This window comes from Mobula birostris, chromosome 7 (assembly GCF_030028105.1).
Source record: "Mobula birostris isolate sMobBir1 chromosome 7, sMobBir1.hap1, whole genome shotgun sequence".
In the NCBI taxonomy this organism is placed as follows: Eukaryota; Metazoa; Chordata; class Chondrichthyes; order Myliobatiformes; family Myliobatidae; genus Mobula; species Mobula birostris.
In genome coordinates, this window is record NC_092376.1 from 170,999,448 (window position 1) to 171,071,536 (window position 72,089).

At 44.8% G+C, this 72,089-nt stretch overlaps 1 protein-coding gene across 1 annotated transcript; it reads right to left on the bottom strand.

The window, feature by feature from the left end:
- Positions 1 to 12,431: 12,431 nt before the first annotated feature.
- On the bottom strand, positions 12,432 to 41,172 carry LOC140200890 (uncharacterized). Its single transcript, XM_072264532.1, has 9 exons — positions 41,139 to 41,172; positions 40,800 to 41,060; positions 33,128 to 33,472; positions 32,028 to 32,294; positions 30,866 to 31,204; positions 27,022 to 27,291; positions 16,447 to 16,550; positions 14,279 to 14,372; positions 12,432 to 12,578 (listed from the first exon to the last, which is right to left on the bottom strand). Exons 4-7 carry the CDS (start codon positions 32,131 to 32,133, stop codon positions 16,453 to 16,455), a joined length of 813 nt encoding a protein of 270 aa, XP_072120633.1. The 5' UTR covers positions 32,134 to 32,294; positions 33,128 to 33,472; positions 40,800 to 41,060; positions 41,139 to 41,172; the 3' UTR covers positions 12,432 to 12,578; positions 14,279 to 14,372; positions 16,447 to 16,452.
- Positions 41,173 to 72,089: the final 30,917 nt, after the last annotated feature.

Genomic DNA, 72,089 nt, shown 5'->3' on the forward strand with positions numbered 1-72,089 from the left:
TGCCGTAAGTTATGATTGTTCCATTTGTATGAAAGTGGTAATGGTATATTTAGAGAGAAACACACAAAATAATGGAGAAACTCAGCAGGTCAGGTAGCACCAATGGCGAGGAATAAAGGATCACATTTCAGGGCAAGAAACTTCATCAGATCCTGATGAAGGGTTTCAGCCTGAAACACCAACTCTATTCATCTCCATAGAAGCTGCCTGACCTGCTGAGTTTCTCCAGGATTTTGTATGTATTGCTCTGGATTTCCAGCATCTACAAAATCCCTTGTGTTGATGGCATATTTGAAGGAGTTGCAGATTAGATGAGTGGAATGGAATCTGAAATACAGAAGGCGAGAGTGTGAAGAAGTGAACACTAGAAGTATAAGAGGCAAAGATTAGCTTTATTTGTCACATGTACATCGAGACCTACAGTGAAATGTGTCATTTGCATCACATCAAGTCAACGAGGATTGCGTTGGGGCATCCCTCAAGTGTTGCCATGCTTCTAGCACCAATATAACATGCCCACAACCTAGTAATGTTAACTGGTACATCTTTGGAAGGCTTGAGGAAACGGAGCACATGGAAGACACTCACACGGTGATGTGGAGAATGTACAAACTCTTTACAGACAGCAGCGGAATTTAACCCTGATCCGTGGTCACTGGCACTGTAATAACGTTATGCTAACTACTACATGGACTGCCACCTCTGAAATAGATCACCTTCCGACATCATTGAATGGTACATATTGTCCCAATGGCTATAATGTGTTGAGTTAGAAGATGAGACACTTTCCTTAAGTTTATGAGGCCTTAAGAGATTCCAGATGTTAGAATCTAAAGCAAAAAGCAGTGTTGGAAGAACTCAGCAGGTTGGGCAGCATCTATGGGTGCTGGAAGAGGGAGGAAGGAAATGACAATAATTCAGACTGAGATGTCTTGATTCAGAGTCTCAATAGAAACATAAATGGTTCCTTTCCCCCTGTAGCAGACTGATTCCTGTTCCTTCAGCTTATGGTGTATTACCACAACAACAGCGTCAGAAACAAAAGATGAGAAGTCAGAATGGGAGAAGAATTAGAAGGATGGCAAATGGAAAGTCAGATCTCCCTCACAGACTGAATGGAAGTGTTCTGCAAAGTCGATCTGTATTACTTCCTCCAGAGTAGATGAGACCACTTTATGAACACTGACTACAGAGAGCAATTGGGAAGAAAATTGAAAGCAAATCTCTGCATCAGGTGAAGGGAGAAGATCCTGTGAATAAAAAGGAGGCAGGATTGATGGAAAAGGAATAAGTTGTTAAACTGCTGAATTAGTAAATTTGTTTATTATTGTCACATGTACTGAGGTACAGTGAAACTGTATTTTGTATGCCATCCATACAGATTACATTCTAACAGTACGTTGTAGCAGTACGAGGGAAAAGCAACAGCAGACTGTAGAATGAGCTGTTACAGTTACAGAGAGAGTGCAGTGCAAGCATAAAATAAGCCACGTGGTCAGGCCAATGTTGATTCTGAGGTCAAAGTGCATTTTGTCAAGCCAGAGACTGTTCAATTGTCTTACGATGGTGGAATAGAAATTGTCCATGAGCCAGTAGTACGTGCTTTCAAGCTTTTGTATATTCTGCCCAATGGGAGAGGGGAAACGAGAAAATGTTTGTGTTTCGTGGGATCTTTGATCATCTGACCGCTTTACTGAGGCTGTGTGAAGTGTAGATAGAGTCCATGGTGGGGATGCTAGTCTCCATAATGTCCCGAGCTGTGTCCACAACTTTGTAGTTTCTTGCAGTCTCAGCTAGAGTCGTTGCCGTGTCAAGTTATGATGCATCTGGATAGGATGCTTTCTATCGTCCAAGTGTAAAATTTGGCAAGAATCACATGTTGAATTTTCTGAGCCTTCTGAGGAAGTAGAGGTGTCGTTGTTCTTTCCTGGCCATCCACGTCATTAAAACAGGAAAATTTGTTGATGATACTTATACCTGGAAGACCAATTCTTGTTGATATTTACACTTTACAAGAAAAAACCTTCAGCCACGGGGTTACTGCAGTCAGGGAAGGATGATCTGGTCAGTCATCAGAGGTCGGGCCTCATTGCATCCTTGGTGGATTGACCCTGTGATATTGTGAGTATACACAAGAATCAGCTCGTTGCAAGCAACTGTAGAAAGAAGCAGAAGGGTAGACAAGAGCCAGCTGTTGTATTGAGATTACTCCTCAAGGGATGTATCTCACTTGGAGTAGTATTTGTTTATTAAAAATTATCAGTCCGGTCCTCGAGAAACCAGTGATAATTCAATTACAGGCCCTTTGTATACATTAGTTTGCAGAGGTTACACCAGAACCAGAGACTCTCAGGAGTCTATTGTGTGGTATTGCACCACATCCTAAAGAGACCATCGTGGTTAGCCACAGCACATTTGTAGAAGAGCTTAGTCACAGCAAAGAGTTGACAACCAGAAGAATACGGAGCTGGCCACATCCTCTTTGAGTGACATGCTGTGGTGTTCAGAAACTGTGAGAAAATGCTGGAAATCGTGTGCAGAACAAGTCTGTAGATTCACTCAGTGGCTGCTTTATTACATACAGGAAGGTGCCTAATAAAGTGGCCACTGAGTGTATGTTCGTGGTCTTCTGCTGCTGCAGCCCATCCACTTAAAAATTGGACATGTTGTGCATTCAGAGAAGCTGTTTTGCACAAAACTATGTAATGTGTGGTTACTTGAATATGCAGCCGTTTTCCAGTCAGCTTGCACCAGTCTGGCTATTCTCCTCTGACATTTCCCAGGAGATTAGGAGAATGGGCAAAGAAGTGGAAGATGGAATACAGTCTCAAGAGGTGTATGGTCATGCACTTTGGGAGAAGAAAATTGATTATTTTCTAAATGGAGAGAAAATTCAAAATTCTGAGGCCCAAGGAGATTTGGGAGTCCTTGTATAGGATTTCCTAAAGGTTAATTTTCCAGTTGAGTCTGTGGTGAGGAAGGCAAATGCGACATTAGCCTTCATTTCAAGAGGACTAGAATATAAAATCAAGGATGTAATGTTGAGCCTTCGTAAAGCATTTGTGAGGCCTCACTTGGAGTACTGTGTGTAGATCTGGGCCCACTATCTTGGATATGATGTTCTGACATTGGAGAGGGTTCAAAGGAGGTTCATGAAAATGGTTCCAGGATTGAACAGCTTGTCTTCTGAAGAGCATTTGATGCTTCTGTGCCTGTATTCACTAGAATTCAGGAGGATGAGGGGTGTCCTGTTTGAAACCTACTGAATCATGCATAATCTTCATAGAGTGGAGAGGATTTTTCCTAAGTTGAGGGTCTTGGACCAGAGGACACAGCCTCAGAACAGAGGGACGTCCTTTCAGAATGGAGTGAGCAGGAATTATTGCCCTTGGCAGCTATGGAGGGCATGCCTTTATGAATATTTAAGGGAGAGTTTGATAGATTATTGATTGATCACAGCATGAAGAGATATGGGGAGATGGTAGGGGATTAGGTCTGAGAGGAAAAATGGATTGACCATGATGAAATGGTGCAGCAGACTCAATGGGCCAAATGTCATAATTCTGTTCCTATATCTTATGGTCTTTCCCATTAACAAGACATTTTCGCCCACAGCACTGGCACTCACTGGATGTTTTCTTGTTTCTCGCACTATTCTCTGCAAACTCTAGAAACTGTTGTGTGTGAAAATCCTCAGAGATTAGCGGTTTCTGAGACAATTAAACCACACTTGGTCTGAGATCAACAACCACTCCATGGTCAAAGTAACTCAAGCCACATGCCTCAGACATTGGCTTTGTGGGAGAAGCCAGAGAGTGGTAGTAGATAACCAGTCAAGCCTCATTCCTCAGCTCAGTCAGCTGTTAAAAAGTGAGGCTCTGCATCAATTGAGAACAAAAAGCTATTACAAAAATATCATTAGAAGTTACCAATAATAAAAGGGGATTCACAAAAGCAATTGAGTACGAGGGGTGATTGATAAGTTTGTGGCCTCAGGTCGAAGGAGTCAATTTTAGAAAACCTAGCACATTTATTTTTCAATATTGTCCCCTTCAACGTTTACGCACTTAGTCCAGTGGTCGTGGAGCATATGGATCTTAGACCTCCAGAAAGTGTCCACAGCAGGGGTGATTGATAACTTTGTGGCCTAAGGCAGAAGGAGATGAGTTATACAGCTCTCTTTACATGCACATGCAGTTCTACTCTTTGAGTGATTATGCAGAAAGTTTGAAGTTAATAACTCATCAGGGGTGACTGATAAGTTTGTGGCGTAAGGTAGGAGGAGATGAGGTCCGTATGCTCCACCACCGCTGAACTAAGTGTGTAAATGTAGGAGGGGACTATGTTGAAAAATATATGTGCTAGGTTTTCTAAAATTGACTCCTTCTACCCTAGGCCACAAACTTATCAATTACCCCTCGTATATCAAAATGTTTCAAGGAAATGTCAGTAGTCTGAGACTCTCCCTGGTCCATTATAAACTCTCTTTGCACTGAAACCCCGTTCCTGCACGAGGTCCAACCTTGCACAGCCTCAGAGCACAGTCTAGAAAATGGCAGCCAAGTGCTTTCAGTGCATGGTCGCCTTTGTGTTTGTACAAGAACACATGACAATATCTCAATTTGTGGCTGTTACTGATAAAATTTACAACTCAGCAGGGCGTTTTGTGTCAATGCCCCTTTCCTAGGTATGAGAAAATGTTTCTGAAACAGGTTCTGAGTGTGAAAACAAAATTGGGAAAGAGTAGTGAAACAAGGAACTGAAAACAAATACTTTGGCCTCCTGTGATTCTGAGGAACATCATCACATCGTTTATATTTGTACTTTCCTGCTTTCTAAACTCAATAAGTTTGAACAACTTCAGATCATATCCATGACCTCATTACTTTACAAACATCGACCATCATTAACCGTTTCACAGTTATCAATTACATCTGTTGTAGACTTACCTTTCCATATATACTTGCCCATTACTGCCCTCCTTTGACTTTCTCTGGAATGACTAGCATTCTGAAAGGACTAGTATGTTGCTTTAAAACTCCACCACCATGTGACAAAGGACTGCCCCAGGATAAAGCGCTATGTCTAAAATACGACTTGTGCATTGGAACATATGACTCAGCTACGTGATAAAATACAGAGGTTAAATTCTCAGACTTCTCCTGAGGGATGGGATTTCTGCAGCTGGATTTGATCAGTACTTGTGGAAGGGGTGTTTGCCTGGTTAGAGCCCCTCTTTCATGGACTTACTGTTCTGAATTGCTTGACAGTAGTTATTCGCTGCCAATTGCAACTGTTTATTTGTCTCAGAAAGTTGGGCAATCCACACCAGGGCTGTGTAAAAAGAGCTACTTTTTAATCAGAGCGGTGATCAAGATTTCAAAGGAAGAGATTCGTGGCAGTTTCTCTGGGCTGAGGAGCAACCAATGAGCAAGAGGAATTTATTAGAAAGAGTCAATAAAAATAGCACAGGTGCAAGCAGAGCGGCCGTTCCTTTTGCGTGTGCCAGTTTTTGGAGTGGCTTTGGCTCATCAGGATTGGGTGAGGTCGATCGTCTCATAAGTTACTCCCTCTGTGTTCTTATTTGTTCTCTCCCCATCTCTCAGTGCATAGTACATTGAGAATGGCTCCAGGGGCAGTGTTTTGTACTTTGTGTGGGAATTTTGAGAGATGTCCAGTCTCCTAGATAAACACATCTACACCAGGTGCACCGAGTTGCAGTTCCTGAGAGAAGGTATTAAGGAACTGGAGCTGCAGCTTGATCACTCTTGACTCATATGGGAGAATGAAGAGGTGATAGACATGAGCTACAAGGATGTAGTCACCCCTAGGTTTCAGGAGACAGGTAACCAGATGACTGTCAGGAGAAGGAGGGAAAATGCACAGACTGAAGAATATACCTGTGGCCATTCTCAATAATTCTATGACTTGTTATGCTGTCTATACTTAATGATATTCTTCTAGTGTTACAGACCATAAACTGTCTGAGAGGACTAGCATGTTGCTCTAAAACTCCACCACCATGTGACAAGGGACTGCCCCAGGATAAAGGGGCATTTGATGTCCAACTCCGCAACTCCCCCACAATGATCATGGCCTCAACAGTCATGCATGGTTCTCTTTCAAGGCATAAACCTCCCCCTTTAAGCTGACGCTGGTGAATCTCAGTGACCTCTGGCTGGTGGCAGATGAAATCATGAAAACAAGTAAATACTTTGTTAAACACCCTTTCTGGTGAACAATCATCGCAAGGAATAGTCTGTAACTTCCTTTTGGACAGAGAGGCAATTCAGTGTGGCAGAACCAAGGTGAGGCAAGGCAGCAGGTTCATTACTGAGTGTGAAGCAGGCCAGAGGTTTGATCAATTTAAGTGCCTGGCTGAATAGGAAAGGTCAAGTATGGGCCGAATTGAGGCAGCGGAGTCCAGGCCCCAGACTGTATTGATGCAACAGTACCCAATGACTGGATGACCATGTAGACACTGGGTAGACTGAAAAGGTCAGGGTGTCGGGGCCTGATGCAATGGACTGTCCAGTTCAGCTCACTGCTCTGCTCTGCACTGAACTTGGGGTCCATGGATGGACTCTCTTCATGGACTTCAGTTCAGAACAGTATTTGCTTGAGTTTATTGTTTGCAATGATTTGTTTTCTTTTCTCTCTGCACATTGGGTGTTCAACGGCCATTCTTTTTAATGGGATCTTTTAGGAGTTTGTTTTGATTCATGGCTGCCTGTTAGGAGAAGACTCTAAAGGTTATAAAATGTATACATACTTTGATAATAAATGTACCATGAAGTTTTGAACTTACAGCTATTAGCTTTATAAGAGGGGCTAATTTCCCATTATTTCAAAGCAATAATTGAGAAGGAAGTCTATCAATACGTATTAACACAGGTAATAAATGCTCTTTTTAAAAATCTCTAGATTGGACATTGACTTGTTTAATGCTGCAACAACTTGAATTTAAATTGTCCCGTAAGTTAACCAAAGAACCCTGAGGAATTTTGACGCCATGTGCCTGTAATGCTGCTGAGAGTAAGTGTTTCTGTTGCAAGGAATGAGGCGAATCCAAACGCAGGACTCAGGCATGGAGATTAAGTTAGGATGCAGACAAGGGCGTGAGCGTTGAACAGCAAACAGGAGGGTGTGCAGGAAAGCAGAAGGCAGGCAGAACTATCTTGACATGGAGTGTAGAAAGGAAAGCGGCAGACAAATCCTTTCTTAGCACGGAGAGACTGAGTTTCACAGGTAAATCTTGGTACTGAAGCAGAACTTAGAACACACAATCCTAAGCGGCCGGGAAATGTTAATTACCACACTGGCAAAACCAGCGACCTGGCAACTAGTGGGTGCAAAGTCAGGGTTCTTATGCTGCAGGTCTTGATGAAAAAAAAGACGTTACAGGCCAAAACGCTTCGGCAGTACTGGAGAGAAAAAGCGGAGGATTAGATTTGAAAGGTGGGTGGAGAGGAAAGGGAACCACCAGGCAATAGGTGAAACTTGGAGGGGGAGGGATGAAGCAAAGAACTAAGAAGTTGATTGGTGAAAGAGACAGATGGCCATGAAAGAAAGAAAAAAGGGGGCTTGGCAGAGGAGCATGAGGGGGATGCGATGGGCAGGCAAGGAGATAGCATGAGAGAGGGAAACGGTGAAGAGGGGGAGGCATTACTGGAACTTTGAGAAACTGATGTTCATGCCATCAGGTTGGAGGCTATCCAAAAGGAATATAAGGTGATGTACCTCCAACCTTAAGTGTGGCCTTATCACAACAGTGGACAGGACCATGGGTGGACATATTGGAATGGGAAGTGGAATTAACATGGGTGGCCACTGGAAAATCCCACTTATTCTGATGGATGGAGCATAGATGCTCGGTGAAGTGGTCTCGCAATCTGTCGGGTCTCACCGATATGCCGCAGTCACACGGGGAGCACGAAACACGGTGTATGACCCTAACAGAATCACAGGTGAAGTGTCACCTCACCTGGAAGGACTGTTTGGGGCCCTGAATGGAGTGAGGGAGGAGGATTGGGGGAAGGTGTAGCACTTGATCCACTTGCAAGGATAAGTGCCGGGTCGAAGGTCAGTAGGGAAGGACGAATGGACAAGGGACTCGCGTAGGGAGCAATCCCTGTGGAGAGCAGAAAGAGGGGAAAGATTCCCTTGTCCAAACATCGACTGTGCTTTTCTCCATAGATGCTGCCTGGCCTGCTGAGTTCCTCCAGCATTTTGTGTGCGTTGCTTGAGTTTGTGTCCTGGTTAGTTAGAATCACACAGACATAACTCACGACACTGAGATACATTCACATACTAATGACTCAATAACAGAAGAGTAAGTCTGTGACCTCAGAATGAAACTTATGTTCTATTTGTAGTTGGCGTGAAGAGATTTCAGTATCATTAATGTAATAAGGGATTTGATGACATCCCCTCTCTCTACCCCTCTTTGCTTTGAACGTATACTCTATTACCTTTGCAGGTCAATCTCTGACAAGCCTGTGAGCTGCAACATCCTGTAACTGACCAGGCTGCCCTTTCCAACTGCAGTACCTGTGAGGCAGAGACATTTCAATCTGAATGGAAAATCTATGTGTCTGTTAACAGCTAAACTGTAGCTTCCCCTTTACTCTTATACTACATTTCACTATTCCCCTTCCTCTGTCTTGAGCAAATGGGAACTCAGCTCAAAATATCTCTTCTCCTTGTCAGTCTAGTTCCCATTTTTGGCCCATTGGTCATGATTATTTCCCAATCAACTTCCTTGCAGCTCATCCCAATCCTGCCCAACTCCTTCCTGAGCAATCTCAACAAAGCTACCAGTCAGAAGGTGTAGAACGTCCCTGCAGTTCCCAGTCAGTCCCAGAAATCACCTCAACGTCACATGTGACCTGGGTTGGAGTTCCAGTTTTTTTAATGAAGTCTGTTGTTAGTTGTGATAATTCTGAGATATCAGCTGAATGGGCAGCACCTGCAATGTTCAATTTCTTTTGCAAAATGAATGTTTTCCTGTTACAGAGTGAGCAGAAGATAAATAAAAATGCGGAAACAATATTCAGATAACTGATTACAGAGAACAGTACATCACAGGAACAGGCTCTTTTGCCCTCAATGTTCTGCGAACCAGTTAAAAGATAAATTACACACCACCCCCAGCCCCAAACACTAATCCTTCCTACCTACACAGTGTCCGCATCTCTCTAGCTTCCTCATATTCATGTATCTATCTAAATGTCTCTTAAAAGCCATCTAACGTATTTGTCTCGACCACCATACCCGGCAATACCTTCCAGGCATCCACCATTCTCTGAGCAAAAACTTACCCCTCCCATCCCCTTTGAACCTACCCCCTCTCATGCCCTTGGATACTGGACATTTCTACCCCCCGGGAAAAATATACTCCCTGTCTACCTTATCTATGCCTCTCCTAAACTTATAAACCTCTATCAGATATCCTCTCGGTCTCTAAAGAGTACAACCAAAGTTTGTCCGGCCTTTTATGATAGCACATGCCCTCTAAATAAGGCAGCACCCTGGTAAACCTCCTCTGCACCCTCTCCAAAGCCTCATCATCCTCCCTACAGTGGGGCAAACAGAACTGTATGGGATATGCCAGAGGTGGCCTAACCAGAGATTTATAAAGTTGTGACATCACCTCCTGATTTTTTGAACTCAATGCCTCTATGAATAAAAACAAGCATTCTATAAGCCTTCTTAACCATCTTATTGACCTGTGCAGCCAGTTTTATGGAGCTTTGAAAATGGATCCCAAGATCTCTATGCTCAGTAATGCTGATAACGGTCTTGTCTTTATCAGAATACAGTCTCCTTGCATTTTCCCTACCAAAGTGCAACAGCCCACATTTATCTGTGTTAAATTCCATCTGCCATTTCTCTGTCCATATTTGCAACTGATTAATATTGTATTTTATTCTTTACCAGTCTTCTATGGTATCCAACATTCCACCAATCTTGGAATCATCAACAAATTTACTATCCCAACCATTTATATTTTCAACTACATCATTTAGATACATCACAAACAGCAGATGTTCCAGCTCAGGTCCCTGCGGAACACCATTATTTACAGACCTCCAGCTCAAGTAAGTCCCTTCAGCCATTACCTTTTGTCTTCTATGTGCAAGCCAATTCTGAAACCAAACAGCCAATTTGCCATGAACAGCCCCCCATGCATCCTAGTCTTCTGGACTAGCCTCCTATGAAGGACTTTGTCAAATGCCTTACTAAAATTTTGCAGAAGCCTGTTAAGCCAAAGCCTATCCACTCTATTACTGGCACGCTCTGACAATGGCCACTCTGCTTGACCCTACCTTCCATTTATTTGCTACTGAGTTTGGGCCTCTGACATTAACATTTACGACACTTATGCAACCAAAAAGCACCAGCCTTACATGAAGCTGCACCTTCTTTACTCTCTCTCTCCTGACCTTTGACAGGTGTCTGACACTGACGTTTACCGCACCTGAGCCGCTGAACAAGGACTGGATTTATCTGAATCTGCTCACTTGTACATTTTCATTCACAAGTGTTTTGTCAGGAACTGCAGTCACCCTGCTTTAAAAACTTGGTGCAAAAGCTGAGTATGGACAACTGACGAAAGCTCTGCAGTGGTTCTCACATTAAACATACATTTCACAAAAAAAATTCCATTGTCTAATGTCAACTCCGGAGAGGAATTTACTCTTCCTTGCCATTCTCTGTAGATCTTCCATAATTTTGTTCGTTAAGTTTGTGCAGAGATGACAAATTAATCATTTTCCGATGAAACATAGAAACATAGAAAATAGGTGCAGGAGTAGGCCATTCGGCCCTTCGAGCCTGCCCCGCCATTTATTATGATCGTGGCTGATCATCCAACTCAGAACCCCGCCCCAGCCTTCCCTCCATTCCCCCTGACCCCCGTAGCCACAAGGGCCATGTCTAACTCCCTCTTAAATATAGCCAATGAACTGGCCTCAACTATTTCCTGTGGCAGAGAATTCCACAGATTCACCACTCTCTGTGTGAAGAAGTTTTTCCTAATCTCGGTCCTAAAAGGCTTCCCCTCTATCCTCAAACTGTGGCCCCTCATTCTGGACTTCCCCAACATCGGGAACAATCTTCCTGCATCTAGCCTGTCCAATCCCTTTAGGATCTTATACGTTTCAATCAGATCCCCCCTCAATCTTCTAAATTCCAACAAGTACAAGCCCAGTTCATCCAGTCTTTCTTCATATGAAAGTCCTGCCATCCCAGGAATCAATCTGGTGAACCTTCTTTGTACTCCCTCTATGGCAAGGATGTCTTTCCTCAGATTAGGGGACCAAAACTGCACACAATACTCCAAGTGTGGTCTCACCAAGGCCTTGTACAACTGCAGTAGTACCTCCCTGCTCCTGTACTCGAATCCTCTCGCTATAAATGCCAGCATACCATTCGCCTTTTTCACTGCCTGCTGTACCTGCATGCCCACTTTCAATGACTGGTGTATAATGACACCCAGGTCTCATTGCACCTCCCCTTTTCCTAATCGGCCACAATTCAGATAATAATCTGTTTTCCTATTTTTGCCACCAAAGTGGACAACTTCACATTTATCCACATTAAATTGCATCTGCCATGAATTTGCCCACTCACCCAACCTATCCAAGTCACCCTGCATCCTCTTAGCATCCTCCTCACAGCTAACACTGCCACCCAGCTTCGTGTCATCCGCAAACTTGGAGATGCTGCATTTAATTCCCTCATCCAAGTCATTAATATATATTGTAAACAACTGGGGTCCCAGCACTGAGCCTTGCGGTACCCCACTAGTCACCGCCTGCCATTCTGAAAAGGTCCCGTTTATTCCCACTCTTTGCTTCCTGTCTGCTAACCAATTCTCCACCCACACCAATACCTTACCCCCAATACCGCGTGCTTTAAGTTTGCACACTAATCTCCTGTGTGGGACCTTGTCAAAAGCCTTTTGAAAATCCAAATATACCACATCCACTGGTTCTCCCCTATCCACTCTACTAGTTATATCCTCAAAAAATTCTATGAGATTCATCAGACATGATTTTCCTTTCACAAATCCATGCTGACTTTGTCCGATCATTTCACTGCTTTCCAAATGTGCTGTTATCACATCCTTGATAACTGACTCCAGCAGTTTCCCCACCACCGACGTTAGGCTAACCGGTCTATAATTCCCCGGTTTCTCTCTCCCTCCTTTTTTAAAAAGTGGAGTTACATTAGCCACCCTCCAATCCTCAGGAACTAGTCCAGAATCTAACGAGTTTTGAAAAATTATCACTAATGCATCCACTATTTCTTGGGCTACCTCCTTAAGCACTCTGGGATGCAGACCATCCGGCCCTGGGGATTTATCCGCCTTCAATCCCTTCAATTTACCTAACACCACTTCCCTACTAACATGTATTTCGCTCAGTTCCTCCATCTCACTGGACCCTCGGTCCCCTACTATTTCCAGAAGATTATTTATGTCCTCCTTAGTGAAGACAGAACCAAAGTAATTATTCAATTGGTCTGCCATGTCCTTGCTCCCCATAATCAATTCACCTGTTTCTGTCCAGGGTCTGAAAGAAGAAAAAACATCTGTTATTTTTAAACAATTTCTAATATTATTTGCTAACATCATAAAAGAATTTAAAGTTAGCGGAAGCTTTGGGAAATTAATATCTTTGGATCTGGGGTTTCACCACATGTATTTATTATATCTGACACTCGATTGGTCATTACCCTTCAGGTCACACCCAAACTGGGCAGGTCCACATATATCAGGGGTCACTCTTTGCCTAAAGAAGGCAGTGAACAGTGTCCCTGCAGAAACTACACATTCAGAGAGCACTCAGACATGAGCACATTGTGTGGTTCAGAGTCCCACTAACCCTCTTTCCCTGGATACTGGGTTTCACCCAATTTTGATTCTTTGAACGTATGCAGCATTGCAACTGATGCAAAAATGGATTTTCTATTAAAATTGTGAAATTGAGTGAAAATACCTTAAAAACAGCATTCACAGATCTTGGACACAAAGTCACACAGTAAAAAGGAACCTGTGTCATTCCTGTCAGAGCCTGCAGCAGGATTTTGCAAATGTAATGTCATTGCCACAGTGATCACCAGGAAGGACACCTAACCTTCAAACTCTCCCTCTGGCACACACAGAACAGCCGCATGAAAGGCTGTCATGGGGCTGAGGGAAAATGGTGGTGAGGAGAGACAAGGTGGCCTCCTGAGAGTCTGAGCACCCCATGTGACGATCTGACACAATCCAACCGTGTGCAGGGAGTGGACCCCTGTCACAGTGAGGTGTGGGCTTATCAGGGGACAGAAATCACAGCCTGTGTTTGGGACAAAAAAGGATTTGAACTCTGAAGGGACACTCCTGATGAAATTTTCATTGACCACTGGGGCTGCACATGTCGTGTATCAAGGCTACAGTGCAGACACTCTGATGTCTCATTGCTATTAGTTATATTAACAATGATATTTTGGGTAGGTGACTGATTATTTCATTAAATATGAGATTGATTACATCATTAGGAACAATTGTAATTTGCCATTTGGTCTTTTTTTCTGGAAGCAAATTGATCCATCAGATGTCATTTGGAAATTTTGACCCTTGATTTATTTATTTATTGAGATACAGTGTGGAATACGCTACACCAGCCCTTCGAGCTGTGCTGCCCAACAGCCCCTGATTTAACCCTAGCCTAATCACAGGACAATCTACAATGGCCAACAAACTATGAACCAGTACGTCAACAGGCTGTTGAAGGAAACTGGAGCACCGCGGGGAGACCCACACGGTCAGAGAGAGAATGTACCAACTCCTGACAAACACTGGCAGGAATTGTACCCGGTTTATTAGTACTGTAAAGTGATGTGCTAATGATATGCAATTGTTGCTATTTATCAGCTTAGACATGTTCCTGATTAATTAATGTCTGTGATGAAGTTTGACCACTAAAATGAAAAAAAAGGTCATGGAGGTTTAGATGATGCCGGATATTTGTCTGTAACAGAATAAAAGCAGAATGCTGGTGAGTGTTCTGTCATTCCCAGGTCACAGTCACACTGTGTCACCGAATTCCTGCAACAGTTTGTTTTTTCTCTAGATTTCAAAATCTGCAGCCTCTTGCTTTCCAAGTTGTTTCAGTGTTTGAAGGATATTTTTAAACTACAAGTCAGGCAGGGGGGGAACAGAATTACCATGAACAATTGCGACACAAATTTTGTAAAATTCCTCCAATGCCTCTCATCTCAAAGTTACCTTGCATCTGTTGGATTAATGTGGATTCAACAGCGAGATTCATCTTCTGTGTTTCCATCTGATTTTGGAGGTGTTGCCTTCTGGTTCCCCAAACCTTTTCAGAGAGAGGGTACCCCAGTCAGCTTTCACTTTCAGTTCCAACATTTAACAGTGAATTTTGCATTTGTGCTCCAAGGTCCCCGTGTTCCACAACATTCAACGTTGCCCTGTCATTCACGTTATAGGCCCTACCCTGGTTTGAATGCCTAAAGTACAACTCATCACGCTTATCCAAGTTGAAAATCATTTGCTATTCCTCAACCCATCTCCCTAATTGAAGACATTTACTTAGAATTCTTTGTAACCTGCTTCATTATTAATCGGATCACTGAAGATAATATCATCAGCAAACTTGCTAATCATATCAAATGCATTCAAATCCAACACAGTTACATAAATAATGAACAGAAGAGGTCCCAACACTGACTCCTGGACCAGCACACTAGACACAAGTGTCCAGTGGAAGAATCAACCATCAATCATTACTCTCTATTTCCTATCATCAAGCCAATTTGGAATCCACCTCGTTAGATCCCCCTGAATTCCCTATTATCTAAACTTCTAGATCAGGCTGCCATGCATGAATTTGTCAAAGCTATCACTAATAAACAACATCCATTGCCCGCCCTTCATCTATCCTCTTAGTTACCTCTTTGAAAACTGTAAATGATTCCTCTGACATAACTTCTCTCACACAAAACCATGCTGACTATTCCTGACTGGGCTTTGACTATCCAAGTGATACTGGTTCTTGTCACTGAGAATTCCCTCCAGAAGCACCCAGACAAATCCAGTCTGACTCACATGTCTGTAGATCACTGGCCTGTCCTTGTTACCCTTTTTGAATGATGGAACAACATTAACCACACTCCAGTCTTCTGGAACATTGTCAGTAGCTACAATGAAGGAGCCTCCATAGTTTCTTCCTTGGCCTTCCATGAGGACCAGGTCTGCACTTGTTCAGGCCCTTGGGGCTTTGCCACCAGAATGCACTTCAAGGCTGCAAATACTTCTTTCCTCATAAGATGCATAAGATCCAAAAATTCACTGCTTATAACTCTCATTTCTCTGGCATTCATGAAATGTCAGCCATCCCCTCCAGTTCCACACATAGGAGCTAATGGTGATCTTTATGGCCTAGACACAATTTTACTTTAATATAAATGAAGAATCTTCTGGGATTATTGTTAACTCTTTCTGCTGAATCCATCTCAGATCTCCTTATTTTCTGTCCTCCTGCTTTCCATATGAAGCCTTCTCTTAAACATTTTCTCTCCATCAAGGGATTTCTTTGTACCCAGCTGCCTTAACTCAGCATTCATCTCATTATTTCTCCTGACCAATATCTCTCTTCAGCCAGGATTCTCTGAAATTGCAATGTCTACCCTTCACTCTGTCAGGAACAAGCTGCCCAAAATATTGCTCTTGATATGATTTTGTTAAAACCCTCCCACTTACCAACACGTCCTTTGCCTTTATTGGTCACCCAGTCAAATCCAGCTAGATCCTGCCTAATGCACTCAAAGTTGGTCCTGCTCTGGTTAAAGATTTTAACCCATTGTTCTGTTCTATATTTCTCCATAACAATTTTAAAATCATAGATTTATGATCACCGGACTCAAAGTGCCCTCAACTGCTACTTCAGTTACTTAGCCTGCCCCATTCCCAAAGAGGAGGTTCAGTATTTTTCTCTTCCTGAATAGATTCTTCAATATATTGTGTAATGAAATCGTCTTCAACCCCATCCAGACCTTTTACTTTCTGGTGGCCCAGTCAATACAGTGAACATTGAAACCTCCCACAACTACTACCCTGCAATTTGCACAACTGCATGTAATTTTTTTACACATATGTTCCTCAAGTTCCCTCTGACTATTGGAGGTAGGGATGGGAAGAGTCTGTAAACTGGCTACAACAAGGTGACCATCCTCTTCTGATTTATAAATTCTACCCAAACAGGTTCATTAGATGATCCACCAGAATATCCTCTCTAAGCACTGTGGTCATTTCCTGTCTTATCAAAAGGCAACACTCTCTTTGTTCTGATCTGTTCCTCTGTCATGACTATAATTGGCTTTGGTAGTTCTCTGAATCATGTTCTGTATTAATAACCACTTCATGCACATTACCTGAAATCACATTCGCCGACAGAACGCCACCGTCAGAATCATGAAAATGAGAAGTACCAGACTCCTGGTAATAACAAGAATGATACGTTCTGATGTGAAATCATCTGTCAGAGAATAATCACAGAGGTCTCATTAATTCATGAATTATAATTTTAAAGTTTTTCCAATGTCCCAACCATAATACTGTGGCCTATTTTACAATGAACCTATAGAGACCAAAGGTTGTGGATTTAATCCCTGGTCCAATCAGATATAGAGCCTGGTTTCAATCAGGTGACTCCCTTTGGCTGTAACGGTGTGCCGATGACTGATCAGGAAACGAACTCATTGAGCTGTGCGACTTCCCACTCTACAGTGGGTGAAAGCCATCCATGGTCAGAGTTTATACTGGAATAATGGCTGAATGACAAAGTGCTGTCATTGTCTTGTACACACAGAGTTGCTATTGGTCTAGAATTTCAATTCAATCCAAACAGGAACACCAAAGCTGAAAATGTTGAAAAAACTCACCGAGTCAGACACCATCAGTTTTGGGTTGTACATCTTTTGCCAGATACTAACAAATCATCTTCGTCTGGAATAATCAGTTGTGTTTCTCTTCCCACAGAAGCAATCTGAACTGCCAAGTGTTTCCATTTATTACTGTGTTTATTTCATATTTCAAGCATCTGCAGTGTTTTTCTCTCCAATTACTCAGTCTGCACTGTACATACAACCAGCACCCATTGAGATCAGTGTCGCTGGAACTTTCAGTTCCATTGCCATCTCAGTGAAATTGTCTTGATGTGTTTGTGCACAGATTTCTTCAGGGTTGATCAGTGTTTCAATACTTCACTACTCAGGCATTATGGCTCCAGCATCTAAAGGACACCTCAATACCTGACAGCAGCAGGTTGTGGATAGGTCAGAGAATGGGAAAGCCTGAGTACCAGACCAACAAAGGTCAGGTTCAACATCAAACCTATCCCAGAGAATTCTCATATGTGGAACACACAGCAGAGATATTGTGCCTAAGGATGAGAAGGCTTTGGAGAGGATGCAGAAGAGAGTCAGAAGGATATTACCTGGATAAGAGAGTGCCAACTTTGAGGAGAACTTGGGTTGATTTCCTTTGAGCACTTGAGACTGAGGGGTGATTTGACAGAAGTATACAAGATTATAAAAGGTATGAATAGGGTAGAGAATGATAGACTTTTTCCTAAATTGGAAATGTCAAATGCTCAAGAATATATTGTTTCAAGATTCATGCTATGGGGATGAATGTACAAAGAATATTCACAATGCAAGTTGTTTTCAACACAGGGAGTTCTACATGCCTGGAACATGTTGGAAACACTATACTTTTGCCATATTTCTTCTTTGGTATGTCACCAAAGACACCAGCAAAATTCTACAGATGTACCATGGAGAGCATTTTGACTGGTTGTGTCATCATCTGGTATGGGGAACCAATGCACCAGATCATAAAAGCACAAGAGGATTGTAGACTCAGTGAGATCCATCCCGGGCATTAACCTCCTGACCATCGAGGTCTCCAAAAGTCGCATCCGTCATTAATGACCCTCACATCCAGGACACGCCCTCTTCTCATTACTATCAAGGAGGTGGTTCAGGAGTTTTAGGAAATATTTTTTCCCCTCTGCCATCAGATTTCTGAGCAGTCCATTAACCCATGAAACCTACTTCACTATTTTGACTTTTTTGCACTAATTAATACTTCATTAAATTCCTTACTGTAACTTACAGTCTGTTTTATGTGTTGTGTTGTACTGCTGTCAGAAAGCAACACATTTCGCATTTTCATTGATAATAAACTCATTCTGATCTGATTTCACATGGAGTGAAGACAACTGATTAAACTTTCAATCATTCTCTAAACAACCTGCCTCTTCAATTATATTCTGGCCAATTCTTTCAAAAGGAGAATGGTACACGTTTGCCTTGTATTTGAATTTCACTCATCCTAATGTGGATCACAGGTGCTTGAGGGGTCCTTAATGCCGATGTATGAATGTACGACTGGTATTACAGGAGTAAGGGTGCGTGGTCAGACACAGTGAAGGCACAAATTTTCCCATTTATAGTGGCCTTTGGTGAAATTATTGTGACTGCCCTGGACAGTCTACTCAAATCAATACCCATCATTCACATTTCCAATCGCACAGTCCTCCTGATATTGTCGGGATCGAGAAGGGAAAATGCTGTTCAAATTAGGTTTAAAACCATTCCTACAAGTTATGCAATTTGCCATTGATTGGTTATTGGACTAATTGCAGTACCTATTCTGTGCAGTAGAAATAGATAAAATCTAATTTGCGAACAAATATATCACACTTATTATCAGGGTCTGGCACAACATGCTTCTGACTCTGATATTTTAAATCCAGAGATGTTATGTCCTTTAACCAATGCCACGGAATAGAGAAAGATTTTATTCCACTCCAGGACTTGACGTTACTGAGGAGGCCACTGTAGGAACCACAGAATCTTCGGCAGACATGTTACGAGCTACCTGACACGGTGGTGAGTGAGTGGTCTCTGAGGAGTTCCACTCCTTCCATTACTTACGCAGGGCTTCTGTCTGCTGCCAGCACAGGGACCTGAGGTTCTCAGTTTTCTCCACCTTGAGCAGCCATGGGCCAGAGAATCCGAGAGTACAAAGTACAAGGATCAAAGTAAATTTAAAGTAAATCAAGATGTGTATATCACCACATACCACCCTGAGATTCATTGCCTTGCTGGTGTTCACAATAGAACAGAGAAATACAATTGTATCTATGAAAAACTACAAAAGATGACATAATGAAAATAATAATAAATAATACTGTAAACATGAGTTGTAGAGTCCTTGACAGTCAGTCCACAGGTTGTGGAACCTGTTCAGTGTTAAGGTGATTGAAGTTATTCAGGCTGCATTAGAAGACTGATAGTTGCAGGGTAATAACTGTCCCTGAACCTGGTGGTGTAGGACCCAAGGCTCCTGGACCTCCTGGATGATGACAGCAAGAAGAAGAGACTATGGCCTGTACGGTGGGATACTTGATGATAGCTGCTGCTTTTTAGTGGCAGTGCTCCTTGTAGATGTGCTCATTGGTGCAAAGGGCTTTGCTTGTAATGGACTGTGATGCAAACGGGATATTAAATCTTCTCAAGGAGTATTTAAACACTGACTTGAATCAATCTCTCTGTCTACTTGATAACATCCTCTCCTCACAAAGCTCAGCAGACAGAGTCTGCTCACTTATCTTCCTAGTGAGTTCCAGCACATAGTATGGCAGTACAGTGACCAGCATGTGGGTTTCCTCTGGGTGTCCCAGTTTCCACCCACATTCCAAAGACATATGGGTTTGTGAGGGTTAGGAAGTTGTGGGCCATCTATGTTGGTGCTGGAAACACGGTGACATTTGAGGGTTGTACCCAGCAAAATCCTGAGACTGCGTTGGAGATTGAGTCAAAACACACATTTCACTGTGTTTTGATGTACATGTGGCAAAGAAAGCTAATCTCTTTGACCCATTTTGCTGAGACTGCTCTGGTGTTTTCCTTCGAATGGATGGTCCTGCACAGCAACAACAGAAAGATCCTCCATTACTGACCCCACTGTGTAACACTGTCCACTAATAATAAAGGTTAACAATACCCTAGAAAACCTGGAACACTTGTCAGATCTCAGAAGTCACCTCTCAACAGGAACAGACACTGGTGAAGAAATTCATGACGGCTTTCTATGTACCAGCATAGCTTTTGGTCAGTGGCCAACCAACCAGCAGTGATCCCCACCATCCATCTGAGGCCTGGATTACCTACAATAGAGGTAACTTTACAAGCATAAGATGGACCCAAAGAAATGAAAGAAATGTCTATTAATTGAATGGAAGCTGTAATTGCAGTAGGATATGTATTGTTGGAAGGTAATAAAAAGAAATATCAATAAAGTATCAAGAATTTTCTGTAGAGAACTCAAAATCTCAAAGTGAAGTCACTTACTGTTCACCTGAAGATAATATGGAATAAAAACCTTGGGTCTGTTTTGATGAAACAAAACACACGTCCATTTTCTTTGGAGTTTATCGTCTTTTGGAATAATCAGCTGCAAAGAGTCACCTTCATTCTTCCGTTCCATGAATATTTTCTCATCCACAATTTCACCATCCCTGTTGATCCAAACCAGTTTCATTGATCCACTGACCTCAGACACAGAGCAGGTCAGGATAACATTGACTCCTTCAGAACCTGCATTGGGTGTTTCAGCTGTGACTGTGGAAACCAGAAAATCATTTAGAATTGAAAATATGTCAGAGATTTGACTCGATTGCATTACTAAGGTGAGACTGTGTCACAGGATCCAGCTCAAACCGTGGCATCAAGATTGACGATGACACAACAGTGGTTGGCCTAATTCAGAATGATAACGAGACGGAGTGTGGAGAGTAATTGGAGCGGCTTGTGGATTGATGTGAGAAGAAAAGCCAAGCCTGAACGTCGAGAAGAGAAAAGAAATCATTGTGGACTTTAGGAAGGTGCAGATGAACCAACCTCCTCTATGAATACATGGCTCCTCCATAGACAGAGTTAAGTGCACCAAGTTCCTGGGAGTTCACATCATGCATGACCTCATCTGAACGAGAAGGCATGGCTGTGCGTCCACTTCCTAAGAAGATTGAGGCAAGCAAGGCTCCCCCCAAATCTTAACTGTGTTTTACAGAGGCATCATTGACAGCGTCCTGACAAGTTGCATCTCATTCTGGTATGGGAGCCATTGAGCATCACACCAGAATTCCCTACTAAGGACTGTGAGAACAACTGAGAGGATCATAGGGATCTCCCTGCCATCCACCAGGTACATTTATCAGGAGCACTGCTCCATTATGGATCCCATCGATCCATCCCCATCCTCTTTGCCTTCCTACCATCAGGCAGGAGACTGTCACAATGTGCACTGGCAAGACTGGAACCCAGGTACAGAGGAAAGACAGTTTCTGATGCAGAGATTGCATGAGAGCTTGTTCATAATAATTCCAGAAGTATATTGGTGGCTCGGCTGAGCGACACTGAAGTAACATTCTCAAAACTAGACGTAGTGATTAGCGCTAATCAGACATCTAAAATGTTAAAGAATGAAACCACAGTCAAAGGACTAAGAAACCTCTGAGAAAATTGCAGATTTTATGTAGAAATGAATGGAATTAAGGGTAGGTGGCTTCCACAAAAGAATGGTCTACCACAAGGATCAGTCCTGGCACTTCTACTATTTAATGTTTACACAAATGACCAACCAACCTTTCCTCACACACACAGGTTTATCTATGCAGATGACCTATGCATAGCAACACAAGCTAACTCCTTCCAAGAAGTTGAAGTACGACTTACAGCAGTCCTCGAAGCAATGAAGCAGTATTATGAAAAATGGTCTCTGAAACTAAATCTATCAAAAACTCAAGTGTGCATTCCTCCTGAGGAATGGAGAAGCAGCTTCAAAACTCAAGATCTTCTGGTGTGGGAAGGAGCTCGAACACCATCCGACTCCAGATTACCTGGGCGTGACACTGGATAGGATGCTCTCATTTGCCACCCACATCCAAAAACTCCGAGGGAAAGTTGGCTCTTGCAATTCTGTCTTGTAAAAATTAGCAGGCACGAAATGGGGAGTTAATGTTCACACACTTAGATCAACTGCCCTTGCACTCTGCTAGGCACCTGCAGAATACTGTGTGGGGCAGAACAGCCCATGCGAAGAAAATAGACCTGTTGCTTAACGAAGCCTGCCAAATAATCACAGGCACACTGCACCCCACACCCACTAACATCACTTACAGACTTGCAGGCATTGCTCCCCAAGAGATCCGAAGACACACTACAACAAAAATTGAAAAAGGTAAACAGAACTCGGATCCCAGGCATCCACTACACCATCATGTGCCAGTTTCCAACCGCCTAAACTCGAGGAAAAACTTTGCTACAGTGGAGGAACTACCGCATGGAACTTCCCTCCAAACATACAGGATTGACCTCTGGCAACAAACAGAAGCCAGAACCCCACCAAACAATACAGTGCAAGACCCCACAGAAATGTTGCCAGACGGGGCACTGCTTGACAGACGGAAGTGGTGCACTCTCAACAGAGCGAGAGCGGGAGTTTGTAGGACGGGAGACAATATGGTGAAGTGGGGTTTAAAGACCGGCGAATCCTGTGAGTGTGGCGAAAGGGTGCAGAACATTGAACACGTTCTGCACAACTGCCCACCCTCACCTGATTTAGCTGACACTGACCTGCTCAGCATCAACCAAACAACACTAGAGTGACTGGCTGTCTGGTGTGACAAGCTGTGATGATGATGACAAAGTGGTGTACCACAGCCAGTCATGACTTTCATGCAGTTTGTATAGATCAAATCAACACCCTCCCTCATCCACCGTTCTTGATTATTTCTTCAAAGCCCAATCAGATATGTGAGACATAATCTCCCACACACAAAAATTGCTCTCGCAATTTCTTCTACAACTTCCCTCAGTGCCTTTGGATACACTAGATCAAGACCGGGAAACTTAGCCACCTTCAAATGTTTAAAATTACTCGGCATCTCCTCCACTGTAATGTGGACTATCCACGAGACTTGCCCAATAACTTCCCTAAGTTTCCTTGTCCTCATGCCTTATTCCATGTGAAAAATTGTGGAGATTTTTTTCATTATGGAACTCACACATTTCCTGTGACTCCACACACAGGCTCAGTGGCCACTTTATTTGGAATCTCCTGTACCTAATAAAGAGGCCTCTCAGTGTGTGTTCATGGGGTACTGCTGTTGTAGCCCATCTACTTCAAGGTTCAACATGTTGTGCATTCAAGATGTTCTTCTGCACACGACCGTTGTAATGAGTGGTTATTTGAATTACTCTCAACTTCCTGCAGCTTGAACCAGTCTGGTCATTCTCCTCCAATCTCGCTCATGAACAAGCATTTCCACCCACAGAACTGCCACTCACTGGATGTTTTTCTCACACATTTCTCAGTAAACTCTTGAGACTGTTGCACGTGATGATCTCAGGAGATCAGCAGTTTCTGAGATACTCATATCAACCCACCTAACACCAACAATCATTCCATGATCAAAGCACTTATTTTGTATTTCTTCCCCATTCTGATGTTTGGTCTGAACAACTGAATCTCTTGACCACGTCTGCATGCATTGTTCCTTGAGTTGCTGCCACATGACTGGCTGATCAATTATTTGCATTAATAAGCAGGTGTACAGGTGTAATTACCACAGTAACCACTGAGTGTATACATTCACTTTGGTTTTTCAGGGGCCCTTTTCTCTCCCTAGTTACTTTCTTTCCTTAAAATATTTTTAAAAATCTCTACAGATTATCCCCCAGGATCAATAAAGTATATCTATCTATCTATCTAATTTTCCCCTGCTAAAGCTTTCCCTCGCCCTATTCTTACCAGACCAATTTCTTTCTTAAATATCTTCTCGCATTCTTCATCCTCTTCCAAGGACTCACATGATCCCAGTTCCCTGCGCCTGAACCATGCTTCCTTCTATTTCAGAAAAGAGTCTCAGTGGCTCTTACTGTTCACTGCAGCTGCCAACCTTTCCCATCCGTCTAAACGAGTCATCTCACTTTTAAAATCCTCCCCCTTGCAGAGTGTCCCTTTACTGACAAAGTGCTGAGTGATGATGTGTATTCATGTAGCAGTTTGAGAGTTTAATGAATGAGGACTGAGCCACCCTTGTCACTGCACTCCACGTCTGGACTGCACATGGATTCTTGGGTCAAGCTTTAGAGACAGGGACCATTAGTCACTGGACATCTTTCAGAAGTTATGGATGATTTACTTAGAGATACAGAACAGACCAGGCCCTTCCAATCCAATGAGATGTGTGTTCATCCATCGTCGACGTCGATGAGGACCTCAACACCATTTGATAGTGCTGAGACTAGCGCGTGATTTGGATTTAAGTGAGGGAGAGTTGCACAGCGTCAGTCTCACCCTTTCTTCCCAATTCCCATCTGGATCCAGTGGCAAGACAGAGTTGAGACGGCTGGAGATGGGACTAGGTGCAGTGGATGACCAGGATGTCTTCTGTACCTTGTTTTGCTCTACACGTTCCACAACGCTTGCAGAGACCACCTTCTTGACTGTTGGACCTTCCATTGGCCTCATCCGCTCAATCCGCCAGCGCCTGTCTTTCCATGCTGGGATTGACAACTGCCTATCTCACCGAGAGTTTGAAACCCGTCAGCTACACACCCCTGGTTTAGCCGGCTTGTTGAAGCCGTTGCCAGGGTGTGGCCGCTGTCGCGTGCATGTTCCCCCACCAGAGGTGTTACCCCTCCCTGACACCTCATACACCCCAGCTGTACCACCCAGCAAGCCCATCTATCCAGTCCTAGCCTAATCACTGGACAATCTACAATGACAAATTAACTGACTAACTGTCACGACCCAATTTACATCAGTGGTGCGCAAGTGGAACAGGTCAAAGGCTTTAAGTTCCTCAGGGTCAATATCACAAATGACCTGACTTCATCCAACTAAGCAGAGTCCACTGCCAAGAAGGCCCACCAGCGCCTTTACTTCCTGAGAAAACTAAAGAAATTTGGCCTGTCCCCTAAAATGTTCACTAATTTTTATAGATGCACCGTAGAAAGCATTTTTCTAGGGTGCATCACAACCTGGTATGGAAGTTGTCCTGTCCAAGACCAGAAGAAGCTGCAGAAGATCGTGAACATGGTGCAGCACATCACACAAACCAATCTCCGTCCTTGGACTCACTTTACACCACACGCTGTCAGAGCAGTGCTGCCAGGATAATCAAAGACACGTCCCACCCAGCTAACACACTCTTCGTCCCTCTTCCCTCCGGAAGAAGGCTCAGGAGCTTGAAGACTCATACGGCCAGATATGGGAACAGCTTCTTTCCAACTGTGGTAAGACTGCTGAACGGATCCTGACCTGGACCTGGGCCATACCCTCCAAATATCCAGACCTGCATCTCAGTTTTTTTGTACCACCTTACTTTCCATTTTTCTAATTTTTCTATTTGTGACTTATGATTTATAATTTAAATTTTTAATACTTACTATTGATTTGTAATCCAGGGAGCGGGAAGCGCAGAATCAAATATCGCTGTGATGATTGTACGTTCTAGTATCAATTGTTTGGTGACAATAAAGTATAAAGTACAATAAAGTATAAAGTACACCCTTGCAATGTGAGAGGAAACCAGAGCACTAGAAGGAAGCCCATGTGTTGATTAAGATGTAGAAACTCCTTAAAGTCGGAACCGGAATTGAACTCTGAAGATTGATGCCCCAAGCTGTAAATTATCACACTAACTGCGCCCTGCTGTGATGCTACTGAACCTAGAGTGGATTGGGGATAGCGGCCAGTTAATACAATGAGGAACGGATTGTCCATCTAGTACAAGGCTTGTCAGTTGAATATACACTATTGTCTGCAGAGAGAGCTGTTCTTCAACACAGTGAATAAAGAATTATATTTTGATTGCCTGGCACTTGCCTGTAGACCTTGCTGGCTGCTGAGGGAGTTCACAGCTGTGTATAATCCACTGCAGGCTGATACTTACCCGGCTCTCAAGGATCTGTATCAGACCATTAGCACCCTGGAGACTGCACACCCAGAGGCTGCCTTCATCATCGCCAGTGACTTTAATAGTGCGACACTGTCTAAAGTCTCTCCAAAGTTTTGCCAACACATCCAGGTGGGCACATGGGGAGACAGCATATTCAACCAGTGCTAATTCCCCTTCCGCATGATTACAAAGTACCCTTCGCCCCTCCCTTTCATTTGGAAAATCAGATCCCTCCTCCATTTTTTCTGCTGCCTAAGTACAGGCAGAAGCTGAAACGAGGGGCAGCCATTGTTAAAACCGTCCACTGTTGGTCCGACCAATCGGACTCCATGCTACAGGACAACTTTTTAATGACATTGACTGGAATGACCTCCATCAGGAGGAATTCGTCGGCATCCTACGTTGGTGCTGGAAGCATGGCAACACTTTTGGGCTACCACCCAACACATCCTCATACTGTGTTGGTCATTGACAAAAATGACACATTTCATTCCATATTTGGATGTACATGTAACTAAGAAAGCTAATCTTTGAGGAGGATTTTGCTGAGTCTGCCTTGGTGCTATCTTTTGAAAGGATGGTCCTGTTTAACTCATGACAAAGATCCTCCATTACCTACTTCACTGTATAGCACTGTCCACTAACAATAAAGGTTCACAGTGATACCCTGGAAACACAGATCACCTGTCATATTTCAGGTCACCTCTCAGAAAGGACGGACATTGATGATTCATAGTCATAGTCATAGTCATACTTTATTGATCCTGGGGGAAGTTGGTTAAGTTCATGATTTCTTTCTATGTACTAAGGCAGCTTTTGCTCAATAGTCAACCAACCAACAGTGATCCCATCTGAGACTTGGTCTACTTACCATAGAAGTAAAGTTACAGGCATGTGATGGGCCCTGAGATATAGCAGAAATGTCTAAGATTTGGAAAAAGAGATATCAAAAACTTGAACATAAGTCACTTACTCTTCACCTGAAGATAATATGGAATAAAAATCTTGGGCCTGCTTTGATGAAACAAAACACACGTCCATTTTCTTTGGATTTTATCGTCTGTTGGAATAATCAGCTGCAAAGAGTCACCTTCATTCTTCCGTTCCATGAATATTTTCACATCCACAGTTTCACCATCGCTGTTGATCCAAACCAGTCTCATTGATTCACTGACCTCAGACACAGAGCAGTTCAGGGTGACATTGTCTCCCTCAGTCACTGCATCGGGTGGTTCAGCTGTGACTGTGGAAACAGCAAATCACTGGGTTTTAAACAATGGCCAAAGTTTCAAATCAACTGTATTGCTTTTTTCTGTTGACTGTAAATTAACCCAAATCATCACTGGTACTAAAAGTGTGCAACATTTCACTGCACAATTTGAACTTGTCTTTTACATTGGTTTTGAACACATTGTATAATGATCAGCCCCTGAACATAATGACCCAGTGCAGAACACTCCCACTCTACAAGAGATGAATGAATCGTAATTGCAAAATTCCTGAATCACACGGCTGCATCACTATCTGGTCTGGGGGAGGGGTTGGGGTGGAGCCCTGCACAGGATCACAATAAGCTGCAGAAAGATGCAAACTCAGTCAGCCCTATCACGGGCACGAGGACATCTTCAAGGAGAAATGCCTCAGAAAGGCAACATGTATCATTAGGCAACTCCATCTCCCAGGACATCATTGCTATGATCAGGGACAGTGTACAGGAGCCTGAAGGCACATATCGATCTATTAGGAATAGCTTCTTTCCTCTGCCATCAGATTTCTGAATGGACATTGAACCCATAAACACTACCTCACCACTTTTTTTTTCTCTTTTTACACTATTCATTTAATTTAACCTTCAATCTTTCTTTTTTTTCAAATCTTTTTATTGTATATATATAGGAAAAATAACATGAGTACATCGAAGTAACAACACTTACAATGCCTCAAAAAAAAAATCTTAAAGATTGAAAACAAAATTTTGTGATAACAAAAAAAAACCTACTGAGCGGAAAAGTGAGAAAAAAAAATAGAACCCATTAGGTGTACAACCCCGGAGCCACGCGTCATACAAAAAGCTTCTAAAAATAAACATCAATCCGCCAGCAAGAAAAGAAAATATACTAAAAGAATTTACAATTAGATCGTGGAAAAATTATGTTAATTAACTCAAATGATAATAACAAGCAAATGAGCCCCATCTTTTCTCAAAATCAAATAAAGGTTCAAAGGTTCGACTTCTAATTTTCTCCAAACTAAGACATAGCATCACTTGAGAGAACCATTGTGACAAAGTAGGAGCTGGTGTATCCTTCCACTTCAACAAAATGGTCCTCCTAGCTATCAATGTAACAAATGCAATAACATGTTGGTCAGACTCAGAAATACCAGAATATTTTGAGGAACTATTCCAAAAAGCACAGTTAATTTATTAGGTTGTAAATTAATTTTAAGTGCTTTAGAAATTGTTGAGAAAACCGACTTCCAGAACTGTTCCAATATAGTACAAGACCAAAACATATGTGTCAGTGTAGCTATCTCAGTTTTACATCTATCACAATGACTATGAACATTAGGAAAGATTTTAGAAAGTCTCTCCTTTGTCAAATGATAACGATGTACAATTTTAAATTGAATCAATGAATGGCTAGCACAAATTGAAGAAGAGTTAACCAACTTCAATATCCGCATCCAATCCTCCGACATAAAAGTCAAATTAAGTTCATTTTCCCAATCCTGTTTAATCTTAGACAAAGGACTCTTATCCCATTGTAATAATAAATTATAAATTCTTCCAATAGAACCCTTAATCAAAGGATTCATACTCATAATAGTATCTAACAGGTCAGCCTCCAATATGTAAGGGAAATTACTTAAATATTTTTGTGAAAAAATGTCTAACTTGAAGGTATTACAGAAAGTATGAATATGAAAGAGAATATTTATCAGTTGATTGTTCAAAGGACATCAATCTATCTTCTTTAAATAAATCCAAAAAAGAATTAATACCTTTATTTTTCCAAAGTAGAAAAATTGGATCACTCAAAGAAGGCTTAAAAAAGTAATTTCGGTAAATTAAACTACAAAGTTTAAATTTTTTAAGATTAATAGAATTGCGGAACTGGAGCCAAATTTGTAAAGTATACTTAATCACAGGATATATGTTTAAATTAACAACTTTACCTAATTGCATAGGTAAAAGAGCCCCCAATAACGAAGTTAAATAAAACTGTTTTACAACTTTTAGTTCCAGATCTACCCAAATTGGCCGATCAGTCTTATCAACCCAGTATAACCAAAAAGACATATATCGCAGATTAACAGCCCAGTAATACATAAAGGGTCGTTATTCCTTTTCAAATGTTTGGAGACTACTTAATACTATATATTCATCCTCTTCTAAAATTCCACAATGTGTTGTATCTTTGGATGCTGAAAAAGCGTTCGACCGAGTTGAATGGAAATACTTATTCAATGTTTTAGAGAAATTTGGCTTTGGTGTTAATTTTAATAATTGGATTAAAATGATATATAAAGCCCCTATTGCTACTGTTGTTACTAACAATTGTAGGTCTCCTTTTTTTCAGCTTTTACGGAGGACAAGGCAAGGCTGTCCATTAAGTCCTTTGTCATTTAATTTAATATTAGAACCCTTTGCTATTGCTCTTCGTGAGGCAAAAAATATCCATGGGATATTTGTGAATGAGTCCATGCATAAGGTCTCTCTTTATGCTGATGATTTATTGGTTTATATATCTAACCCTGACGAATCCATTCCTGCCCTGTTAAAATTATTTAACGAATTCGGAGGTTTTTCAGGATATAAAATTAATTTTAGTAAAAGTGAATTATTTCCTTTAAATGATTCTGTTTCTATATATGATAATACTCCTTTTAAAGTCTCAGACTCTTTTAGATACTTAGGTACTGTAATTACTAAAAAATATAAGGATCTTTATAAAGCTAATTTTGTTCCCTTAGTAGATTCTGTGAAGTATTTATTTAGTAGATGGAGTCCACTTACATTTTCACTTGTTGGTCGTATTCATATAGTTAAAATGATGATTCTACCGAAATTTTTATATTTATTTCAGAATATTCCTGTTTTTTTGACTAGGAAGTTTTTTGATCAGATTGATTCTATTATTTTATCTTTTATTTGGAATAATAAAAGACCAAGAATCAGTAAATGTCATTTACAAAAATTGAAAAAGGATGGAGGTCTTGCTTTGCCTAATTTTAGAATGTATTATTTAACCTTCTATCTTCATATGTACATGTCTATAGAAACTGTAAATTGCAGTTTTTTATTATCACATGTTGCGAAGAACTCATACCAATTAACAACAAATTTCACAACATATGTCGGCGATATTAAACCTGATTCTGATTCTTATTCACCTTAAAGTCCTGAATGAGGCTTCAAACATCAATCTAACATCTGAGGAGAGGAAGTATTCTGGGCATGACTTTAGAGAATTTGAATTTTTTTTAATGTAATGAAGAAATACTGATTTTTTGCGACTGTCTCATTTGCAGCTGTGGGAAACAAATTTCACCACATTAGTTCTCAAGAATAAAGTAAAAAAGTTTAAAAGCAAATTAAGTGAGAAGAATTTTTCAATGTATTGCTAGATTCTGTTGATTTAACGCAGTAATAAAGTTTAGTAAGATGCAGATAAACTTCAGCAGAAGTTTTGGAGTAAAAAACAACTTCTCAAACAAGGGAAGTAACTGGAGAAACTTGTGCTGAAATTGCAGTGTGTATGCAAACTGCACATTCTCTCCCAGTGACATATCACTGAAAACATTCTGTTTCCTACCTCTAACTGTGATTAATTCAATGGTCACGTATTGATGTGATCCCAGAGAACATGTGTAAACTCTGGCATCTTCAAACTGCACAGGAACAATCCTCAAGTTGAAGTTACTGACATTCAGAATTTCCTGTGTAGTTCTCAGTCGGTTTTCAAAGTAGCTCCTGCCACTGATAATGATAGGCTGAGATTTGTAGGTAGTTGCTACTTCCATCACCTGATTCTGGAAATGTGGCTTCCAAGTCCATTTGGTCTTACTTAACTCAGCAGAAGCTTCACAAATCAGCTTGAGTTCACTGTGATCTATGTCTGACCGATAAACTGTGTACACCTTATCGTGTAAATCTGCAAGAGAGGGACAGAGATCAAAGAATTAGGTTATCACAGATGCAGAGATATGGATGTTTCAGGTTTCCACTGGGATAAATACCAGCTCCTAGGATGGCTGAGACAGTGAAGTTGAAAGGGAGCTGGAATGTAGATGATACCAACTGAGATGCCCATCTTCCCAAAACACAGAGTCAGCAAAGAGACACTGTTGAGCTGGTAAAGTCCACAGATGGACCTTATTCACTTGGATTCCTGAAGGTGAATGTATTCAGTAATGCTCTTCTACACATCCCTATTGTAACACATGGTTATCTGAGTTACTGTCAGCTTGAGCCAGTCTCCTCTGACCTCCCTCATTGACAAGGCACTTTCACCCAGACAACGGCTGCTCATTGGGTGTTTTTCTTTGCACCATTCTCTGTAAACTCTAGAGACTGCTGTGTGTGAAAATCTCAGGAGATCAGCAGTTTCTGAGCATGTCAAACCACCCTATTTGCACCAACAATCACTCCACGGTCAAAGTCACTTAGATTACATTTCTTCCCCCTTCTGATCTTTGGTCCGAACAACAGCTGAACCTCTTGACCATGTCTGCATGCTTTTGTGCATTGAGTTGTTGCCACAGGATTGACTGATCAGATATTTGCAATAACAAGCAGTGGTACAGGTGCTGAATAAAGTGGCCACTGGGTGTATAGGTACACTGTGTCCTGGGGTAAAAGCAATGACCACACCCTGCAGTGAAATCCCACAGTGGAGTGTGCTCACTGTACAATATGTGGAACAGTTTATAATCAGCAATTATTTAATACCTGCTCCTGGGCAGTTTTGGACTCACCCTCATCCACTTCAACATTGGTGTCTCCAGTGAGAACAATGGAGCCTTTTTCCTGCACTTCCCGTGTGTACAGGCTGGGATCTCCTATTCCAACATGTCGGACCATCAGCTAGACGGTGTTATTCAGGTGGATCTGATCAATGTTGTTGCTCCTCTGGGATGAGCCTCTTGGTTTCCAGTGGAGACTGATGGTATCTGGGAGTCTGGAGATGGTACAGCTGAGGGTGACGTCACTGCCCACTACAGGTCTCCGTGGGTCGGCCTCAACTGTGGAAACAGACACATGATGCATGGTTCAGTTCCCCACAGGCTCTCTGAACTGCTCCAGGCAGAATTGTCATTTTCCTACAAACAGATAGTTAGTCAAATGCTGGCCAACTGTGCTCAGTTTATCTGAGGGAATTTTGTTCCAGTAACTTAACATCAATTTAGTGTATTAGAGTTTGATGATCTACATTTTAACATACGAAAAAAAATCTCTTAGAGCCATTTATAAATTCTTCATATTTTCATCAATTCATTAATATCCAATTATTCCACTGAGGACGGCTTAAAACAGATCACCCGATGGCTAAGCTGGGGATTACTGACAGCAACATCAGATTTTCACATGTTGCTGTGGCTGTGTGAAAATCTCAATGTTTCCATCAACTTCAATGAGCAATTTTGCTGAACATGAGCCTCTCTGTTGCCATTCCAATTTCAAATTCCATGACTTTGTCACAGATAAGCTGAGGTTTAGATATTCAGAAGACCAGAGCCATTTTCCTCAGCTCTCACACAGGTTCAATCTCATCAAACCCAACTCTGTAGCAATTTTTATAAAAATTGACCAAATAAACGACTCAAATATTGTTACCCACAAGGCTGATGACAATGAATAGTTCATTTTATGCTGGATTCTGGGGCTAGAGGATCAAAGTTTAAAGTAAATTTATTATCAAAGAATGTATATGTCACCAAATCCATTTTGAGATTTGTTTTGTTGCTAACATTTCCAGAAAATATGTGGACACAATCCCAACATTATGTTCAGAACTTGAAAAAATAGTCACAGGAAATCATGTTTTTGAACCCATTGTACTCATTAACCAACTTACCTTTGATCCTAAATACTTCCCACAGTCTCACGATTTTCCCACTGGAATGTGTCTGATTCCAGGTGAACAGTCCCGCAAGTTCAAAGATGGGTTCCCTGATTCTCAGATTAAGGGTACCCCACTCCACATGTAACCTCTGGAAAATGTCTGGTATTTTACTGAACTCATCACTCCATTGTACGGCCCACCGCTGATCTTCTCTGTGAAAAGTGGCCAATCGCTTTGTGGTTTGTTGCCCTGTGTGTGGCCTCCATTCCGAATCAATGGAGTCACTTCCATGATTGTCTGGTCCCTTCAATACAAAGTTCCCTTCCTGATGGAAAAAGTAAATAGAATTCGCACTGCCTGCAAATGGAAAGGTAAAAATAATCAGACAACAACTTCTCAATGTGATCTGAGTCATGAGGAGCATTTTGGAGAATTCATTTCGAGTAAGTTGTGAGTTCTGATTCTGTTCATAATTTCTGATTAAAATTGTTTGAGATTTCTGAAACATTCTTTCAGTCCCTGTCATAATGTGTGCTAGCAAGACTGGAACCCAAATGCAGAGGAAAGACAGTTTCTTATGCAGAGATGGCATTGAGAGCTTATTCGTAATAATTCCAAAAGTATATCGGTGGCTCAGCTGAGTGACACTGAAGTAACATTCTCAGAACTAGACATAGTGATTAGCGCTAATCAGACATCGAATTCAATAACACATGTCACGTGGAATCCCTGAGCCTATCAAAATAAACTTTACATGTTGAAACAGAAAGCACTAGGAGACCACATAACAAAGAGTCAGTCGCAGGAGAGAAATATGAGGAACTCCAAATGATTAACGTTCTCGTTAAACAGTAAACCAATTCAGGCGCTCTACAAACCTTGGAGTTCTCTGCTCTTCAGTGCCCCCTCACAGAGCCGATGATCTCATTACAGCTCCTGAAGTTCATATGAATCTTTCTGATGCACCAGGAGCTTTTAACAAGAAGGATACTTCATAACAAGTAATGAAATAAGGTAATTAAAATGAGATGACTAAAACAACTGATCATTACAACAGTGAAAGATGGGTTTCACATGGATTTTGTTGAGGTGTTTACAATGCCCCATATGATAGACTGGTTCAGAAGGGATTCAAAATGTTTTAGAAGGTTGGAAAAATAATTGTCAGGGTGATTGGAGGGCAGAGGATGGTAGCAGCTAAGCATTTAGATTAGATTATGAGAACACTCAGTCCTTGTTTATTGTCATTTAGAAATGCATACATGCATTACGAAATGATACAATGTTCCTCCAGAGTGATATCACAGAAAAACAGGACAAACCAAATACTAACACTGACAGAAGCACATAATTATAACATATAGTTACAGCAGTGAAAAGCAATACCATAATTTGATGAAGAGCAGACCATGGGCACGGTAAAAAAAAAAGTCTCAAGTCCCGATCAACTTCCGAGTCCCCAATACCAGGTGCCAAAATGGAGAAACACCCTGACATAAACTTCCAGGCACCAACAACTGCCGATGCATTGGAAGCACCCGACAACAGCAAACACTGAGTCCGTCCATCCGAAGACTTCGAGTCTCCAACCAGCCCCTCCGATACCGCCTCCCGAGCGCCATCCTCTGCCAAGCACCTTCGACCTTGCCCCGGCCACCGAAACAAGCAAAGCCGAGGATTCGAGGCCTTCTGCTCCGGAGATTCCAGACCACACAGTAACAGTGGAAGCAAAGCAGGCATTTCAGAAGTTTTTCCAGATGTTCATCCGTACTCTCACGCCTGTCTCCATCAAATCAGAATTGTGCACGGTACCCTACTTGACAGATTACAGATATCATTCACCGGAGGGGCCGCGCGTGCTGCCGTTGCGCTGCCATCTTCTCCTCCTCCTTCATCTCTGATGTTTATTATCTGGAGGTCAGTACCAAGTGGTGTACCACAGCCAATCATGACTTTCATGCGGTTTGTATAGATCAAATCAACACCCTCCCTCATCCACCATTCTTGATTATTTCTTCAAAGCCCAATCAGATATGTGAGGCATAATCTCCCTCACACAAAAATTGCTCTCGCAATTTCTTCTACAACTTCCCTCAGTGCCTTTGGATACACAAGATCAAGACCGGGAAACTTAGCTACCTTCAAATGTTTAAAAATACTCGGCATCTCCTCCACTGTAATGTGGACTATCCACGTGACTTGCCCAATAACTTCCCTAAGTTTCCTTGTCCTCATGCCTTATTCCATGTGAAAAATTGTGGAGATTTTTTTCATTATGGAACTCACACATTTCCTGCGGCTCCACACATAGGCTCAGTGGCCACTTTGTTTGGAATTTCCTGTACCTAATAAAGTGGCCTCTCAGTGTGTGTTCATGGTGTACTGCTGTTGTAGGCCATCTACTTCAAGGTTCAGCATGTTGTGCATTCAAGATGCTCTTCTGCACACGACTGTTGTAATGAGTGGTTATTTGAATTACTCTCAACTTCCTGCAGCTTGAACCAGTCTGGTCATTCTCCTCCAATCTCGCTCATGAACAAGCATTTTCACCCACAGAACTGCCACTCACTGGATGTTTTTCTCACACATTTCTCAGTAAACTCTGGAGACTGTTGCACGTGATGATCTCAGGAGATCAGCAGTTTCTGAGATACTCATATCAACCCACCTGACACCAACAATCATTTCATGATCAAAGTACTTAGTTTGTATTTCTTCCCCATTCTGATGTTTGGTCAGAACAACAACTGAATCTCTTGACCACGTCTGCATGCCTTGTTCCTTGAGTTGCTGCCACATGACTGGCTGATCATATATTTGCATTAATAAGCAGGTGTACAGGTGTAATTACCACAGTAACCACTGAGTGTATACATTCACTTTGGTTTTTCAGGGGCTCTTTTCTCTCCCTAGTTACTTTCTTTCCTTAACATATTTTTAAAAATCTCTACAGATTATCCTTAATTTTCCCTGCTAAAGCTTTCCCTCGCCCTATTTTGCCAGCCGAATTTCCTTCTTAAATATATTCTCGCATTCTTCATCCTCTTCCAAGGACTCACATGATCCCAGTTCCCTGCGCCTGAACCATGCTTCCTTCTATTTCAGAAAAGAGTCTCAATGACTCTTACTGTTCACTGCAGCTGCCAACCTTTCCCATCCGTCTAAACGAGTCATCTCACTTTTAAAATCCTCCCCCTTGCAGAGTGTCCCTTTACTCACAAAGTGCTGAGTGATGATGTGTATTCATGTAGCAATTTGAGAGCTTAATGAATGAGGACTGAGCCACCCTTGTCACTGCACTCCACGTCTGGACTGCACAAGGATTCTTGGGTCAAGCTTTAGAGACAGGGACCATTAGTCACTGGACATCTTTCAGAAGTTATGGATGATTTACTTAGAGATACAGAACAGACCAGGCCTTGCTATTCCGATGAGCTGTGAGTTCGTCCATCGTCGACGTCGATGAGGACTTCAAACACCATTTGATGGTGTCAAGACTAGCGCGTGATTTGGATTTAAGTGAGGGAGAGTTGCACAGTGTAAGCCTCACACTCTCTTCCCAATTCTCATCTGGATCCAGTGGCAAGATAGAGTCGAGATGGCTGGAGATGGGACTAGGCGCAGTGGATGACCAGGACATCTTCTGTGTCTTATCCTGCTCTACAAGTTCCACAATGTTTGCAGAGACCGCCTTCTTGACCGTTGGACCTTCCATTGGTCTCGTCCACTCAATCCGCTGGAGTCTGTCTTTGTATGCTGGGATAGACAACTCCTTATCTCACCGAGGGTTTGAGACCCATCGGCTGCGCTCACCTGGTTTAGCCGGCTTGTCGAAGCCGTTGCCCGGGGTGTGGTCACTGTCGCATGCATGTTCCCCTTTTGGATTTTCAGATGAAGTTTGACAAGGTGCCACACATGAGGCTACTTAACAAGATAAGAACCCATGGAATTACGTGAAAGTTACATACGTGGATAGAGCATTGGCTGATTGGCAGGAAACAGAGAGTGGGAATAAAGGGATCCTATTCTGGTTGGTTGCCAGTTACCAGTGGTGTTCCACAGGGGTCCGTGTTGGGGCCGCTTCTTTTTACATTGTACATCAACGATTTGTATTATGGAATAGATGGCTTTGTGACTAAGTTTGCTGATGATACAAAGATAGGTGGAAGGGCTGGTAGTGCTGAGGAAACGGAGAGTCTGCAGAGAGACTTGGATAGATTGGAAGAATGAGCAAAGAAGTGGCAAATGAAATAGAATGTTGGCAAGTGTATGTTTATGCACTTTGGGAGAAGAAATAAACGGGCAGACCATTATTTAAATGGGAAGAGAATTCAAAGTTCTGAGATGCAACGGGACTTGGGAGTCCTCGTACAGGATACCCTGAAGGTTAATGTCCAGGTTGAGTCGGTGGTGAAGAAGGTGAATGCAATGTTTGCATTCATTTCTAGAGGAATAGAGTAGAGGAGCAGGGATGTGATGCTGAGGGTCTATAAGGCGCTGGTGAGACCTCACTTGGAGTATTGTGGGCAGTTTTGGTCTCCTTATTTAAGAAAGGATGTGCTGACGTTGGGGAGGGTACAGAGAAGATTCACTAGAATGATTCTGGGAATGAGAGGGTTAACATATGAGGAACGTTTGTCCACTCTTGGACTGTATTCCTTGAAGTGTAGGAGAATGAGGGGAAATTTCATAGAAACATTTTGAATGTTGAAAGGCATGAACAGACTGGATGTGGCAAAGTTATTTCCCATAATGGGGGAGTCTAGTACGAGAGGGCATGACTTAAGGATTGAAGGGCGCCCATTCAGAACAGAGATGCAAAGAAATTTTTTTAGCCGGAGGGTGGTGAATCTATGGAATTTGTTGCCACGGGTGGCTCCGGAGGCCAAGTCATTGGGTGTATTTAAGAAGGAGATTGATAGTTATCTGAGTAGCCAGTGCATCAAAGGTTATGGTGAGAAGACAGGGGAGTGGGACTAAATGGGAGAATGGATCAGCTCATGATAAAATGGCAGAGCAGACTCGATGGGCCAAATGGCCGACTTCTCCTCCTTTGCCTGATGGTCTTATGGTCTAAGATGTGTGGTGATTGTGTTCAGGATCAGCCTGTATGGACATGAGAGAAGGTGTGTGGTGATTGTGTCAATGGGCCTGGCCCAGGTCCGTTGGAAAGTCTCCATTTTACTGTCATTACCCAATGTTGTCCTGATTCCGTGAGCCTCCCAAGAGAATCAGTGTTACAGGGAAAAGGGAAGTTTCAAGACTGATTCTGAGGACACAGAATTATCCCATGGTTCGTATTACAATCCTGTTGGATTGGGCTGTGAAAATGTTATTTTTCTTGTAGTTTAACTTTGTTATGCCGGTTTGTATTTTTATCTGATCACTGACATACATGTGAATGTTCAGTGTTTAAAGTTGCCTCTGTATTTTTCTGTAAAATTCTTAGTTTCAGAGGCAGATATTTTGCTAATTGAATCTGGCTATTTATTTAGTTAAATTACCGGTTAAATTTCAATTTCAATGGAATCAATGTTTTAGAACATAGAATAGTACAGCACAGTACAGGCCCTTTGGCCCACAATGTTGTGCCGACCCTCAAACCCTGCCTCCCATATAACCCCCCACCTTAAATTCCTCCATATATCTGTCTAGTAGTCTCTTAAACTTCACTAATGTATCTGCCTTCACCACTAACTCAGGCAGTGCATTCCACGCACCAACCACTCTCTGAGTAAAAAACCTTCTCTAATGTCCCCCTTGAACTTCCCACCCCTTACCTTAAAGCCATGTCCTCTTGTATTGAGCAGTGGTGCCCTGGGGAAGAGGCGCTGGCTATACACTCTATCTAGTCATAATCATACTTTATTGATCCCGGGGGAAATTGGTTTTCGTTACAGTTGCACCATAAATAATAAATAGCAATAGAACCATAAATAGTCAAATAGTAGTATGTAAATTATGCCAGTAAATTATGAAATAAGTTCAGAACCAGCCTATTGGCTCAGGGCGTCTGAGCCTCCAAGGGAGGAGTTGTAAAGTTTGATGGCGACAGGCAGGAACGACTTCCTATGACGCTCTGTGCTACATCTCGGTGGAATGAGTCTCTGGCTGAATGTACTCCTGTGCCCACCCAGTACATTATGTAGTGGATGGGAAACATTGACCAAGATGGCATGCAACTTAGACAGCATCCTCTTTTCAGACACCACCGTGAGAGAGTCCAGTTCCATCCCCACAACATCACTGGCCTTACGAATGAGTTTGTTGATTCTGTTGGTGTCTGCTACCCTCAGCCTGCTGCCCCAGCACACAACAGCAAACATGATAGCACTGGCCACCACAGACTCGTAGAACATCCTCAGCATTGTCCAGCAGATGTTAAAGGACCTCAGTCTCCTCAGGAAATAGAGACGGCTCTGACCCTTCTTGTAGACAGCCTCAGTGTTCTCTGACCAGTCCAGTTTATTGTCAATCTGTATCCCCAGGTATTTGTAATCCTCCACCATGTCCACACTGACCCCTTGGATTCAAACTGGGGTCACCGGTACCCTAGCTCTCCTCAGGTCTACCACCAGCTCCTTAGTCTTTCTCACATTAATCTGCAGGTAATTCTGCTCAAACCATGTGACGAAGTTTCCTACCATAGCCCTGTACTCGGCCTCATCTCCCTTGCTCCCATCCTCCCAAGATTATATTCCTCTTATTATCTTGTACACCTCTATCATGTCTCCTCTCATCCTCCTTCTCTCCAAAGAGTAAAACCCTAGCTTCCTTAATCTCTGATCATAATGCATACTCTCTAAACCAGGCAGCATTCTGGTAAATCTCCTCTATACCCTTTCCAGTGTTTCCACATCCTTCCTATAGTGAGGCAACCAGAACTGGACACAGTACTCCAAGTGTGGCCTAACCAGAGTTTTATAGAGCTGCATCATTACATCGCGACTCTTAAACTCTATCCCTCGACTTATGAAAGCTAACACCCTATAAGCTTTCTTAACTACCCTATCTACCTGTGAGGCAACTTTCAGGGATCTGTGGACATGTACCCCCAGATCCCTCTGCTCCTCCACACTACGAAGTATCCTGCCATTTACTTTGTACTCTGCCTTGGAGTTTGTCCTTCCAAAGTGTACCACCTCACATTTCTCCGGGTTGAACTCCATCTGCCACTTCTCAGCTCACTCCTGCATCCTATCAATGTCTCTCTGCAATCTTTGACAATCCTTTACACTATCTACAACAGCACCAACCTTTGTGTCGTCTACAAACTTGCCAACCCACCCCTCTACCCCCACATCCAGGTCGTTAATAAAAATCACAAAAAGTAAAGGTCCCAGAACGGATCCTTGTGGGATACCAAATTATGGTATAAGACCAGATCCCTTTGTTTGCTCTCTTTTTTCCTCAGCTGTCTTTCACTGCCCTTCGTCTCTCACCACACTTCTCCCCTCGTTTCCGTTGTCCTGGTAACATTTAATAGAACGATCAAAAGCAAGTTCTATGCCTTTGTTAACTTCCGAAGAATATTTTCGATCACAAAAGCAACAGGATCGACAGCCCCATTAGAGAACCACCCACACAGGATATAAAGAGGGGTAACTGCTGGCAAATAGAGCGATTAATGACACAAAATGTGATCATGTTTCTCTATATGAAGAACAAACCCGCAGAAACTCACCACTGCGCTCTTGATAATACAGGGCGACAATCCGGAGCCTGTCTTGATCAAACACACCACACGTCCATTTCCCTCTGCTTCTCTCAGCTTTATGTAAGATCAGACTCAGTGATTTCTCTTCCCCAGTCAGTGTTTTGTCTCCAACAGTTTCACCGTCTCCGTTGATCCAAACCAGTCTGGTTGATGCGGTGACGTCAGACACAGAGCAGCTCAGGGTAACGGTGTCTCCCTCAGTCACTGGATCAGACGGTTCAGCTGTGACTGTGGAAACAGGCAGGTTATTTACATTTTAAACAATGACTTAATTGGTAAAAGCAACTGTAACATTCTGTCTCCTACCTTTCACTGTGATTAACTCAACGGTCAAAAATGTATTTGATTCCAGAGAACATGTGTAAATTCCAGCATCTCCAAACAAAACCGGGGCAATCCTCACGTTGAAAATCATGCCATTGAATTGTTTCACCGAGGTCACCAGTCGATTCCCAAAGTCGGTGCTACTGACACCACTGGGCTGATCGATTGTTGCAGATGCTATTTGTTTCTGATGGCCCTGTGGGTGACTCGATGACCAGGCCCACACACCACAATTATAAGCAGAATGAGAATAACAAACCAGGTGGAGTTCACTGTAATCTGTGCTGGGACGATAAAAGGTGTAATTCTTCTGATATAAATCTGTATCAGAAAAACAGTGGAGATCACAATTGAATTTTATAACAGTGTATTTCAGAGACAATGAGGAATAATTATCAACCACATTTATTTCAGAATTACTTGTGTTTTGTTCAATTGTTCAAGGTTGAAATGGTAACATCTTGTGAATTTCACATAAACGCAAATTAAATATGAAAAAAATACTACAGTAATTACAATTTGGTTTCAAATTATTTTTAAATGTCACATTTGACAACTCTTACCATCAGTGTCGAGGAGGTGGGACAGGTTAAGGCTGTGGACGGAACAGATCGATGAGCACTGATCCCGAAAGGAGGGATATCCCTGCAGGAGGGATGGTTTTAATGGGGTGGGTTTTGCCATGAAGATTGAGCTGTTCTGGCATCCCAGCGACTTCCGCATGAGTGTGCCCGGACCCTGTCACTCACTCTCACACAGGACCAGTGTGTTACAACAATCAACGCATACACTCCAATCTTGTAAACACCCTGGATCATGTCTCAAAGGGGGACAAACTGATCATCAAGGGAGATTTCAATATCACGTACAGAAAAGATTTACAAGGAGGAGAAGAGTAAAGTCTAATTCCAACAGAGCCCATCTATTGGCAGCTGCAACTTGGATAAAGTTTTCCAAAGTTCTTGTTCCCTTCAAGCAAGTGGAATCCTCGTGTACAAATTCTAATTATTCTGACAGGAAACCACCCAGAGTTTCACAAGTTTTGTCTATATCCCTCCACCGATGCTGCCTGACCCTCTGAGTTCTTCTTTTCTTTTTGCTCTGTATTCCAGCATCTGCACTCCCCTGTGTCAGATATGATGTTGTTGTCCCAGGAATATCTAATTCATATGAAACCACTCCATGTGCCTGACCCTCTTTACAATCACTCTGACAGCAAGCTGGGTGAGTTCAAATCAACACTTTCCTGGTGTGCATTTGATTGTTTTTGTATTTAATATTTCTCAGAGGTCTCATCTGACTAATTTCCACAAGTACTTTCACTTTTTCCAAAAGTCTGTCAAAGCATTTTCCTCTTCCTTCCCAATACCTCCCTCCCTGTGTAACATGCACAAAATGCAGGAGAAACTCAGCAGGTCAGGCAACATCAATGGAGAGGAATAAACAGTCAGCGTTTCAGGTGAAGACGGTTCATCGGGAGTGGAAAAGAAGAGGAAGATGACAGAATAAGAAGTCGTGGGAGAAGAAGGAATACAAGCTAGAAAGTGACAGGTGAAGCCAGGTGAGTGGGGAGGGGAGACAGGCAGGAGAAGAAGGAATCATATAAGAGAGAAGAGTGAACCATGGGAGAGAGGTTAGGAGGTGAGGAACCAAGAGGAGGTGATAGGCAAGTGAGAAGAAGAAAAGAGGTAAGAGGGATGCCAGAGTGGAGAATGGCAACAGGGGGAAAGGGGACAAAGAAAAATTAGCAGGTCAGAAAAATCAATGTCTATATGAATAGGTTGATGATACTCAGATGGAATATGAGGAGTTACTCCATCACCCTGAGAGTAGCTTCATCATGGCAGTAGAGGAGACTATCAACCAGCAGACTAATTAACCATGGTCAATGAGAGTGGAGCCTGTAATTAAAATGCTGGCCGCCAGGAAATCCAAGGCAAAGCGGTCACCCAGTCTGTGTCAGGTCTCACCAAGGTAAAGTAGGCAGCATTGAGGGAAGACAACCAAAACAGGTTTGCAGGTGAAGTGTTGGCTCACCAGGGAGGATTGTTTGGGGCCATGAATAGAGGGTAGGAGGGAGGGAATGGCAGGTATAGCAATTTTTCCATTTACTGGGTTAGTGCCAGGAGGGAGATTAGTGCAGAGGATGAATGGCGGGGGATGAGACCACACACATAAACCCTGTCACTTCTCTCTGTTCACCAGCTGCCTTCCTCCTCTCTCTTTGCATTCTCGACCAAACTTCCCTTTATTCCTGTTCATCCCTGAATGCCATCCTCTTCCAGCGATGCTCTGCTCTCCCTCTTCCCTTGGTTCTGTTCCCAGCTGAATGCTGCTCTGAAGCCTCAGCCTACAGTCGTCACTTCACACAGCATCAGGACTTGGTGGGAAGGGTCACGGAGGGAGAAAGGACAGTTTTCTGTTCAGTGTTGACGTGTGAACGCAGATCCCAGTGCTGAGTTTGAGCAGGCAATGCCGGTGGTTGTCATGGCAACACCACTTTCTGTGCAACACCTTGACATGATGCTGTATCAGGATCTCAGCCTAAGGTACTGAAGGACGGATGGAAATTTCAACTATCAAAATATTTTAATGATCAAATGTGACAGAAGAAACCCCTTCTTATGTGCTGTGACTGACACAAAGACAAACAGTCAGCTGCTCCACAGAGATTTTCCAGAAGATTCTCTCTAACTATTGCTGTAATTTACACAGGACAGTTAAGCAAGAACTACAATTTTTCAAGGGGTTCATTCCCAACATTACATAAACCACCTGTGATACAAGTACAATTTTAGTATCCAACATTTGAGAACATTACTTACACGTGTATACAGTAAAATTTGTTTTGCTTGTGAAAACAACATTTCCATTTTCCCGTACTTCACACTGATACAACTTCCCATCCTCCACTGTAACGTGTCGGACCATCAGATAGACGGTGTTATTCAGGCGGATCTGATCAGTGTTTCTCCTGTTCTGCTGGGCTGAGCCCACTGGTTTCCAGTGGAGACTAACGGTATCTGGGAGTCTGGAGATGGTACAGCTGAGGGTGACGTCACTGCCCAACAGAGGCCGCTGTGAACTCGTCTCAACTGTGAGAAACAGACCAATGAGATTCAGTGTGAGTGGTGACATGTACAGTCCAATGATCAGGCTCAAACTGAACTCAGGATTTGACCGTCAAGGAAAACTGCAGATGCTGGAAATCTGAAATATAAACTATTCTGATGGTGAATGTTTGACTGGTATCTTTAACTGTTCTCCTGTCCACAATTACTGCCTGATCAGCTGAGTTTTCCAGCATTTTCTGTTTTGACCTCAGGATGTTTCCATCTTCAGCAGTTCTGCATTAATGTGTGCATCCAAGTCGCGGAACTGCACAGCAGGGCCATTGAAACTCAGCCCAGCTCAGCCTGGGTTAGTGAGGCAGAGTAGAACCAGGGAACTTTTCCCTGAACCCACTGGAGTGTCAGAGTTCAGCTCAGGGACATACGGTTTGAGGGGGTTTCTAACTTTCGACACCCCAGTAGGCAGGAGATTGAATCTCACCAGCGGAAGGTGCACTGGAAATGTAGCGTCTGTTTTACCACGATTACCGTATTACATGGAAAAGATACCAGCCTGACTCTGTCCTCAATGTGCCAGCACACTTCAGTAAGTCAACCTGACACATGCCTGGGAGACTGTGGACAAAGTTGACATCTAAGGTCATTCCAGTCAAACAATTATTTAAATTGATGAGCTGCCAGAATGTACTGAGCAGGTCTCCAATCATTGAACCTCCATGAGGAAGGACTCATCAGGAGAGACTGGTTCTCTAAATGCTTGCCCTGACTTTCAGTCCCTCCTGGAACATGGCAAGAAATAATGAATTCCAGGAGTGTATAAGTTACGGGACATTCTGATGTGGTGAATTCAATCTGGTGCAATTTCACTCCAGGATCAATGGTCTGGGGCCAGTCCTTTGGTCAGGATGGCACTTCAGAACCCAACTCTACTGTTCCTTAGTCTGTCTGACAGCGACACCTAATGAGCCAGAGGAACTCAGCAGGTCAGGCAGCATTTCTGGAAAGAAATGGACCCAGACAGTGCATTTCTCTGCATGGATGCTGCCTGACCTGCCAAATCCCTCCAGCTCTTTGTATATTGATCCAGGTTTCAGCATCTGCAGTCTTTTGTGTCTTCATGAGACAGTGACACTCTCCTCATTTAGATGTCAACACAGCACCGACACAGCAGGTATCAATGTTTATCCCATCCCTGGTGCTCAGACTGGATCAGTCTGGGTTGTGCTGAGGGAGTTGGCAGCTCACACTCACTGCTCTGATTCCCCAGGGTCCTACACTCACCTGGGTTAGATCTATGAGGACAAAGATTGGCTGGGAGCATCCTGGAGCCAATCTGCTATGCCATATATGGTGCACGGTCTAATTGAATAGTCTTGTGTCAAACAGATGGGACAGACTAACCCCGCCTGCACAATTGTGGAGAATTATCCACAGGAGGCAGAGTCACACTCCCAGGTTTGTCCCCTGCTGAAGCTGCTAAACTGTTGCAATTTTCCTGAAAGGCATCAACTATATTAAAATTAAATAAACAGATATTTTCATGTATTAAATATTTAATATATTATTTGAAAATGCATCTAAAATGAAGAAATTCATCCAAACACAAACGCACAGAATCAAGTAATTTCCTTCCATTCTCCCTTTCCTCCTCACCGCTGCAAATTCCCCAGTGAAATGAGTGACCTCGTGGATCCTACACCAGATGCAACCAGGCACCAGGACCGTCAGCAGTTTTCCCGCTGTCAGTGCCGGGGAATATTATCATACGATGGAGGCTGGGAACGGACCCAAGTGCAAGACACAGACACTGAAGTACTAGGGGCAGGACTAGGATACAGGCAAGGACATGAACACTAAAACCAGGAACCTGGAACAGGACTGGACAAGAGAGCTAGGAGCCCGAGCTTGGACTCCGAGCCAAAGACTGGACAAGGACCCAGTACCTGGGTCTTGCCTCTGGCTCGGACCCCAGAACCAGGCAAGGACAATGCTTGGCAGGCAGGCAGGACGAGGCTGGAGTCTTCAGGCTTGAGGCTAGAGGCAAGACTTGGCAGGAGGCTGGAGTCTTCAGGATTGAGGCTAGAGGAGAGGCTTGGCAGGAGGCAGGAGGCTGGAGTCTTCAGGCTTGAGGCTTGAGGCTGGAGGCTAGAGGCGAGGCTTGGCAGGAGGCGGGATGGACTCCGAGCCAGAGACTGAACAAGACCACAGTACCTGGGTCTTGCCACTGGCTCAGACCCCAGAACTAGGCAAGGATGAGGCTTGGCAGGCAGGCAGGACGAGGCTGGATTCTTCAGGCTTGAGGCTAGAGGCGAGGCTTGGCAGGAGACAGGAGGCTGGAGTCTTCAGGCTTGAGGCTAGAGGCGAGGCTTTGCAGAAGGCTGGAGGCAGGAGGCAGGAGGCAGGAGGCCAGAGGCAGGAGGCCAGAGGCAGGAGGCAGGAGACCTGAGGCCGGAGGCAGGAGGCCAGAGGCCGGAGGCGGGAGGCCAGAGGCCGGAGGCCGGAGACTTGAGGCGAGGCGAGGCTGGAGGCTGGAGACTTGAGGCGAGGCTTGGCAGGCTCCTCCTGGGCAGGGCGCGGTACTCCTGGGCAGGGCACAGATCACCATCCGACAGAGGCAAGGGACAGGAAGGGACAGAACCAACCCCAGGTTAGGGCAAGATGGTCTGGCTTAACTGGGCGGATGCAAGGGACAGGAAGGGAGCTTGGTGCAGGGTGGCTCCAGGACAAGACTGCAGGCAAGACGAGGCGAGAGTTACTGGCAAGACAAGGCAAGGCTTCTGACAATGCAAGGCAAGACGAGACGAGAACTTCAGGCGAGGCGAGAGTTACCGGCAAGACAAGGCAGGGCATCAGGCGAGGAAACAGAAGGCAGAGCAAGGGGTACAAGGAGTAAGGGCAAGAACAATCCAGCAGCCACGCCCTGGTCTCTGGATGTATTTATGCAGCCAGCCCCAGCAGGCATCAGCTGACTCAATTAGAGCTCAACAAGATCAGAAACAGGGTAAATAGGAAAACCTGGAGCAAGGGTCGATGGACCCGACCATGAACCGGAATACGGACTTCACGGACCAGACCATGACAGTACCCGCCCCCTCAATAGAAGCCTCCTGGTGACCAAACAGAGTATCCAGAATACGGATGACCCGGGCAGGTGGGAGGGTAATAAACAGCAAGGAAACCCGGGTGGCAAGAGGAAAATGACAGTGTCTTGGTCGCTGGGTCCATGGTTGGCTGGATCGTTCTGTCATACGATGGATGCTGGGAACAGACCCAAGTGCAAGACACAGGCACTAAAGGACTAGGGACAGGACTAGAATACAGGCAGATGGCATGGACATGGACACAAAAACCAGGAACTTGGAACAGGACTGGGCAAGAGAACTAGGTGCCCGGGCTTGAACTCCAAGCCAGAGACTGGACAAAGACCCAGTACCTGGGTCTTGCCTCTGGCTTGAACCCCAGAACGAGACAAGGACGAGGTTTGGCAGGAGGCGGGGATTGAGGCTTAGCAGGAGGCAAGAGGTGGGGTTCTAGGCTTGGCAGGAGGCAGGAGGCGGGGCTCAAGCCTTGGCAGGAGTCAGGAGATGGGGCTCGAAGCCAGGCAGGAGGCTGGATTCTTCAGGCAGGAGGCTGGAGTCTTCAGCCCCGAGGCCAGGCAGGAGGTCGGAGTCTTCAGCCCGGAGGCCAGGCAGGAGGCCGGAGTCTTCAGCCTCGAGGCCAGGCAGGAGGCCGGAGTCTTCAGCCTCGAGGCCGGGCAGGAGGCCGGAGTCTTCAGCCTCGAGGCCGGGCAGGAGGCCGGAGTCTTCAGCCTCGAGGCCAGACAGGAGGCCGGAGTCTTCAGCCTCGAGGCCAGGCAGGAGGCCGGAGTCTTCAGCCTCGAGGCCAGGCAGGAGGCCGGAGTCTTCAGCCTCGAAGCCAGGTAGGAGGCCGGAGTCTTCAGCCTCGAGGCCAGGCAGGAGGCCGGAGTCTTCAGCCTCGAGGCCAGGCAGGAGGCCGGAGTCTTTAGGCTCGAGGTCAGACAGGAGGCCGGAGTCTTCAGCCTCGAGGCCAAGCAGGAGGAAGGAGGCTGGAGGCGGGGCTCAAGGCTTGGCAGGAGGCAGAAGGCTGGAGGCGGGGCTCAAGGCTTGGCAGGAGGCAGGAGGCAGGGCTCGAGGCTTGGCAGGAGGCAGGAGGCTGGAGGCGGGGCTCAAGGCTTGGCAGGAGGCAGGAGGCAGGGCTCGAGGCTTGGCAGGAGGCAGGAGGCGGGACTCGAGGCTTGGCAGGAGGCAGGAGGTGGGGCTTGAGGCTTGGCAGGAGGCAGGAGGCGGGGCGCGAGTCTTGGCAGGAGGCAGGAGGCTGGAGGCGGGGCTTGAGGCCAAGCAGGAGGCCGGAGTCTTCAGGCAGGAGGCCAGGCAGGGGGTCGGAGTCTTCAGCCCCGAGGCCAGGCAGGGGGCCGGAGTCTTCAGCCTCGAGGCCAAGCAGGAGGCCAGAGTCTTCAGCCTCGAGGCCAGGCAGGAGGCCGGAGTCTTCAGCCTCGAGGCCAGGAAGGAGGCCGGAGTTTTCAGCCTCGAGGCCACGCAGGAGACCGGAGTCTACAGCCTCGAGGCCAGGCAGGAGGCTGAAGTCTTCAGCCTCGAGGCCAGGCAGGAGGCCGGAGGCATGAGGCGAGGCTCGAGGCCTGGCAGGAGGCTGGAGGCTGGAAGCGGGGCTCGAGGCTTGGCAGGAGGCAGGAGGCTGGAGGCGGGGCTCAAGGCCAGGCAGGAGGCCAGAATCTTCAGACTCGAGGCCAGACAGGAGGCCGGAGACTTCAGCCTCGAGGCCAGATAGGAGGCAGGAGGCGGGGCTTGAGGCTTGGCATGAGGCAGGAGGCTGGAGGCGGGAAACTTGAGGCCAGCCAGGAGGCTGGAGGCTGGATGCAGGAGACTTGAGGCCAGGCAGGAGGCAGGAGGCGGGGCTAGAGGCTTGACAGGAGGCCGGAGGCGGTGCTCGAGTCTTGGCAGGAGGCTGGAGGTTGGAGGCGAGGCTCGAGGCCTGGCAGGAGGCAGGAGGCTGGAAGTGGGGCTCGAGGCTTGGCAGGAGGCAGGAGGCTGGAGGCGGGGCTCGAGGCTTGGCAGGAGGCAGAGCTCGAGACTTGGCAGGATGCTGGAGGCTGGAAGCGGGGCTCGAGGCCAGGCAGGAGGCCGGAGTCTTCAGCCTCGAGGCCAGAATCTTCAGCCTCGAAGCCAGGCAGGATGCAGGAGGCTGGAGGCGGGGCTCGAGGCTTGGCATGAGGCAGGAGGCTGGAGGCGGGGCTCGAGGTTTGGCAGGAGGCGGGGCTTGAGGCCAGGCAGGAGTCTTCAGCCCTGAGGCCAGGCAGGAGACCAGAGTCTTCAGCCCCAAGGCCAGGCAGGAGGCCGAAGTCTTTAGGCAGGAGGCCAGAGTCTTCAGGCAGGAGGCCGGAGGCTGGAGGCGAGGGTCGAGGCCTGGCAGGAGGCAGGAGGATGGAGGCAGGGCTCGAGGCTTGGCAGGAGGCAAGAGGCTGGAGGCGCGGCTTGAGGCTTGGCAGGAGGCTGGAGGATGGAGGTGGGGCTTGAGGCTTGGCAGGAGGCAGGAGGCTGGAGGCAGTGCTTGAGACCAGGCAGGAGGCCTGAGTCTTCAGCTCGAGGTCAGGCAGGAGGCCGGAGGCTGGAGTCAGGGCTCGAGGCTTGGCAGGAGGCAGGAGGCTGGAGGCGGGGTTCGAGGCCAGGCAGGAGGCCGGAGTCTTCAGCTCGAGGCCAGACAGGAGGCAGGAGGCAGAGGCTGGAAGCGGGGCTCGAGGCCAGGCAGGAGGCCGGAGTCTTCAGCTCGAGGCCAGACAGGAGGCAGGAGGCTCGAGGCGAGACTCGAGGCCTGGCAGGAGGCCGGAGTCTTCAGCCTCGATGCCAGAGTCTTCAGGCAGGAGGCCGGAGTCCTCAGCCTCGAGGCCAGGCGGGAGGCCGGGGTCTTCAGCCTCGAGGCCAGGCGGGAGGCCGGGGTCTTCAGCCTCGAGGCCAGGCGGGAGGCCGGGGTCTTCAGCCTCGAGGCCAGGCGGGAGGCCGGGGTCTTCAGCCTCGAGGCCAGGCGGGAGGCCGGGGTCTTCAGCCTCGAGGCCAGGCGGGAGGCTGGAGTCTTCAGCCTCGAGGCCAGAATCTTCAGGCAGGAGGCCAGAGTCTTCAGCCTCGAGGCCAGGCAGGAGGCCGGAGTCTTCAGCCTCGAGGCCAGGCAGGAGGCCGGAGTCTTCAGCCTCGAGGCCAGGCAGGAGGCCGGAGTCTTCAGCCTCGAGGCCAGGCAGGAGGCCGGAGTCTTCAGCCTCGAGGCCAGGCAGGAGGCCGGAGTCTTCAGCCTCGAGGCCAGGCAGGAGGCCGGAGTCTTCAGCCTCGAGGCCAGGCAGGAGGCCGGAGTCTTCAGCCTCGAGGCCAGGCAGGAGGCCGGAGTCTTCAGCCCCGAGGCCAGGCAGGAGGCCGGAGTCTTCAGCCCCGAGGCCAGGCAGGAGGCCGGAGTCTTCAGCCTCGAGGCCTGGCAGGAGGCCGGAGTCTTCAGCCTCGAGGCCAGGCAGGAGGCCGGAGTCTTCAGCCTCGAGGCCAGGCAGGAGGCCGGAGTCTTCAGCTTCGAGGCCAGGCAGGAGGCCGGAGTCTTCAGCTTCGAGGCCAGGCAGGAGGCCGGAGTCTTCAGGCTCGAGGCCAGGCAGGAGGCCGGAGTCTTCAGGCTCGAGGCCAGGCAGGAGGCCGGAGTCTTCAGGCTCGAGGCTGGAGTCTTCAGGCAGGAGACTTGAGGACAGGCAGGAGGCTGGAGGCAGGAGACTTGAGGCCAGGCAGGAGGCTGGAGGTGGGAGACTTGAGGTCAGGCAGGAGGCTGGAGGCTGGAGGCAGGAGACCTGAGACCAGGCAGGAGGCAGGAGGCTGGAGGCAAGGCTCGAGGCCTGGCAGGAGGCCGGAGTCTTCAGCCTCGAGGCCAGAGTCTTCAGGCAGGAGGCCAGAGTCTTCAGCCCCGAGGCCAGGCAGGAGGCCGGAGTCTTCAGCCCCGAGGCCAGGCAGGAGGCCGGAGTCTTCAGCCCCGAGGCCAGGCAGGAGGCCGGAGTCTTCAGCCCCGAGGCCAGGCAGGAGGCCGGAGTCTTCAGCCCCGAGGCCAGGCAGGAGGCCGGAGCCTTCAGCCCCGATGCCAGGCAGGAGGCCGGAGCCTTCAGCCCCGAGGCCAGGCAGGAGGCCGGAGTCTTCAGCCCCGAGGCCAGGCAGGAGGCCGGAGTCTCCAGCCCCGAGGCCAGGCAGGAGGCCGGAGTCTTCAGCCCCGAGGCCAGGCAGGAGGCCGGAGTCTTCAGCCCCGAGGCCAGGCAGGAGGCCGGTGTCTTCAGCCCCGAGGCCAGGCAGGAGGCCGGAGTCTTCAGCCCCGAGGCCAGGCAGGTGGCCGGAGTCTTCAGCCTCGAGGCCTGGCAGGAGGCCGGAGCCTTCAGGCTCGAGGCCAGGCAGGAGGCCGGAGTCTTCAGCCTCGAGGCCAGGCAGGAGGCCGGAGTCTTCAGCCTCGAGGCCAGGCAGGTGGCCGGAGTCTTCAGCCTCGAGGCCTGGCAGGAGGCTGGAGTCTTCAGGCTCGAGGCCAGGCAGGAGGCCGGAGTCTTCAGCCTCGCGGCTGGAGTCTTCAGGCAGGAGACTTAAGGCCAGGCAGGAGGCTGGAGGCAGGAGACTTGAGGCCAGGCAGGAGGCTGGAGGTTGGAGGTGGGAGACTTGAGGTCAGGCAGGAGGCTGGAGGCTGGAGACAGAAGACCTGAGACCAGGCAGGATGCTGGAGGCTGGAGGCAGGAGACTTGAGGCCAGGCTGGAGGCTGGAGACTTGAGGCGAGGCTTGGCAGGCTCCCCCTGGGCAGGGCGCGATACTCCTGGGCAGGGCGCGGATCACCTCCCAACAGAGGCAAGGGACAGGAAGGGACAGAGCCAACCCTAGGTAATGGCAAGACTGTCTGGCTTAGCTGGGCAGAGGCAAGGGACAGGAAGGGACAGAACCAACCCCAGGTTAGGGCTAGATGGCCTGGCTTACCTGGGCGAAGGCAAGGGACAGGAAGGGAGCTTGGTACAGTGTGGCTCCAGGACAAGACTGCAGGCGAGACGAGGCGAGAGTTACCAGCAAGACAAGGCAGGGCTTCTGGCAAAGCAAGGCGAGACAAGAACTTCAGATGAGGCAAGAGTTACCGGCAAGACAAGGCAGGGCTTCAGGCAAGGAAACAAAAGGCAGAGGAAGGGATACAAGGAGTAAGGACAAGAACAATCCTGCAGCCATGCCCTGGTCTCTGAAGGTATTTATGCAGCCAGCCCCAACTAGCATCAGCTGCCTTAATTAGTGCTAAACAAGAACAGAAACAGGGTAAACAGGAAAACCTGGAGCAAGGGTCGATGGACCGGACCGTGAACCGGTATACAGACTTCACGGACCGGACCATGACAAATATCAGCGTATTCCTGCTACATCTGGGTGTCTGTGTGGAGCACAGTGATGGGGAGCGCCGGCACATTCACCTCCGGGAAAATTCAGCAAGTCTAGGAATTTCACCTTAGGAAACACAGGGGTGGAAGTCCTAAATTTGTTCACATTTCCCACAGGGAAATTCCAACTGCTCTCTGTGTGACTGCTGGTGGAACCTTTCTGTCTCAGCGTGGTAATTTTTATTCATGAACGCAAACGTGATTCAGTTACAAATGAATTAATACATTTATCCCTTTGTCTTTGATATTGTTCCTTCAGCTGTCCTCATGGAGTAAACTCTCTGACAGGGTCCAAATTCCACAGACAATGGACTTCCTCATTGATTTTGACAGAGTGAACCATTGACATGGTCCACTGGGTAACACTGATCAGTAGTTTCAGTGTCCAGTCCCACCCCAGACCCACTGGGCCAAGATTTATTACAAGTCACTGACATGTTTCATCATACAATTCAGTCCATATTACACCATGTCAGTGAACAGACCATAATACTCACTGTGGGGTAGATTCCTTGGGTTTCTATTCTTGCAGAAAATTGACAAGACACGTTTATGTTAGAAGGAATGAACAAATACTTTTTCTCCTAGTTGTTTCAGTGGGAGATTTACTCTAATTATTTGCAAAGAAACATGTTATTGATCCTTGTCTGATCCTCTCACCTTTAATCCCAAGGTTTGCATATTATTTTTTCAATTTCTTTCCTCAGCTGTCTTTGAATCAAAGTGGAAAATCATGCAAGTTCAATTGAGTATTTTCTAATTCTCAGATTAATAGTGCCAGAATCAAGCTCCATATGTTGGGACAAGTGTCTGCTTCTCTCATATGGCACACTGCTCCACCAGGCCCTACCTGTTCTTTGGAAAGTCTCCAGTTTCCAGATGTCCTACCATGAGTCTGGCTTCCATTCCCAGACAACAGGGCCCGTCCCAGTCTCTTTCTCCTCACCAGCCTCTGTGAACTGCACATTACCTACACCTTCCTCCCTCATTTCCCATTTCCTCCTCCTTATGCCATGCTCCACAGTCCTCTCGTATCAGCTTCCTTCTGCCTCAGCCCATTGCCTCTTCCACCTATCACAGCCCAGTTTCTCACATCATTCCCTTCCTTCTCCACGTACCCACTCTCCTCCCTCACATCGATTCATTGATCACCCACCAGCTGTTGCTCCTCCCTCTACCCCACCCTTTTATTCTGGCTTCTGCCCTTTTCCTGTCCATTTATTTCCTCGTGAACGGTCTCAGAGAGAAACATAGACAGTTCATTTTAATTTATTGATGCTGCCTGACCTGATGAGTTTCTCCAGAACTTAGTGCTAATTGCTTCCTTTCCTTGCTGTTCCTGGTGAAATAATCAGAAAAAAATTTGCTCCTGTCAAAAACTTCACAGAGATCAAGAATCCTCACTCTATTTGTTTTAATGAGCAATTCTCTCTTCACTGGCTGAATGAAATCTCACGATTCTCACAATCCCTCAGCATTTTGCATGAAATCATTTGCAGAGAAGCAGAGAACCTTTCTGACTTACGCACCTTTTATTCCAAATATTTCATATTGTCTCAGGATTTGCTTTGCCCGCTGTGTTTGAGTCAAAGTGAACAATCCCACAAATTTAAAGTTGGGTCTTTCAATTCTCAGATTACCAGTATTATAATCCAATTGCAGTTCCTGGTAGAAGTCACTGCTTCTCCAGTCATTGTTCCAATATCCACTCCAACTGCCTGAGTTGCCTCTGATGAAAATCCCCAATTGGTGGGTGTGCTGCGCTGAGTGTGGTTTCCATTCCCAGGCTATAGGGCCATTCCCAGGATTGTCTGGTCCTTTTAACACAATGTCCTTTCCTTGATCCAAGAAATAAATCTGATTTCTGTTTCCTGGTGGAAAGAGAAACAACAACTGAATGAATATTTAAAACACATTTCCTTTATCCCATGTAGGTCAGTAATGCTGAAGTTCATTTATTTCCATTCTTTTTTGATCTTCTACAGAACATTCAGTGAGGCAGGCACAGCCTGTGGAAATCTGTCTGTCTAGATTAATGCAAACAGACTTTTTCTACTGAGGTTAGATGGTTTTACAACTAGAATTCATGTGTTAAGTGTGGGCATGTGGCCAAGTGGTTACGGCATTGGACTAGCGACCTGAAGATCGTGAGTTCGAGCTCTAGCCAAGGGAACGTGTTGTGTCCTTAAGCAAGGCACTTAATCAAACAGTGCTCTGCGACAACACCGGTGCCAAGCTGTATGGGTCCGAATGACCTTCCCTTGGACAACATCAGTGTCATGGAGAGGGGAGACTTGCAGTATGGGCAACTGCTGGTCTTCCATACAATCTTGCCCAGGCCTGCGCCCTGAAGAGTGAAGACTTTCCAGGCACAGGTCCATGGTGTCACAAGACTAACGGATGTGTCCTCATGTGTTAAGAGTGGAAAGTGAAAAGTTTAAGGGCAACATGAGGGGAAATGTTTTCATTCAGAGGGTCATGACAGTGTAGAATGAGCTGCCAGTCCAAGTTCAATTTCAATATTTGAGTGAAGTTTAGATAGGTACATGGATATTAGAGGTATGAAGGTTTATGGTCCCAGTGCGGTTCAATGGGAGTAGGCAATTTAAATGATTTAGATTTAGACATCAACTAAACAGGTCGAAGGGCCTGTTTTTGTGCTGTACTTTTCTATGACTCTGTGACTTTGTGTGGCTAAAATGGATAAAAAATCTCAGTCACAGACTCAGAAATCTCCTTTCCTGTCTTCTTCCTTAACCTCAGAAAGAACCCAGCAGACCCTGGGGAATCATCTTCCTCAAAGTGACTAAACATCTCAAGCCTGGGAATATCAACATACTCTTCCCTAATTTCAGTTTCCTTCATGTCCTTCTTCTCATTGAAAACTGATGCAAAGTTCATGCTTTGCACCTCTCCCAATTCCTCTGGCTTGTTGAGCACATTTTCACTCTGAAATATAACAAATGAACTCTGCTCTCAAACCTCCACTGCCTTGTGGTTATACCCACTCATGGGGAAGTGGGGAAACCCCGAGGGAAAATTCTGGAGCTGGGTTCGCTAAGGCAGTCCTACAGTGAATTCAATGCTGACTAGCAACTCCTGGAATGCCGCTGATACAAAACTGTATGGGTCTCTGCTGTACCTTTGGGTTCATCAGATGCATGGAAGGGGAAGCTTTCTACATGGGAAACAGCTTGCTCTCCATATCGTACAGCCCAGGCCTGTATATTTAGGCAGCTAGGGCATAATGTCCATGGTCAACTCTGACTGAAGGAGGTCTCAGCTCAGCTCAGCATAACAAACAACAATTCAGAGTGGATCAATAACACATGCATTTATCTTACATGCAGCAATGGAAGACTAGCACTGTACAAGAGCCATTGATAGTTTTAGAAAAAAAACAGCCAGCATAGTCATTCCTTTATACACAAGTGTTAGCTCCTGCACATCAGTTCAAGGACAGAGTGCATCCTGTACATCTGCTTAATCAGTGCACTTGGCATTCTTCCAGTAACTCATCTGCTTGTCTTTCTGCAGTTTGTTATGTGCTCAAAACCTATTGGCTGAATGTTGCACAAACGCTATAAGCAAAGCACTCTGGTACAGTTCAATATTCTGCACCATTCATGACTTCTCAGCTAGTGAAGGAGTTTATACCCAAATGCAGCAGTACCTGGACAATATCCAGGCCTAGGCAACAAGTGGCAAGTTACATTCGAGCCACACAAGTGCCAAGTAATGACTATATCCAACAAGAGAGACTCTAACCATCTTCCCTTGACATTCAGTGACATCACCATTACTGTATCCCCTACTGTCAACATCCTGGGGGTTACCATTGACAGGAAACTGAACTGGTCTGGCCATATAAACACCGTGGCTACCAGAGCAGGTCAAAGGCTGGGAATCCTATGGTGTGTAACTCACCTCCTGACTCCCCAAAGCCTGTCCACTATCTACAAGGCTCAGGTCAGGAGTGTAACGGAATACTCACTGCTCGCCTGGATGAGTGCAGCCCGATCAACACTCAAGAAGATTGACACCATCCAGTAAAAGGCAGTCCGCTTAATTTCTACCCCTTCCACAGCATCCAATCCCTCCATCATCTACAAACACAGCAGTGTGTGCTATCTACAGGCTGCACCTCAACAATACACCAAAGTTCCTATGGCTGCACCTCCCAGACTCACAACCACTGCCATCTAGAAGGATGAGAACTGCAGATACCTGGGACAGCACCACTTGGAAATCCCCCTCCAAGTCTCTCACCATCCTGACTTGGAAACATATCACCATTCCTTCATTGTTGCTGGGTCAAAATCATGGAATTCCCTTCCTAACAGCACTGTGGGTGTACCTACACCTCAGGGACTGCAGCAGTTCAAGAAGGCAGCTCATCACCACCTTCTCAAGGGCAACTAGAAATGGGCAGTAAATGCTGGCTTAGCTGGCAGTGCCCACATCCCATAAATGAATAAAAATAAAATTCATATACTATGTCAAGAAACTTGGCAGGATGCACAGAACTAATACTGTGTGACCTAAAACTCAGCATTATATTGTCCTGGTCAATATTGAAGAGCTTAAAGATATCAACTCAAGTACTTGTTGTTTTTACACTTCTCATAATCTCCCCATGTTCTATTCCTTTATCTCCCACTGTCTTTGTGGATGGAAGCCCATCTCCTGGGAGGTATAGCACTCTGTTTGCTATTGCTGTCTTAAGCCTCAGATGGTTGCCAGGAGATTGATGGTGTGGTTGTTCGGGAAAAAGCTTGCCGTGGGACTGAAGACAGAGATATCAGCAATTATTGTGTTGGATGGAGCATGCGTGTGTGTGTCTGTGTGTGTAATATTTGTTCATATTGTATTGGACACCCCATATGCAATCTACAAGTTTGGAGACGTGGAAGGTTTGAGAGAGGGGTTGGTGAGTTCGAGGTTGTGTCAACAGTTGACTAGTGGAAACCAGAATCAGTTTTCAGTTGGTGCCATCAAAGAGTGGCATGACAATGAGAAATAGGAGGGTCCCAGGATAGAGGAAGCCAGAGGAGCCTGTGTGGGAGGTGAAGTGAAGATATTTCAGCTGAGTCTCAAGCTGCAGACAGAACGGGAAGGCAAGAGCCCTTCCACCTAGCTGCACTGTGGTGCAGAGTTGTTGGAAGAGATGTTGTGGACATCTGTATCAAAGTCTGCAGTCAGGCTGGGTAGGATAAAGAAGGAGAGTTTCCCTCAGCAACATGCTCACTGGCTGTCATTACTGACTGTGATAAGAACTGTGTTGGTGCAGAAGGAGGGAGTCCTGACAGAAGGAGCTCAGAAATGGATCTCCATCAATGGTGGCAAGGATTGTGAGACAGCAGCACATTCAGGGACTCAGAGAGGAAAGTGAGTTTGACACTGGGGAACGAGGTTACATGAACAATAATAAAGCAATGTTTCAAAGGTTTCAAAGGTACATTTAGTGTCAGAGAAATGTACTCAATATACATACTGAAATGCTTTTTCTTCTCAACTATCTATGAAAACAGAGGAGTGTCCCCAAAGTATGAATGACAGTTAAATGTTAGAACCCCAAAGTCCCTCCCAGCTCCCCTCCCTCCCACACATAACCAGCAGCAAGCAATGATACCCCCTTCCCCCCACTGTCAAAAAAAGCATCAGCACCCGCCACCAAGCACTCAAACGCAAAGCAACAGCAAAGACACAGACTTGCAGTACCCAAAAGACTACCTGTTCAGCCAGTATTCGACATACCACAGGCTCTCTCTCTCCCTAATAAGGGAGAAAGAGATGTCTCCACTTCACAGTGAGAGGGGAGACATAACAAACAACTCGCTGGTTTATGACGTTAAAGGTCCATTGTGTCGCTTTTTCCGAGCACTGTGCCCAAAGATCTCCCATCCCTGGGCACACAGCCATAGATCTTCCGACTCCCCCAATGACACATCGATCTCCTGCCATGACACCGACTTTCTATCCGTCCATCTCCAGAGCCATGAGATCTTGGACCTCCGAAGGCAAGCTGAGCTCTTAGGCTGAGCCCTTGGCATGCTGAATAACGGCCTGAAGTGAAACACCGAGAGCGGGTCCTATTCCCGCAAAGAACCATATTGTGATTATGATCAGTGAAGAAAAAATACTTACTTTGTGTGGAAACAGGATGAAGAAGTACAACAAGGACATTAAACATCAGACCATCTGGGAAGCTTTTGCAGTGAATCCTCAGCCTCATTTTGTGGTTTACTACAAGAAAATAAATGCAGCTTTAGACTGAGCAACAGGAAACTACAGCCAGCATGAGTCAGCACGTTGAGTTTCACTGTGGAGAGGGTCAAGTGAGTTACACAACTTGGCAAATTATTCATCATTTTCAACACGTTGATTCTACACTCAGTGGCCATTTTATTAGGTACACCTGTACACCTGCTTGTCAATGCAAATATCTAACTAGCCAATCATGCAGCCACAACTCAATGCAGGAAAGCATTCAGACATGGTTAAGAGGTTCAGTAGTTGTTCAGACCAAGCATCAGAATGGGGAAGATGTGTGATCCAAGTGATTTTGATCATGCAGTGATTGTTGGTGCAGACGTGGTGGTTTCAGCATCTCAGAAACTGCTGAGCTCCTGGGATTTTCACACACAGCAGTGTCCAGAGTTTATGGAGAATGGTGCAAAAAGCAAAATAAAACATCCAGTGAGCAGCAGTTATGTGGGTGAAAATCCTTCATTAATGAGAGAAAACAGTGGACAATGGCTAGAAGGGTTTAAACTGACAGGAAGGTGACAGTAAATCAAATAAGCACGTGATACAGGTGTTGTGCAGAAGAGCATCTGTGAATGCACATGTCGAACTTTGATGTAGATGGGTTACAGCAGTGGAAGACCATGCCAGATTCCAGTCCTGTGTCCTGTGAGAGGCTACTGTGTGTTTTTGGTCGTCAATGATGAGGTTGGCATTTAGACCATAGACCATAAAACATAGGAGCCAAATTTGACCATTTGGCCCATCAAGTCTGCACTGCCGTTCAATCATGGCTGATGCTTTTCATCCCCTCGTCAACACTATTTCCCGACCTTCTCCCCATGACCTTTGATGCCATGTTCAAACAAGAACATATCAATCTTTGCCTTAAATACATCCAATGACCTGTAAACAAATTACTGTGCCTCTCCTTTTTAAATGGATACCCTTCTGTACTGAGGCTGTGCCTCTTGTCCTAGACTCCCCCACCATGGGAAACATCCCTTCCACATCTATTCTGTCTAAGCCTTCCAACATTCGAAAGGTTTCAGTGAGATCCCCCTCGTCCTTCTAAATTCCAGCGAGTACAGACTCAGAGAAATCCTCGTATGATAACCCTTTCATTCCCGGAATCATCCTCTGCACCCTCTCTAATGCCAGCACATCTTTTCTTAGATGAGGAGCCCAAAACTGTTCACAATACTCAAGGTGGGGCCTCACCAGCGCCTTATTGTGGTGATATCACGTGCAATGATGTGCCATTTCCTCATTGGAGAGCACTGAGAATGCACGGGCTTTGCCAGAATGTATCAGTATGTGGCGGGGTTAAGATGTGTTTGTTTATTTCTGTAAATAAAAGTTCTTTAATTCTTCCAGAATATGATTCTTTATTGGTAACCCACGGAATGTTTAAATAGAAATAACATTACATGGTGTCAGAAGTGCTTTTGGAAGAATGGTACGGGAGAATCGAGAATCGAAGATAGTAGAAAAAAAAGAAGAAAAAAGTTCAAATGGTAATCGGTGAAATGGAGGGCTTACAACCCCCACAAAAACTGCAGCTGACTGGGAATGTAGCTGAGAATTGGAGGATATTCAAGCAACAGTTTGAACTGTTCTTATCGGCGATCGATTACGAAGACAATTCGGAACGAACCAAAGCTACACTTTTGCTCTATGTAATCGGGACTAATGCAGTAGAGGTATATAATAATTTTGTCTTTGAAGGTGGAGATAATTTTAATTTAAAGTTGATAATGGACAGATTTGAAGTATTTTGTACACATAGACATAATTTAATGTATGAGCGGTACAAATTCTTCACGTGTGCACAGAAGGCTACTGAAACAGTTGATCAGTATGTTACAGAGTTAAGAAAGCATAGTAGAATGTGGGAGTTCAGACTGCTCGCAGACTGTTATTAAAGATAGACAGTTTATGGCATTTGAGATAATGCTCTGAGAGAAAGGCTTTTGCGAGAGCAAGATTTAAATTTTGAACAAGATTTCACGATCTGCAAAACTTCTGAGACCGTAATGTCACAGGCTGAAGAGCTTTTTGTTGAAAACTACAATGTAAATGTGTAAAAAAGTGCAAATATATCAAGAAATATAATAATACGCCGACAAAACCGATGGACAGCAAGTCGGCATTTGAAAAAAAACACCATTTAGGGTGTTATACACAAGGAGTTCCACACTCATTTGCATCTCAGATTTTTGGATTTTCCCGGTCGGTTAGAAAATAGTCTGTACATTTATTTCTACTATCAAAGTGCATGACCATGCAGTTTCCAAGATTGTATTTCATTTGCCACTTTCTTGCCCATTCTCCTAATCTGTCTAAGTCTTTCTGCACCCTACCTGTTTCTTCAACACGACCTGCCCCTCCAATCTTCATATCATCTGCAAAGTTGGCAACAAAGCCATCTATTCCATCATCTAAATCATTAAATGAAGTGGTCCCAACACAAACCCCTGCAGAACACCACTAGTCACTGGCAGTCAACCAGATAAGGATCCTTTTATTCCTAACCACTGCCTCCCAGCAATCAGCCAGTGCTCTCACCATGCCAGTAACTTTTCTGTAACATCATGGGCTTTTAACTTGGTAAACACCCTCATGCGTAGCACCTTGTCAAAGGCCTACTGGAAGTCCAAATATACAACATCCACTGCATGCCCTTTGTCTAGTCATAGTCATAGTCATACTTTATTGATCCGGAGGGAAATAGGTTTTCGTTACAGTTGCACCATAAATAATTAAATAGTAATAAAACCATAAATAATTAAATAGTAATATGTAAATTATGCCAGGAAATAAGTCCAGGACCAGCCTATTGGCTCAGGGTATCTGACCATCCAAGGGAGGAGTTGTAAAGTTTGATGGCCACAGACAGGAATGACTTCCTATGATGTTCAGTGTTGCATCTCGGTGGAAAAAGTTTCTGGCTGAATGTACTCCTGTGCCCAACCAGTCCATTATGTAGTGGATGGGAGACATTGTCCAAGATGGCATGCAACTTAGACAGCATCCTCTTTTCTGACACCACCGTCAGAGAGTCCAGTTCCATCCCCACAACATCACTGGCTTTACGAATGAGTTTGTTGATTCTGTTGGTGTCTGCTACACTCAGCCTGCTGCCCCAGCACACAACAGCAAACACGATAGCACTGGCCACCACAGACTCGTAGAACATCCTCAGCATCGGCCAACAGATGGTAAAGGACCTCAGTCTCCTCAGGAAATAGAGACGGCTCTGACCCTTCTTGTAGACATCCTCAGTGTTTTTGACCAGTCCAGTTTATTGTCAATCTGTATCCCCAGGTATTTGTAATCCTCCACCACGTCCACACTGACCCCCTCCTCAGGTCTACCACCAGCTCCTTAGTCTTTTTCACATTAATCTGCAGATAATTCTGCTCACACCATGTGACCAAGTTTCCGACCGTAGCCCTGTACTCAGCCTCATCTCCCTTGCTGATGCATCCAACTATGGCAGAGTCATCAGAAAACTTCTGAAGATGACAAGACTCTGTGCAGTAGTTGAAGTCCGAGCTATAAATGGTGAAGAGAAAGGGAGACAAGACAGTCCCCTGTGGAGCCCCAGTGCTGCTGATCACTCTGCTGGACACACAGTGTTGCAAGCACACACAGACCTGACTGGTCTGCCAGTCAGGTAATCAAGAATCCATGATATCAGGGAAGCATCCACCTGCATTGCTATCAGCTTCTCCCCCAGCAGAGCAGGGCAGATAGTGTTGAACGCACTGGAGGAGTCAAAAAACATGACCCTCACAGTGCTCGCTGGCTTGTCCAGGTGGGCGTAGACACACTTCAGCAGGTAGACGATGGCATCCTCAACTCCTAGTCGGGGCTGGTAGGCGAACTGGAGGGGATCCAAGTGTGGCCTAACCATAGGCTGGAGCAGCTCCAGAACAAGTCTCTCCAGGGTCTGCATGATGTGGGAGGTCAATACCACCAGTCTGTAGTCATTGAGGCCCCTGGGGCACGGCATTGTCAGCAAGGGACGAGGCAGGACATCTTCCACAGCACGGGAACCCTCTGGAGACTCAAGCTCAGGTTGAAGACATGACGAAGCACCCCACATAGCTGAGGGGCACAGGCTTTGAGCACCCTGGTACTGGCACCATCCGGGCCTGCAGTCTTGCTTGGGTTGAGATGTTTCAACTGTCTTCTCACCTGTTCAGCTGTGAAGCCCTCCGTGGTGGTTTCGTGTGGGGAAGGGGTATAGTCATGAGAGCAGGACTCTAATGACTTGTAATCTTCTTACAAGTATCCTACTTGCATTCTTCTCAAAGATGCATGACCATGCACTTTCTAGCACTGTATTTCATTTGCCACTTTCTTGCCTATTTTTCTAATATGTCTAAGTCCTTCAGCAGCCTTCCTGTATCCTCAACACTACCTGCCCCTCCATCAACCTTTGTATCATCTGCAAATTTGGCAACAAAGCCAATATTCCATCATCTAAATAATTGATATACAGCATAAAAAGAAATGGTCCCAACACTGAACCCTGCAGAACACCACTAGCCACTGGCAGCCAACCAGAAAAGGATCCTTTTATTCCTCTTCACTGTCCTCTACAGATCAGCCAATGCTCTAACCATGTTAATAACTTTCCTGTAATACCATGGGCTTATAATTTAGTAAGAAGCCTCATGTGCAGCACCTTGTCAAAGCCTGAAAATCCAAATAAACAACGTACACTGCATCCCTTTATCTATCCAACTTGTAATCGCCTCATAAATTCCAAAAAGTTCACCGGGCAAGATTTTCCCTTAAGAAAACCATGCTGACTTAGTCCTAGCTTGTCCTGTGTCACCAACCAAGTACTCCATAACCTCATCCTTTACAATTCACTCCAACATCTTCCCAACCACTGACGTCAGGCTGACTGGTCTGTAATTTCCTTTCTGCTGCCTTCCTGCTTTCTTAAAGATTGGAGTGACATTTGCAATTTTCCAGTCCTCTGGCACCATGCCGGATTCCAAAGGTTTTTGAAAAATCATTGCTAATGCCTCCACAATCTCTAATGGTACCTCTTACAGAACCCTAGAGTTCAGTTCATTTGGTCTGGGTGACTTATATACCATTAGGTCTTTCAGCTTTTTGAGTATCTTCTCCCTTTTAATAGTAACTGCACTCACTTCTCTTCCTTCACACACTCAATATCTGAATTTAACCTCCACCCTGAATTGTTCCTCAATTTAGGGGACTACAAGACCACTCCAGTGTCAGTGACGTTACAGTGAATCGTACAGCATATAGTCCAGGCTGGGTGTGGATGGAATGTAATGAAACTGAGTATTTTTTTTACAGTCACCATTACCCTGACTGGTTTGGAATTCTAGATTTTTTTGTCATTTCCACTTGAGGACAGAGTGCTTGAGGCTGCAACAGGGACCTAGAATTATTTGGCAAAAAGAAAACTCTATTATTTTGGTCGCTGACAGATATTTTGTTAGGTAGAATGCTTTGAAAATCTTGACCAAGGAGCACCTTAGAATAGATCCAACACAATTACATGATTGAACAACTCTCTCTTGTGGACTCTGCCATTGATATTTTTATCACTGCTGTAATAGAGTCATAGACTGAATCAGGCCCTTTGGCCCAAATTGGCTAAGCCAGCCTAGTCTTCTGCTGACTCCCATCTATCTGGACTCAGACTATAGCCCTCCATGCCTTTCACATCCATGAACTCTGTCTTAAATGCAGTAATTGATTTCACATGGAGTCATAAAGTCACAGAACACTACAACAAAGAAACAAGACTTTCAGGCCATCTCATCTGTGGGAAACTCTAATTCTGCCTAGTCCCATCGACCTGCACCTGGACCATAACCTTTCATACCTCTCCCATCCATGTATTTATCCAAACCTCGCTTAAATGATGCAATCAAATACTCCATCTACAACCTTTGCTAACAGCTCATTTCACACTCATGATCCTCTGAATGAAGTTCCCTGTCAGATTTCCCTTAAGTATTTCACCTTTCATTTTAACCTATGACATCTAATTCTCATCCCACTAAACCTCAGTGGAAAGAGTCTGCTTGTATTTATCCTATCTATATCCCTCATAATTCTTCTAACTCTACCAAATCATCACTCATTCTCCCACATCCCATGGAAAAAAGTCCTAACTTATTCAAACTTCCCTTATATTCAGGTCCTCAAGTCCCAGCAACATCATTGTATCTTTTTCCTGCAATTTTTCCATCTTATTGATATCTTTCCTGTATGTAGGTGACTGAAACTGCTTCCAATACTCCAAATTTGGCCTCACTTATGTCTTAAACAGTTTCAGCAAACATCCCAATTCCTCAACACAATACTCTGATTTATGAAGGCTAATGTACCAAAAGCTCTTTTTAGGACCGTTTCTGTTACTGACACCACTTTCAATGAATTATGGACCTGTATTTTCAGATCCTTTTGCTCTACTGTATCCTTCCTCAGTGCCCTATCAGTCACTGGGTAACACCTTGGTTTGTCCTCCCAAAGTTCAACACCTCACACTTGTCTGCATTAAATTCCATCTGCCATTTTTCAGCACATATTTCCATTTGGTTTCTAACCCACTGCAAGTTTTGATGGTCTTCCTTGTTGTCCACTACCATTTTCGCTTGGAGCTTGTTCCACACTCGCATAACCTGCAACTGAAGAAATTCTGGAATTACTGCTGTCATTCTATGAATTTAATCTCACATTAAAGAGCTGCCCGCTTAGTTTGTCTGTGATGTTCATCCGCACCCTTCCCAGCAAAATGGTTTCAATTAAGTTTGACCTCATTGCTCAGGCGATGAACTGACGAGGCAGCAGAATGGTGAGGAAGAATGAAAACCTCAAACAGTCCCAGAGCGTTGGCGGGGAAACAGGAAAAATTAAATCCATTTTGACATTGAAAATGTTGTATTGACCAGGTAACAAGAAGGAAAGATTAAAATGTGTATAATATGGGATTCTGGTCATTGATCTATGAGAACCCTCCTTTATTGCAATTGAGAGAAAAACCAAGAAAAAGAAAAAAATTAATTATGTTTTACTGCCCTTGTTTAATCGACAGTGAGGCAGACTGCAATGGTAGAACTCATTGAAAGAGTGAAGTATCAAAAAGTAAAAGATAATTAACACTGAGTTAACCCATTGGAACCTGTCCGTTCCTTAAATTGAGATTGCATTGAGGTTGCCTACCTTGTGGGACGATACTGGTGAAGGAGCCCAAAGATTGACATAGAATCTCCGAATACTGAGTCGCACAACAGGCTGAGTTCCCCAGACTCTGCTCTGTAAGTGACAGTGTCTCTTGTGAAACCACAAGGCAGGCGAGCTTCCTCTTCCTCTTCAGCTCAGGGTTCAGGCATCACTCGTGTTGTGTGTTTGAGCCAATGAAAAATCAGCTTGAATTAGCTAAATTGGATAATCCAAAAATGGGAAGTTACTGAATTCAAAAATGTATTGGAAGAGTTTAGATTTGGAATATCATTTTAAAAGCTTGGAAGTGTATCAAATGTGCAAGGTAATGGTAAATGATGGAATATGCCATAATGAATGGAACATGGTCAATTTTGTTGGGTTCAATGTTTGTTAATTGATTGTGGTGGCCTGCTAGTTTTAAACTGTATCCACATACAATACCACTTGGCAAACTTTAGGATGAAGTAAACACAAATGAGTTTGATTTGATATGTAAGGTAATAAAAGATTTTCAAAGTTAGTCCAGTATTAAGTGTAAGTTCATAGTTTTACCCATAGGTGAAGTTCCAGCCGTCAGCTTTGTAATGATTCAATTTTCTCCTGTGCCTTGTAGTGCTTCCCATATAGAACTTCACAGAGAGCCCCAAGACCTTCACAGCTTTTGAGAGTAATTTGCGTTCTCTGCTGCAATGCCAATTCAAACTAATGTTGATTTGCAGATAATTTTCATTTACCTAAGGTCTAGTTACACCCAAGTAAAACTAAGCTTATTTAACAATGCTTATTCATTGTATGAAGCCAATTTTCTTTTTAAACAGTGTTAGCTGAACTACAAAGTTCTTCCTTTAAAATACTGAAGAAATACTCTTGAGCTCTGGTTGAGGGTGTTGATTAACTGAAGTTTGACATCCATTCTGAGCACTTAATCAACTGAAAACTACTGCTGTGAAAATTGCTGTCTATCCATAAAGTAATAAGATATAGGAGGAGAATTAGACCATTTGATCCATCGTGTCTGCTGCACCATTCCACCATGGCTGATTTATTATCTCTCTCAACTCTATTCTCCTGCCTTCTCCCTGTAACCTTTGACACCCTTACTCATCAACTACCTATCCAGCTCTGCTTTAAATATACACATTGACTTGGCTTGACAATGGAGTGATAGTCCAGTCCCTGCTGATCTGTCCTCACTCAGCTTCCACTGTTGCCAAAGACACTCTAAACCACAGTGATCTCCACAGCTTAGTCTGTGTCTGTCTGATCCCCCTGAGTTTATTTCTGGCAATGTAATCAGTTCCTTCACCATTTCAACAGAAATTTCCAGTGAACAAAATGAGGAAATGGGCAGATAAGATTGTTCCTCATTTTATGCTGTCTTAGTCGCAATTGTCCGTGAAACGATCACTGTGCTAAATATTTGCTGATAATTATCGTTTCCCCCAGATATCATTCTTCTTTATTTTCTGTCGGTTTGGCTAAAGAGCAAAGATTCACAGATGAGGACAACAAAGAGGTGGTTGTGGGAGGCAGGAGAGCAGCTATGGGACTGGTTTGAGTCAGTGGACTGGTCGTGTTCAAGGACTCATCTGTGGATCTGAATGTGTACAGCATGGTTGCCACGGACTTTATTAAAACATTTTACGTGAGTGTGTCCCCATAAAATCATTCAGAATTTTCCCAGGAAAGTTACAAGAGGCCCAAACACAATTTCTACAAAGCCAACTCAAGGGTGAAGTGGCAATTCCAGACTAAACTTAAATCAAAGAAGGATGTTTGACAGTTGTGTCTGGACTTGAATACTATCACCTCTTAGAAAGTTAAATCAAACAACATAGGCGACGGCAGGGCTTCACTTCCAGATGAGCTCAGTGCCATCCATGCTCACTTTGACCTACAAAACATGGAGGAACCATCACAAACTTTCACATCCCCCGATAATCCTATGATTTCAGTCTCTGATGTGTGAGCAGCCTTCAGGAGGGTGAACCCTTTAGAAACACCTTGCCCAGACAGGTTACCTGAGCAAGTACTAAAGGCCTGTTCTGATCAACTGGCTGGAGTGTTCACTGAGATCTTTAGCCTCTCACTTCAGCAGTCTGCAGGACTTCAATTATACCGGTGCCCAAGAAGAATGTGGTGACCAGCCTTAATGGCTGTTATCCAGTAACACTGACATCCACAGTAATGAAGTGTTTTGAGAGTTTGGTGATGAAATATATCAACTCCAGCCTGACAGGTGACTTAGATCAAATCCAGTGTGCCCACTGAAGCAACAGGCCCAGAGCAGATGCCATCTCATTGGCTCTACGCTCAACCTTGGAACATCTGGACACCAGTGATGAATGCACCGCAATGTAGTTTATTGACTATGGATCAGCATTTAATACCATCAAACCCATAAGTCTATATCAATAAGCTCCTGACACTTGGCCTTAATGCCCCTTTGTGCAATTGGTTCATTGACTTCCTCACGTACAGACACCAGTCAGATCTGATTGGCAACAAACTCTTCTCCATGATCTCCACCAACATAGGTGCACCACAATGCTATATACAGAGCCCATGCTCTACTCACTTTACACTTATCACTGTCTGACTATGCACAACTTCAATGCCATATTCAAGTTTGCTGACAACACCACTGTTGTAGACTGTAATATTGATGTGACTCAGACACCGCTGTAGATTGAATAGCCACGTTTATTCGCCAGATTTCCATTTTACTTCTGTATGTCCTGATGTCATACACACTCTGACACTACGAATACTCACACAATACATTACATCCCCCTTCTCAAGAATTTTTTTTTCTTTTTACAACACTGTGAATTACCAAAACAATGCCTCTAGGTATGTCCTTCCTACAGTGCAACAACCATGACATAAACTAAAAAAATCTTACTTTCCGGTACTGTATTCTGCATTGTATCTTAAAATACTAACAGCAGTGTATTTTCTTCTTCTAACATAGACTAATAAACCTTTTATTTCACACCTTGGAACTTACGACATGTGTGACTTTGCCTCAAACTGTGTGAGACTGTATGTATGTCTAGTCTCTGTGTCTAGCTGGAAGTTTGACTTGTCTCCCAGACCGTGTGTGATACAACTGTGACTGTGCTTGTCCTTCATCAGTGTCAGTCTCTTCAGTGGCCTCTGTGTCTTTGCGGTCTGCATCACTCTTGGTGTCGTTTGTTTCTATGTCTGTATATGTGGAAATGTCTTGTGCATCTGTATGTGGAAACTCCCTCTCGCCTGTCTTCAGCAGATGCTTCCTGTTCCTCCTGTAGACTCTTCCCTCTGGCATGTGAACTATGAAGGATCTTGGTTGCTGATGTCTGTTCACAACCACAGCTGGTTGCCAAGTGTCTCCTCTCTGTATTCTGACATTTTCACCTGTATGCAGATCTGGTAACTGTCTTGTATGTCTGTCATAGTAGCTCTTTTGCTTTATTTGCTTGTACTTTTGCTTGTCATGTACTTGAGCATTATCTGTCTCATTTGGTTTGGTACGATGAGTTCTGCCGTTTTGAACATTAATTCTGATGCAAAGCTGATTTCCTCTTTAAATGTCCAGTATTTCTGCATTTCCTTTGGAACATCTTTTCTTTCTGTTGGCCACCCATTCATTGTAATGTCTCTTAGCATTTGTATTTCAGGATCATCTGCAGTCGCTTTCCTGAACATGTTCAACTTCTCCTCAGAGATAGGTAGCTGAGGTGTAACCCAGTTGACCTCTGGCTCTCTTCCTAGCAACTCTTCCTTTTGCTCTTTCAGGTAAGCACAGCTCAAAGCATCAGCGATGTACAGTTCTTTACCTGGCTTATAGGTGACTATGAGAGTGTACCTCTGTAGCCTGAGAAGCATCCTTTGCAGCCTCATAGGAGCTTGGTGGAGTGGCTCTTTGAAGATGCTCTCAAGTGGTTTGTGATCACTCTCAACCTGGATTTCTTTGCCATATACATACTCGTGGAACTTCTCACACCCATAAACTATGGCGAGTAATTCCTTCTCGATTTGAGCATATTGGTGTTGACAGTCCGTAAGTGCTCGTGATCCATACGCCACAGGCCTCCCATCCTGCAGTATAACAGTTCCTATTCCCGCCGAACTGGCATCCACAGACATCGTCACCGGTTTATTGACATCATAGAACTTGAGTGCTGTTGCACTGGTAACCAACTACTTCAATGCCTCAAAACTTTTCTTTTGTTCGTCTTCCCAACACTCTCTAGTAGCTTTTGGAGTGGAGCGCAGACCTCTGATAAGTTGGGAATGAATTTGGCAAGATATTGTATCATGCCCATGAACCTCAATAGTTCTTGCTTGTCTTTGGGTGGCGGTAGCTGTACCACAGCTCTGACCTTTACATCATCTGGTTTTAGCTCATCAGCGCTGAGTACATGACCTATGTACTTGATCTCTGTAGTTCTGATCTTACATTTACTTTTGTTCAGTTTTAGGTTGTACTCACGTGCTCTCTCCAGGAGCTTCCTCAGTCTCTGATCATGTTCCTCAATTGTGTCACCCCATATCAGCAAATCATCAATGATGTTGACCACCCCGTCCAGGCCTTCAGTCATTTGTGGCACGGATCTCTGGAGTACCTCTGATGCAGAAGAAATCCCAAAGGGTAGACGCAGGAAACGATATCTCCCTCTGGGGGTGTTAAAAGTGCATAATTTGGAACTTTCTTCAGCCAGCTTGATCTGCCAGAAACTTTGATTTGCATCTAATACTGAAAAGTATTTCGCATTAGGCATGCGAGAGACAACATCTTCAACCAAGAGTAGCGGATGGTGCTCTCTTTTGATGGCTTGGTTGAGATCTTGTGGATCCATGCAAATCCTTGTCTTTTTTCTGTGACCACTGTCACCATACTACTCACCCAGTCGGTCGGTTCTATTTGTCTTGTTATGACTCCCATCTGTTCCGTTCTGTGTAGCTTGTCCACTACTTGATCCCTGAGAGCTACTGGCATCTTTCTTGGGGCATGCACGACTGGTGCAATAGTTGGATCAATCTGGATATGGTGTTTCCCTTGTAAACATCCTACTCCAGAAAACAAGTCATCAAAGTCTTTGAGAATGTAATTTTCTTTTTCACACCATAGATTCGCTTCACCAGGCCTAGCTTTGTGCATGTTGCTTTGCCCAGTATTGCTGGAACATGTTGCTGTACTATTTCAAACTTGATCTTGTATTGTTGACCTTTGTACACACAGGTGAGTGCTTTTATGCCCAGTGGCGCCGTCTTGTGGCTGAAATAGGCAATGAGCTTGCAGGTGGATTTTCTCAGTCTTCCTCTGATGTCCAGTGAGTTGAATGTTTCTGCTGAAATTACATTGCACTTCGCCCCACTGTCAAGCTTAAATGTCACATTCCTCCTGTTTATTATCAGATCTTGAGTCCAATCATCCTCATCCTCCATCTCTGCATTGTCAATATTCTTGATGCATACCTCCTGTTCCACTTTAACTGTGCCAATGAACATGTCACTGTCGCCCTCACTCTGTCCTACAGCACGCATTTTCCTTGCGTGCTCCTTCGATTTGCACATCTTTGTAAAGTGATTTCTTTTCTGGCATAACTTGCATATCTGACCAAAGGCTGGACATTTTCTGTATCCATGTTTATAACCACATCTGTTGCAGTTAACTCCCTTTTGATCATCCTGTGGAGCTGGCTTTGTCCTACTCTTGCTGGTTTTCAGTTTTTATTTTGTGCGCTTCAGTCTCTTCATTGAGCACTTTAACCTGACTTGACATGATCTCGCTGGCACGGCAAACATCAATTGCCTTTTCTAATATAAGATCCGCCTCTCTCAATAGCCTGCCTCTCACTTGATCATCCCGTATGCCGCATACAATCCTGTCACATATTAAAGAGTCATACAGTTGTCTGAACTCACAGTTTTTTGCCTTGCTCTTCAAATCTGTTACA

What these genes read in the sequence shown, in the direction of transcription:
- LOC140200890 (XM_072264532.1), bottom strand. Translation starts at nt 32,133, where the DNA reads ATGGTCCGACATGTTGGAATAGGAGATCCCAGCCTGTACACACGGGAA. An exon ending in CAATGTTGAAGTGGATGAGG is followed by an intron (nt 31,205 to 32,027) that starts GTGAGTCCAAAA and finishes CCTCTCTTGCAG; the next exon opens with ATTTACACGATAAGGTGTAC. An exon ending in ATATTATCTTCAGGTGAAGA is followed by an intron (nt 16,551 to 27,021) that starts GTAAGTGACTTA and finishes ATTCTCTGACAG; the next exon opens with ATGATTTCACATCAGAACGT.